The sequence below is a fragment of the Schistocerca gregaria genome, chromosome 3 (assembly GCF_023897955.1).
Source record: "Schistocerca gregaria isolate iqSchGreg1 chromosome 3, iqSchGreg1.2, whole genome shotgun sequence".
NCBI lineage: Eukaryota > Metazoa > Arthropoda > Insecta > Orthoptera > Acrididae > Schistocerca > Schistocerca gregaria.
This window is the reverse complement of record NC_064922.1, coordinates 409,624,097-409,696,185: the sequence shown is the minus strand read 5'-3', so window position 1 is coordinate 409,696,185 and position 72,089 is coordinate 409,624,097. Positions and strand designations below refer to the sequence as shown.

General features: G+C 40.4%; 1 protein-coding gene across 3 annotated transcripts; it reads right to left on the bottom strand.

Moving 5' to 3' along the window:
• Nucleotides 1-17,338: 17,338 nt before the first annotated feature.
• On the bottom strand, nucleotides 17,339-61,203 carry LOC126354408 (probable serine hydrolase). Of its 3 annotated transcripts, none has more exons than XM_050004021.1 (3): nucleotides 60,720-61,043; nucleotides 33,243-33,905; nucleotides 17,339-17,394 (listed from the first exon to the last, which is right to left on the bottom strand). In XM_050004021.1, the coding sequence occupies exons 1-3, from the start codon at nucleotides 60,772-60,774 to the stop codon at nucleotides 17,354-17,356; spliced, it is 759 nt and encodes a 252-aa protein (XP_049859978.1). In that variant the 5' UTR covers nucleotides 60,775-61,043; the 3' UTR covers nucleotides 17,339-17,353. The 3 variants fall into 3 exon arrangements, with proteins under 3 accessions (XP_049859978.1, XP_049859979.1, XP_049859977.1); XM_050004022.1 differs by lacking the exon at nucleotides 17,339-17,394 and adding an exon at nucleotides 30,515-30,781 and having other exon boundaries at nucleotides 60,720-61,117; XM_050004020.1 differs by lacking the exon at nucleotides 17,339-17,394 and having other exon boundaries at nucleotides 30,515-33,905; nucleotides 60,720-61,203.
• Between the last annotated feature and the right edge of the window lie 10,886 nt (nucleotides 61,204-72,089).

The window sequence follows — 72,089 nt, the reverse complement described above, 5'->3', positions numbered from 1 at the left end:
CGGAGAGCGCGGTGTCTGTCACCTTCTGCATCCTGTGAAGAAACAAGTTTAGATGAGTTAATGTGACAGGACCGTCTTTTTTGACCATTCATTACAAATGAGAGCATTTTGACGTAGCTCTGCCAATGGTGTACGTTTTGTAAGGTCATCGCCAAAGCGAAGCTTTCTCCTGCAGCATAAGATAGTATAAAAGACAGCAAAGGAACTGGAGGAAGGGCTGTAAGAAGGACGAGGCTTTTGCTACTACATTGCTGTGCATCTCCTGACCACATACACGAACTGCATCCCTCAACATTCTACCATCGTTATTTTGTACAATCCAACAGATAAAACTACAAACTATAAAAGATTTAACGTCGTCCGACAGAGAACTTGATAAGATTTTTCCACATACCTGGCTTCAGAGATACATATCGAAAATAAATACCGTCTATGTGCTGCTGTGAAGCATATGCACAGACCCCTATTAAATATACAGTATTGAACCATTGCAGCAGGTGGTCAGTGATCTAAGTCGCTTTCACAGACTAGTGTACAGTTTCATCGCCTGTACTGTAGGAGGACCATATCCCACAGACTATCATGCGCAAGGAGGGTCCCTGTTTTGTTGTTTGATACATTGTTTTTTTTCTGCTCTAACACGTCCAAGCACTGACTACTACAGCTTTGTACACAGCCATACATTTTGTTTTTTTCCGCCATGACGTCGAGGTTTGTGTCAGGTTCTACAGTGGCATTAACTTCTTTCAATCCACTGGTCCTAACTGAAAGCTAGGCATCAGACAGTGTATATCATGTTGCTGCTGCTCAGACAATGCACACATCGGATGATTGAAATAAAAGAGAGTCACAACGTAAGAAAACTGGAAGAGCTTTATAGTACTGTGGAGTGTTTCCAAACAGCTGTCAGAAGATGACTGATTGCTTCTACACTTAAACTCATCTTTCACAGTGACAGGTAGCAAATGACTCAGTTTTCCGTTTCGACTGATTCCTCATATTGCGGTCACGTATGCAATCACTGTTTCGGTGCTAGCCATCCCCGGAAGGTGTTGCCCCTCCACCAAGACTCTTTCTCCATCTCAAAAAAGTGATGTCAGTCAATTATTATATGGTAATCAAGCAACAATACCATACCAGTTGGCAGATGGGATGGAAAAGACGCCTTCGATGTACTATAACAAGCGTCACAGTTGATAGTGCGATCTATTAAAGCAATTTTATCAGTTTTTCAAAGCCGACCAGTGACACAGGAGCATGCTTCCCAATTTCTGTATCATATACTAGATTGCGAATGTAGACAGATGACTGCGCAGTACGTCCATCACTGTTAATTGTCGAGCGCATGTATATATAACCAAAGTATACACCAAAGTATACCATACAGCGATCTACGTGTTTCTAGCACCTCGATCATAGAGCGTAATTTACAATTACGATTGCCCATCATTGCCTATGTGGATGGGAGTTACAGAGCATTCTCGCAATCTTAGGGTAATCGCCGACTTAATTTCCAGCTGACCAGAAGTAGACAGCTACTTTCCCCGTCTCGTGAAGGAGCAGAGTCCGTAACTGCTGTTCTGCACCAATCCTACTCACAGCACCTATCCAAAGGCAAAATACAGTATATCTCCAGATGCGCACATGATGTTAGACACGTGTGGTTTATGCATGATGGAGGTCCAGACAGATGTAGTTTGAAGGATTTTAAGTAAATCTATTGCGCTATCAATTCAGAAGTATTGTTCTAGTGTCTGAGGTCAGTACCAAGAAGGTATTGGTACGAGAGAACATAAACACATGCATTCCTAAGGCTACACGGTTCTGCACTTAAAAGACGCTATACTGCTAGAGCGGTGCGGCTTCCGGCCTGTTAGTCATGCGGAATGTAACGCTGTTAATAATCCAATGTAAGAAATATATCCACAGCACATAACATACATTCTCCATGCAAGTTTCCATATGATAAACTATGGCGACAAACTGTAAAGAGATAAAAGAACTACTTTGCACGCCAAAGAAAACATGTATTCTCTGTAATACAAACACTACGTACATAGGTTTCCAGGGATGCATGACAGCCCCTCTGCCCGATGATCCACCTACATGCACTTAGAACATGACTGACATGCAAAGTATAGTAACAGTCGTTTCGTGCCTATATGAAACTGAAGATTTACAGGCAAGATGTGGCAGAGAAATGGGCTGTTTTGCATACATCTTCGTCCTTCTAGCGGAAGGTACCAGAATAGGTTTTTCATCAATAGACATGTTTCATCACCCATGAGTTGGAAGTCCTTTGATGACTGCGGGTTGGGGAGGTTTATTGTTAACGATTCCAGGTAGATAGTGTTAGAAGTCGCATACAGAAGACACAGTTGTATACAAGTCGATGCAGGCTAGATCACACAACTGATGCACCCTGAGAGAACAATGTACAAAATGGTTAAATGCATCATAAATGACCAGCAGCAACATCTCCCTCTCAACGGATCAATCCATCTACTTCCTGTCGTCCTTTAATGCATGTCTATGTAAGTTTAGAGACAGATGGCTCTCTTTTGCAGGAAAACATCAAGGACAGCAGTCAACTTGTATGTATCACTCTTACCTCAATATACATACTGTAGAACGTTTCCATACAGCGAATGTTTGTTAGCTGACACCGAACGGTTGTGATTGGCGGCGAGTTCAGAGAAGCACATTGTAAATACGGTTTGTTAGGGTTTAAGCCACGTATATAGTCCTACATAGGGTCAAACTCGTGATCCATTCTGTAGCTGTATTCTGCGGTCACGCCAGCCGGTAATACAACGCTCTTTAGCTAAAGACCAATTATAAAAAATTTATAAGGCAATTATCGATACGTTTGCAGTCACACCTGGTCTTGTGATCCGACATATATAAATTTATTACTCTACATTTGGCAGTGGAGTGTGCGCTGATATGAAACATCCTGGCAGATTGAAACTGCAGGGTGAAAATTTCATTCTGGAAACATCCCCCAGTCTGTGGTTAAACCAGTATCCTTTCTTCCAGGAGTGCTAGTTCTGCAAGGTTTCGCAGGAGAGCTTCTGTGAAGTTTGGAAGGTAGGGCACGAGGTACTGGCGCAAGTAAAGCTGTGAGGATGGGCAGTGAGTCGTGCTTGGGTCGGTAGAGCACTTGCCTGCAAAAGGCAAAGGTCCCGAATTCGAGTCTCGGTCCAGTACACAGTTTGAATCTGCCAGGAAATTTCTGATCACTGTTGTTGGATAGTACTGTTGAGTTTTTGCATTTGATGGATATAAACCTCTGCATTCTCTGTTTGTGTCCAATCATCAATTTGTGATGGATCATGCATGGCTATGAGATCAAAACTGCTCTCTTTTATTCGTGTGTCTCTGTTTTTTCATCAGTCTTCTGACTGGTTTGATGTAGGCTACCACGAATTCATCTCCTGTGCCAACTTCAACTTTTTCATTCTCAGAGTAGCACTTAGAGCCTACATTCTCAATTAGCTGCTGAATGTATTTTAATCTTCGTTTTCCTCTAAAATTTTTACCTCGCACAGTTCTCTCTAGTACCACGAAAGTTATTCCCTGATGTTTAAGACGTCCTATCATCCTGTCCCTTTCTGTCAGTGTTTCCTTTTACATCGATTCTGCAGAGAAACTTCTCATCCCTTACTTTATCAGTACCCATAATTTTCAACATTCTTCTATAGGATCAGTTATCAAATGCTTCTAGTCGTACTCTCTTCAGTTGCAGTTTTCCCAGAGTACTGCCATATAATGCTGTGCTCCAAACGTACATTCTCAGAAATTTCTTCCTTAAATTAAGACCTATCTTTGATATTAGTAGGCTTCTCTTGGTCAGAAACGTCCAATTGCCAGTGCTAGTCTGCTTTCGATGTCCTCCTTGCTCCATCTGACAGCGTTACTCTGCTGCCTAGATGCCAAAAATTCTTAACTTCATCTTCGTGATCACAAATTGTGATGTAAAGTCTCTCTCTTATATCATGAGTGCTGCTTCTCATGTTTTGTCTTTCTTCTATTTACCTTCAATTCATATTCTGTATTCAACACATTCTTCATTCCATTTAACAGATCCTATAACTCTTCTTCACTTTCTTTCATCAGTGAATCTCGACACTTAAATACTTTCACCTTGAATTTCAATCCCACTCTCGGATCTTTCTTTTACTTCCGTCATTGCTTCTTCGACGTATACACTTAACAGTAGGGGGCGTGAATTACATCCCTGTACTATAACCTTTTTAATCCATGCACTTCATTCTTCGTCAGTCACTCAATTGCTTCCTCTTGGTTCAAGAGGGAACAGTGACTCGCAGAGCAACTACTTTGTATTTATAAAACTCTTATATATTTGTATGACTTTGTGGAGAAAATGAAAGGGGGAAAATTGATTTTCCTACAATGAAGCAGCATTTTCTACATACTAGAACGAGGAAAACCTCATTTAAGTGGTTATTGTTTTATGGGCATTAAGGCGTGGTCCAAGGCACGATTCGTCTCCTAATGCTGGAGACATCATCAGAGGTTGTAAAGACATTGGCTCTGAGCACTATGCGACTTGACTTCTGAGATCATCAGTCGCCTAGAACTTAGAACTAATTAAACCTAACTAACCTAAAGACATCACACACATCCATGCCCGAGGCATGATTCGAACCTGCGACCCTAGCGGTCGCTCGGTTCCAGGCTGTAGCGCCTAGAATCGCACGGCCACTCCAGCCGGCTGTAAAGACATTGAGGGCAGCTACAAACGTAAAGCTCAGCAAGCCGAACCAGGTTGGAGCTTCAAGTGGAGAATATCTGGCGCTGTTTGCTGTATTTAGCGCTAAGACCCAAAACTCGTCTAATTTCAGTCCCTCAAAAGCAAAAAAAAAAAAATGAACAGAAAAGGAGGACGACTCAAATGAGACTTGCGGGCCTTAGTTCTAAATAAAGCAAAAAATGTATTCGCAATTGCAAATATGATCAGACTCCAGCTGCACAATTTATTGGTGATAGTGAAAATTTGTGCTGTACCAGGACTCGAACCCGGCTTTCCGCGCCTTACACAAGTGGTCGTCTTAACCGTCATTTTTTCCAATTTTGTTCGTAATTGTTCGTTGTATTTCGTCGTAGTGAAAGTCAAATGACATCCGTTGAAGTTAGTTGTTGATCCCTTCACTAACCTTTTGTCATTATTATTATATCTTTGTTTCCTTTCTCAGAGGTTATGTCCAGTTAAAAATGGAAAGTGACGCGGACCTTGATCAAGCGTGACTTCCTTTTAATTGTGTGGTATATGTTACATTGCATTTAGGAACTTTCGGGTAATTGAACATGTATCAATAATTACAGATTTCTGTAGTTGTATGTATACGTTTTGATGTAACTGTATTGCGTTGATGTACTGGTGGATACTGTCTGGTATGACTCCTGTAGTTGATAGTATAATTGGTACAATGTCAACTTTATCCTGATGCCACATGTTCTTGACTTCCTCAGCCAGTTGGATGTATTTTTCAGTTTTTTCTCCTGTTTTCTTCTGTATATTTGTTGTATTGGGTATGGATATTTCGATTAGTTGTGGTAATTTCTTCTTTTTATTGGTGAGTATGATGTCAGGTTTGTTATGTGGTGTTGTTTTATCTGTTATAATGGTTCTATTCGAGTATAATTTGTATTCATCACTCTCCAGTACATTTTCTGTTGCATACTTGTATGTGGGAACGTGTTGTTTTATTAGTTTATGTTGTATGGCACATTGTTGATGAATTATTTTTGCTACATTGTCATGTTTTCTGGGGAATTCTGTATTTGCTAGTATTGTACGTCCGCTTGTGATGTGATCTACTGTTTCTATTTGTTGTCTGCAAAGTCTGCATTTATCTGTTGTGGTATTGCGATCTTTAAAAACATGCTTGCTGTAATATCTGGTGTTTATTGTTTGATCCTGTATTGTAATCACGAATCCTTCCATCTCACTGTATATATTGCCTTTTCTTAGCCATGTGTTGGATGCGTCTTGATCGATGGTGTGGTTGCGTTAGATGGTACGGGTGCTTGCCATGTAGTGTTTTCTTTCTCCAATTTACTTTCTTCGTATCTGTTGATGTTATGTGATCCAAAGGATTATAGAAGAGGTTATGAAATTGCAATGGTGTAGCCGATGCATTTATATGAGTGACTGCTTTGTGTATTTTGCTAGTTTCTGCTCGTTCTATAAAGAATTTTCTTAAATTGTCTACCTGTCCATAATGTAGGTTTTTATGACGATAAATCCCCTTCCTCCTTCCTTTCTGCTTAATGTGAATCTTTCTGTTGCTGAATGTGTGTGATGTATTCTATATTTGTGCCATTGTGATCGTGTAAGTGTATTGAGTGCTTCTAGGTCTGTGTTACTTCATTTCACTACTCCAAATGAGTAGGTCAATATTGGTATAGTTTAAGTATTTATAGCTTTTGTCTTGTTTCTTGCTGTCAATTCTGTTTTCAGTATTTTTGTTAGTCTTTGTCTGTATTTCTCTTTTAGTTCCTCTTTAATATTTGTATTATCTATTCCTATTTTTTGTTGGTGTCGTAGATATTTATGGGTATCCGTTTTTTCCATCGCTTCTATGCAGTTGCTGTGGTTATCCAATATGTAGTCTTCTTGTTTAGTACGTTTTCCCTTGACGGTGCTATTTTTCTTACATTTGTCTGTTGCAAAAGCCATATTTACATCATTTCTGAATACTTCTGTATCTTTAGTAATTGGTTGAGTTGTTGATTTGTTGCTGCCAGTAGTTTTGGATCGTCCATGTATAGCAGATGTGTGATTTTGTTTTGGTATGATCCAGTAACATTATATCCATAATTTGTATTATTTTGCATGTTGGATAGTGGGTTCAGAGCAAGACAGAACCAGGAAGGACTTAATGAGTCTACATGATATATTCCACGCTTAATCTGTATTGACTGTGATGTGATATTATTTGAATTTGTTTGGATATTAAGTGTGGTTCTCCAATTTTTCATTACTATGCTTAGGAACTGTATCAATTCAGGATGTACTTTGTATATTTCCAATATTTGTAGTAACAATGAGTGGGGTACACTATCAAAAGCTTTTTGGTAATCAATGTATACGTACAGTAGCGAGATTTGTTTAGTTTTAGCTTGATATGTCACCTCTGCATCTATTATCAGTTGCTCTTTACATCCTTGTACTCCTTTGCAGCAGCCTTTTTGTTCTTCATTTATAATTTTGTTCTGTGTTGTATGTGTCATTAAGTTCTGTGCAATAACTGAAGTTAATATTTTGTATATTGTTTGTAGGCATGTTATGGGGCGATATTTTGCTGCGTTTGCTGTGTCTGCTTGATCTTTAGGTTTCAGATAAGTTATTCCTTGTGTAATAGTAGCACAGAATGGGTATGGGTCTTCAATGTAACTGTTAAGTAATTTAGTTAGATATGAATGTGTTGAGGTGAACTTCTTTAGCCAGAAATTTGCTATTATATCATTTCCAGGGGCTTTCCAATTATGCATAGAATTAATTGCTCGGGTGACTTCAAGTTGCAAAATTATCACTTCAGGCATTTGTGGTATCATCTTGTATGTGTCTGTTTCTGCTTGTATCCACCGTGCATGTCTGTTACGTTGTACCGGGTTTGACCATATGTTGCACCAGAAGTGTTCCATGTCTGTTATGTTTGCTGGATTGTCTATTTTAATGTGTGTGTTATCTATTGTCTGGTAAAATTTCTTTTGGTTTGTGTTGAATGTTTGTTTTTGTTTCCTTCTATTTTCCCTTTTTTTTGTATCTTCTAAGTCGCTTGGCCAATGCTTGTAATTTCTGCTTCTTTTCATCTAATTTCTCTCTCGCTTCTTGTTGTGAGATTTTACCTAACCTTTTTCGTTTTTTGTCTGATATTTCATTTCTTATAAATTCTGTTAGCTGTCCGATGTCTTTTCTCAGTTTTTCTATTCTGGTCTGTAGCCTGTGTTGCCATGCTGGTTTTGTGGGTTTCTTCTGTGTGTGTGTTGGTTGGTTCTGATCTCTGCCTAGTGTGTATATTTAGTGTAGTGAGTGCTGCTATATAAACCAGTAGTTGAACTCTTCCATAGTTGTATTTTCATTTATTTTGTTGTGCATGATGGTGTTGATAGTTGTTATTGTTGTTTCGACTTGTGGGTTATTTGGTGGTCTATGCAAGAATAGTCTAATGTCTGTATTTGTGTCTTTGCATTCTATACTACTCATTTGTATCGATGAAATGAATTCATCTAACGAAATTGACATAAACTGCCGCTCTGAACATCAAGTGACCACTGGTATAGATATGTTAGACATTTCAGGATTTAAGCTAGCTTCCTACTTCTGCAGAGTAGATATGGAGGGAGGAGGAGTTGCCACATTTATTAAAAACTGCCATAAATCCAAGAACATTAACATTAATAAATTCTGTTTAGAGCAGCATCTAGAAGCATGTGCAACAGAAGTAGAGTTCCATAACAGATCCTATATAATATACTGAGCACCTGCAGGAAATTATAATCTATTCATAAATCATCTAGAAGCTCTTTTGGGTTATTTAACAGTAAGAAACAAAGAAATTTTGATTGCTGGTGACTTTAATACAGATTTTCTAATTCAATCTTCCAGTAAACATTTACTGCAGTTAGTAATGTTGTCTTTCAATCTAACTCACACTGTAAACTTTCCAACTAGGATCACTAAATCCTCAAGGACAGCCATTGATAACATTTTTATAGACAAATCAAAGGAACAAAATCATATCATAAAACCTGTAAAAAATGGACTATCAGATCATGACATGCAGCTCCTTGTTTTAGATGTAAATTCTAAGCAAATTATCAAGACTGCTAAATCTGAATACAGGAGAGTATTCAATCAACCAAAAATTGAGTGTTTTAGAAAACTGCTCAAAGATATGAACTGGAAAGATGTTTATAGTGCTCATGACATGAATGAAAAATATAACACATTCATGAACAATGTCATTACCATGTTTGAAAACTGTTTTCCTCGAAAAAGTTATTCAAATTAAACAGAAGTCTATAATAAAACCATGGATCACCCAAGGAATAAAAATTTCCTGTAAGACAATAAGGAAAATGTATCTGTCAACCAAGAATAGCTCAAATGCTGATGATTTAGCTAAATACAAGGAATACTGTAAAATATTAAAAAAGTAATTCAGGCAACTAAACAAATACACAACGAGAAGAAGATAACAATGTCAGGGAACAAAATAAAAACAATATGAGATATAGTGAAAGAGCAGACTGGTAGAACCAGAAAGGAACAGGAGAGTGTGGCAAATCTATTTAACAAGTACTTTATATCCATTACTGGTAGAATGGGGTGAATATCTGAAACTAGCCTTTACAAATACCTTTAGGAACATGAATATGCCACTCACATCACCAAAACAAATAACTTCCATAATAAAATCTTTAAAAACAAAGCATTCTAGTGGTTACGATGAAATATCAACAAAGTTAATTAAGACATGTTCTTGTGAGTTTAGTACAATTCTATGTTACTTGTGTAATCAGTCAATTATAACTGGGACATTTCCTGACTGGCTGAAATATGCAGATGTTAAGCCTCTATTCAAGAAAGGGGATAAAGAGATGCCATCAAACTACAGACCGATTTCACTTTTGCCAGCATTCTCAAAAATTTTAGAAAAAGTAATCTACAGGCAGCTTCTCAACCATCTGACCACAAATAACATATTATCAAGAACACAGTTTGGATTTCTGAAGTGTTCTGATATCGAAAAGGCTATTTACACCTACAGTGAAAATGTACTTAATTCATTAAATAACAAGTTACAAGCAGCAGGTATTTTCTGTGATTTGTCAAAGGCATTCGATTGTGTAAACCACAACATCCTTTTAAATAAATTAGAATTCTATGGTGTCACAGGCAGTGCTGCAAAATGGTTCAAGTCATACCTCGCTAACAGGAAACAAAGGGTGTCAGTGCAAGGGACTAGTGAATTAAGTCATCAGTCATCATCAGAATGGGAAGAAATTACATGTGGTGTCCCACAAGGATCCATCTTAGGGCCATTGCTTTTTCTTGTGTACATTAATGATCTCTCATCAGTTACACTGCCAGAAGCAGAGTTTGTTTTGTTTGCAGATGCCACAAGTATTGCAATAAATAGTATGTCAAGAGTAGTTCTAGAAAGATCTGCTAATGATATTTTCATGGATATTAATAAATGGTTTAAAGCCAACTCACTGACATTAAACTTCGAAAAGACTCACTATATGCAATTCAAAGCCTGTAATAGGTTTCCACCCAACATATGCATAAAGTACGAAGAAGAGCAGATAGAAGAGGTTGACAGTCTTAAAATCCTGGGATTACAACTTGATAATAAATTCAGTTGGGAGGAGCACACCACATGACTGCAGAAACGCCTTAACAAATCTATATTTGCAATTCGAGTGTTAGCAGACACAGGCGACATAAAAGTGAAAAAGCTTGCATACTTTGCCTGCTTTCATTCCATAATGTCATATGGTATAATATTTTGGGGTAACTCTTCAAGTCAAACAAAAGTTTTCAGAGTCCAAAAGCATGTAATAAATATTATTTGTGGAGTAAACTCACGGACATTTTGAAGAAACCTCTTCAAAGAACTGGGTATACTAACTACTGCCTCTCAGTATATTTACTCCTTAATGAAATTTGTCCTAAATAATATATCTCTTTTTCCAACAAACAGCTCAGTTCATACATACAGTACCAGGAACAAAAATGATCTGCACAAGGACTTAAAAGCACTTACTTTAGTTCAAAAAAGGGTCCACTACTCAGGAACACTCATCTTCAATAATTTGCCAGCAAACATAAAAATGTAGTTACAAATAGAGATCAGTTTAAAGGGAGCCTGAAAGACTTACTAGTGGCCAACTCCTTCTACTCCATTGACGAATTTTTTAATAGAAACAAATGATGTGTTGTATATATTTATACTATTAGTATTGTTATTTCAGCTTAAAAAAATAAAAAATAAAAAAGGTGACATGTTCCACATCCATGAGGATCTCCTCAGCACGGATCTATGGAACGAAAACTAATCTAATCTAATCTATATATTTTTCTTCAATGTCTAACATGCGTGTCACTTCGTGTTCTATTTGTGCTTGTTCTGGTGTCTGTCTTAAGATTTCGTTTTCCTCTGATTGTTTAATTGATGCGTGTTGTTCTTTGTTTGTTTGGTCTGCGATGTTTGAGTCCATTACTGTATTTTCTTCTTCTTCCAATTTCAAATTATTTTGTTCCAGTATTTGTTGTACTTGTTGCTTGATGTTTTCTAATTCTGACTGGGGTATCCTGTTATTTTTGATTATTACACGGATCTGATCAGCTAGTCGTTGTTCTGTTAAAAATTTTAATTCTGAGTATCTGGTAATAAATGTTGTGTATACTTGTGATCTGTATTCAGTTGTGTTGGTTCCTAAGTTTGTTGCTTGGTAATAACAGAACATGAGGTGTCGGTTAACTTCATCTGACCATCTCATCCTCTGTCTTTGTTATCCTTCTAGGGTGGTTGCAGGAAGCATATGCTGCAAAACACCTCTATTTGGGTTTAAATCATGTTTCGTGTGTCTAGCAGCGTCGTTACCTTTGTGGACGGGCATAGGGTTCAAGCGTCGTCTCCGACCATGACAGCGCTTGTTCGAGGCTTCATTAGTCTGTCCTGAACCAACTAATCACACTAAAAGGGAGGTTAGCTCTAATAGTGGTTTGTTCTTTTCGTCTCCTTTTACGACTGGCAGAACACACCAGAGTCCTATTCTTTTCCCGGGCCACCACGGGTTTTATTATTATTATTACTGTTGTTATTATTTCAGAGACCAGCCAGCTCTGAACGAACACGCTGAGCTACCGTGCTGGCAACCGCCTTGGTAGTCCGAGAATGCCTCCATGACATGTGATATTCACAAAATTGCTGTGATTCCTGCAAAGGGGAGGAGGGGTGGGGGGTGGGCGATTACTGTCGCGGCTTTGCATTGGCATGATATACTACATTCCAGTGCCTGTATTTTCACAATGTACCCTGCAATATCCTTCAGAACAAATGAGAAAAATGTCTGAAGGACATTGCACAGTATATCGTGAAAACATAGGCGCTGTAATGTAGCACTAAATGAAACATACAGTGCCAACGGGAACACTTCAAAATCCTTAATATACGTCGGGGCCACAACGCGATCTGAGATGTATTCCACACAGAAGTGTGGTAGCGTGGACATGTGGTTGGAGCGTGGCGCTCTTTCGAGTCCCCAACGTCTTAAGTTATGAAACAAGGGAAACCGACGTGACGTAGTAGCGACACGTCCGTTAAAGCCACGAATGGTGTTCCTAAGTGACGCGTGGTGGAGCATCCACTTGGTGAGTTCAATTTTCATACTCGGTTCAAATGCGGTGTTCCATGGGTTGACGGATAGCGAGACTGAAAATAATAGCTAACACTTGAGAGAGTTTCTGAGTTCAAGACCTAGCCGGTGAAAACGATTCCCATCAGAAATATTTTACTTCAGTGCTTATACGTAACGCATCCAAAACCGTGATTGGAAGACGGTTGCATTAAAAATTTTATACATATGGGTGATTACAACATAATAACAATGTTGTGCGACATTTAAATACATTAAATGATAACAGCAGCTTTCGAAGAGATGCAATACAATCGTGCATTAATAATTCGTCATTTTTATGTCAACATGCCAAATGTGCGTTGTTCTGATTTTCGATTTGCCACTGAGTAGTCTTCACTCGTTTGTAAACATTTTAAACAGCTACAGTGACAGATTTAATAACATTTGTGTCAAAGAGGAACGCCTCATCTGTCACGGAACGGAAAGGAAGCTGTAACGTCGGCTATATGCGACCTAAGTGAAGAAGGAATTACGAAAAATCTTTTAGCTTAAACAATGACCAGTGTCGGACTGATTCAATACCTAATTGTGGTTTCATATCATCTCTCTCTCTCTCTCTCTCTCTCTCTCTCTCTCTCTCTCTCTCGCTCGATCGCTCGCTCTCAACCGCATAAAAATGTGAATACGAAAGATTGATTTCAAAATTAACTGGCTTCGTTGAAAATTTTACGACCGCGAATTTCCAAAATTGAAACCATGTCAATCGCTATTCTCGCAGATAGATCGGACTTCATTAATATCAAACAGACAGGTTCTATCTAATAAATGTACATCATAATTACCTCAATGAAATATTCATAATGGCTGCTGTTAAATTGCGACCAAGACGGCTGCCTAATTCATCTTACAAAAACTCAGCCTCTGATTCACTAGAGCTACTACAAAAAAAAAAGAAAAAAAAAGAAATAACATTTAAGTAGCATGTTACGGTATTGAAATAGAGATACAATACATCTGTCTCCTTAAACATGCCGTACTATTTAAGAACACTTACACGGTCATTTCACCCCAAAATTACAAGCAAGAAGACACAAGGTAAGCAACATAATTAACAGGTCTTTTTTGTCATGGAAATAAAAATTTAATCGGCTTTATAAAGCGACTACATGAATCTGAATATATGTGAGAGTTCCTCGCATGGTGGAAACGTATTATTCTCCGTTTGACCAAATACCACTATTCAACCAAGACGAATTCCACAACTCAAGTCTGAAAAAACCACAGTGACGTTTCAAACCTTACACATCACACTCGATAATCGACTTGTTATGGCAGATTAAGGTGTTCTCATTGCGAAGATCGTCCAAAATTATTACACTTGAAATGCTTATCTATCGAAGTTGAATGCATCTTGATCTATCTCCATTATTACAAATATACTATCTTAATCTGCGAATACTAAAAACACATCTCTAAAAACGATGTATTTCGCTAAGGCACCCTGAACATATAGGTGCCATTATTTATTGTGTTTGTCGTCGAAGTCCAGCCCTGGACGCAGTTGGGTAGGTTCCACACTGCATAAAAAAAGGTTACATATTTTATCTCAGTGGGCTACAGTTCGTCGTTTCTCTCTTAATGATGGCCTTCACTTTGTCTAACAAAATATAGAACCACTTTTGAGACATACCATAAATATTCTGGAAATGGTTGGAATACCGTTTTTATACTATATTTCTTCTCCTTCTTTAGCTATAATGGAAGAAACAGCATCTTCTTCAGTGATGACTTAACTTTTAATACTTTTTATTATTCGGAACGTAAAAGAATTCTTACTAATAAATACAGACTGACATACCAAAGTTTACTTTTTTATTTAATTAAAATGTACATTGGGTAGTGTGCAGTTTTTTTATGTGGAATGATACAGGAAGGAATAGCCCTTTCATGTGCAGATAGAACATGCAAAAACTTAAGATTATATTTCACTCCACAAATGTATTTAAAATAAAACAGTCATTTTACATTCCTTGTATCACTTGACTCAAGAGGGAGGAGAGCAGTCATGTAATTGTCAACATTGTGTGCATGTGAGGAAACAAAACGAGGGGGCAGTGGTGAATGGCAGTCAGACAATGTGTGCGCGACGTTTCGTTAAATTAGGAAAGCGGATGAGTGCAGGTACGCGTATATACAGGAGCTGGGCGTAAGATTACAAATTGCTCATTTGGTATCGAACCTTGATTTCAACACAAGTTGCATGTCATTTTGCTTTTAGTTGTTTCGAGTTGATGTTATGGCTGTGCTGCAGATTAACTTTTCCAAGTGCGTGAACAAACAGTATATTGACGCTGTATTTTTCCCCCTTTCATGTATGTGAGCATTGGCGTGCAGACAACGACACATTCTAGTGCTGCTGCTATGAACCAACCAGTATGTTTTATGTTTTGCTGATGGCAGATGTCAGGCAGGTAGGTGACAGCTGTGAAATCAAGACGAGCGATTAATTAGTGATCACTATCTGTAACGATATATCTTTGCAGAGTTTTATTTATGATCAGACTTCTCGTAACTAGCTCTTTCTTCTGTGTAAGATGTGCCTGTTAAGATAACAATGGTACATAGTTAATGACTGAGCTTAAACACTATAATGTAGCAAATTACAGCACCAGAAGACAAAAAAATTTAAAGGATTATGTGTAACCTAGTTTCCACTGTACTGAATGAGGTCGAAGTAAATATCATCTGTGTGCTTCAATAGTTTAGTTTCTTGAGTTTCTGTGTGTAAATTTAAAACCTAACAGCCACAGTTCTCGCGTTTTCGTTTCTGTCAGAAAGTAAATCGATTTTGTGTCATATTACAAGTTCCTTATCAGGGGCAAATTATTTTGTTTCATCTGAGTGCTTCAGTAGTTAGGTTCTTGAATATCTGTGCATTAATAGACACAGTTCGTGCGTTTTCGTCAGGGTCTACATCACAAATGAGCAGCACGTGCCGATAGTCTGCTTATCTCCATAGTTTAGTTCTCCACGGTCTTTGGTATGGACAGGGACTGCAATTGTTGTGTGCGGATGCGAGCTGAGTTGGTGACACTTCGTTCTCGGCTTCAGGCTGTGATGGCTTCGGTTACACAGTTTGAGGCTGCAGTGGATGGGCACCAGTGTTGTGAGCCGGCCGATGGAATCCAACAGACGTCCAGCGCATCGGATCCTCCGATCGGTCCTCACTGGTGGCCCACCCAGTTACTGCTCGCACTGAGGCTGACCCCTCACCTGTGGTAGAGTGGGAGGTCGCCCCGGGGCGATGCAGGCGGCGAAAGACTTCCCAGGCGGCCGCATGTAAGGCCTCCTCGGTTTGTCTGACAAAGAGGTTCCAGGTGCTGTCTGTGACTGACACTGTCGCTGAGCCTGTAACGTTCCCTCTTTCTTTTTTATTTAGGTTTGATTTGTTTGATTGTTATTCTTTATTTCTATTATTCGGAATCTTTTTTTTTTTATTAAATTGAGCCTGAAACTTACGTAATAAATACTTCGCGTGAAGTACGATTTGCAGCATAAACAAAAATTAATTTCGGAAATGTAATCCACTGAATATTAAAAGTAAAGCTTTTGAACAACGCGCGTGACTGACTAGATACATTCAGAGGGTACGTACATTCGCGTGCGAGTGGTTGCGGTCTGATGAGAAATTTTCATTGTGAAATAATTTCGTCGTAACACACTCGGAGATTGCGAACGTACATTCAGAGTAGAGGCACGTACGTTCTATCATTCCCCGTGGCCTGGGTAAAAGAATGGCAATTATTTAAATCTAAGAGTATTTCTTTTGCATCGGACTAGTATTTTTATAAGAAAAAGAAGACTGCAGGTTCTGAATGTCTCGGCAAAACGAATCGGAAGTAATTTTAGCGGCCACGAAAGGAAAGTAGAGAGCACAATCACGCACCTCTATTGTTGAGCAGCGCCGTTTTGAAGATCTCCGGTTTCATCTAAAACTCGCCTTCTCTGCTTAACATAAATACTCCATAGGCATGGGAATAAGGCTTGTTGTGCGATGAAAATAATATAAAACACATCTTGCGCCTTTTAACTCTTTCATTTACCACACACACACACACTAGTAATTAGACAGTACGACATCCCACCAGCCCATCAGAACAAAAAGTAGTCGTTCATACAAGAAATAAAAAACGAAGGGCGAAATTGTTCCTATGTCTCTCAAAGATAAAAAGTTTACCAGATATTTCTCTGGTGTGTCACTGGAACAAATTTTCAGCACCTCTGCGATTAAATCACAATATTTTCAGTTCCTTTACATCGCCCCCTTGGGCGAATTGTCTGAAGAAATGTCAATTTTGCGGGCAATGAGCCCAAACACTTTGCACACTGGTAGTCCTTGACTGTTATTCACACGTAATAGCATTGCACTGTCAGTCTCTCTCTCCCGATCACTTCATTCTACAAACATGGTTTTGATGCCAGTTTTGACACATGACAATGAGGACAAAACATTTATATAAGGATACACAGAACACATGTAAAACACACATAAACTTACATACTATACGCACAAAATTATTACATCGTCCTTGACACAAAATCATCACATTTGGATAATTGTTACATCCTCCTATTACCTTCTTTCTTCTCTCTTTTTTTTGTATTGTATACACAAAATTATTTTATTATTTCTTGGTACATCGGATTATACAAAGGTATTACATTGTTTTATACATAGTCTATCGCTATATAAACAGTCTTCTTTTACACTTGTTGCTAATAAAATTCATAATTCCTAAGTCTTTTTTTTTTTTATTAAAAAATTTTTCAGGAAAGTCACATATTTATTAGAGTGTTCGGATCTAAATTGTGGGTTAATAGTCGTGTCTGGGGCAGCAAGAGGCGTTAGCTCTTGCTTAGAGTTGGTTCTGCTTTCCACTGCTTCTCTCTTCTACGCCCAGATCTGCTTAGTGACATCCTTTCCGTATTTTACTATTGTCTCGTCATGGGTAATATAAACATGTAACAAACAAAAATTCACATGGATTAATACTTAGTCTAACTTAATACTAATACATATATATACATATAAACATAGGCGTTGTTCAAAGGTAACGTGGGGCGTGAATCATGAGCTGGGGTAGTCAGACTTTATTTCGGGTTTCAGGAATCTGTGTTTCTACATGTCTTGGCACTTCGTTGGGTGTCCATTTAAACGTAGATTTTGCTTTGCATTTAAATTGTCCTTCTATGTTATGCCGTTAGCCAATAATGTGTCATATGCACATAACTGCACTCGCAACAATCAGTTTGGTGGCGCGCTGCGCGCCGTGTGGAACTCGGCAGTTGCGCGGGCCCACCGCCGTAAAGCGATGCCGCGCGTCTCGGTCCAAACTTTTCAGTGTCTCGTGCAGTGTTCGCAGAGTTTGCAAAAAAACCAACCGCACTTGTTTCCACTTGCTGTACACCTTGGCTGTGGGAAGGGACCACTCGGTGCCTCCGAAGTCCACCGCACAAAGGTAAGTACTGCACTTCACTATTTGGCTAGCAACGGCACACTGTCCTATGTAGTGCACAAACACTTGTACCGCCGCAGTCTTCGTCGATTCACTATGTCTCTTTTACCTCGAAGGAAAAGGTTCGTGATATGAAACGTATTTTCACTTGTCTATTTGCATATAGCTCACAGGTCACTGACACTGAATAACATTGTCACACTGTCCTGTCCATTCAGAAACAAAACTGTAGCTCATGATATCACTAGCTTGTCTTTTGTGATAAATGCCCACGTTCGTTATTTGTTCCAGCGATTGTTTACTGAACCTTGTCGGCGTACCTTTTTGCTCATAACATTTTTATTACATAAATTGGTAGGTGATTGTGTTCTCAGAAAGTACGTGCCTCTAATACTATATTTCGCGATCGTGACACTGTCTGACATCTCATAGAGCATAGGAGAACACGTTTGAGAACAACAGCACTTTTTTACTCTATGTCGTGCTACTGATGCACTTATGTATTGAAATAACAATACTAGGACATGAACGCACTATAAGTGCTTTTAGAAGTTGTCTCCAAATGAGGCAAAGTTTGTTCATTCTCTACCCGCGAGTTACCATGTGGGAGGGGGGGATTCTTTCATCCTTTCGTCACCCAAGTTTGTAACAATGCATGGTACACACACATCATAAACATAAAGGAATAAAATAATAATAGGAAATGAGTAAACAGACATAAATAAATCACTATACATAAATTGCTAGGTAGTACAAACAACAGATTAATAATGAAGCTTGGCTGCTGTGCGCTACTGCCTCTAAAGTCGGTGCTCGCGTATATGGTGTTTTTTTTTTTGTGTTCATATTTGTGTTACTTCTTCTCCTTCCATCAAATATCTTCCTCTCAGATTGGTCAAAATATTATAAACACATAAAAAAAATATAATCAATGTACTGCATCCCTCTAAAGTCAGCGTACATCCTTCGTATTTTCACACTAAAAAAAAATAGATTATTAAAATTCTTTGGCGTTACTGGGTATCACGTAGTGTTTCTCAGTGATCTTGATAATGTTTTATTACGTCAATCGTCAGTCATAGTGACATTAATGTAACTTCATGACTTTTCCCCGCCGATTGAAATCTCGCAGTATCTCGCCGAGCGCCACATGTAAATAATTGTGTTTGTTTCGGCGTTACCTCATTTTTTCGGCTAGTTGTCTACCTGTAACTTACCTTATACATACTCCTTTATTTTTTTTGTAAGGGACGGTGTTATGTTTGCTTCAGTTAACATTCACAGATTGTATCTCAACATCGTACTTGCATTCAAACATGTATATAAAGTTAAAAGAAAATTATCTGTATGACAGTAAGATCACACAAGTTGTTATTCATGTATCCTATCTTTAGGTGCACTTTTCTTAGATCAAGTTACTGTGCGTATGGTGTATATATCCCTACACTTTCATTAGCAGTTAGGAATCCTTTTTTATAATTGCAGCATACAAAAAAAATTTAAGGTCGTGTTTTGTGCGATATATTTATAGATAAAAACTCGTGGTGTGGATACGTCAAAGACACAAAATACTTTCTCAGCAACCTATCGTGTACTTGCGTCACAAATTTAACCTTTGTACCTTAGGGAGTCCAATATTTTTCTTTGTAACTTACCCTATACCTTACTGCCTTGATACACAAGTGGCAAAAAAAAAGAATAAATAACTTACATCTATTTTGCTGTGAGGTCTGTGCCAATTGTTCGCTCCAGATACCTCCGTACATAAACTTAAAACTAAAATACCACTGTGACCAAACAAAAAACATTCCGTCAAAACTTACAAGTACACTTCGTGTTAAACATCGCTAGTCACCAACTGACGTGTATGTCCTAGCTTACCTGTGTCTTGCGTCCACGTTCACTGACAAATGTAAACAGAAATAGTGAAATGCTCTGATTCACTTAGCTGCATAAGATGTATTTTCTTTATCCTAATCGTGCTCGTTCCTTTTTTTACAGTAACTTATTTTATACTTGTGCATTATTAGATATGACGTAGATACTTAATCATAGTAGAATCTTCGTAAGTCTCTGTGTGCATACAGCCCTTTGATCTTACCACTGTGAGGGTATGCAAGTAAATAACAACCGTCGTGCGGAATATGTGCGATTACGTACGGACCAGTATATTTCATTTGCCACTTAGCGTTTTTCTTAGCTAGCAAGGAAGATTTCACGTGAGTTTTGAGTAACACCTTTTCTCTGATTGTAAATCTGGTGACACCATGTAGCCGTTTATCATAATGCTTCTTTCGGCATTGGGCCTGTTGTGTGATAGAGATTAATACTTGCCTTATTTTTTCATTTAGGTCGACGGGTTGTCTAGGAAAAGACGGGATAGGGTTTACCCATTCATTATTTTCTTTCTTATTGCATATTAGTTCTGACGGCGTAACTGCAGTGTCGTATATTGGGAGATTGTTTACCACCTGTTCAAAAACGTTTAAGTATTCAATCCATTTAGACTGCTTGTTGGCTACGTATGTCCTCATAAACCTATTCAATTCACGGAATATTCTTTCAATAGGGTTTGATTGCGGGCTATACCGGGATATCAGTATTTGTTTAACCTGTTGTTCTTTCAGAAATTTTTTCCAAGCATGGCACGTAAAATTGGTTGCGTTATCTGTTAAGATCGCCTGTGGTTTCCCAACAGACGGGAAGTAGTCGTTTAGCATACGTCTGATAATAGGCTTAGCTGCAGTTGTTTTCGTGGCATATAATTTCACATACTTGGAAAATACATCATATACTCCAACAATATATTTTACACCTCCCCTGGCAGAGGGTAAAGGACCCATAGCATCTATGCATACTAGCTCTAGTGGGTTTTTTGGTAAAATAGGATGCAACTCTGTCTCGCAGTTCAGATTGACAGGCTTAACCTTCTGACAAATAATACAAGTTTTCAAAATTTGTTGTGTGCGTCGAAGCATATTGGGAAAGTAACAGTACATATTTAATTTCTTATAGCACTTGCGGGCACCGTAGTGTCCCCAAGCGTAGTGAGTATGCCAAATTAAACTTTTCTTATATGCTTCGGGCACACAAACGCACCATGTATCGCTGTACATGTTCCTCCTGTAAAATAATACATCCTTGTGTAATTTGTAATGTTGTCTTATGGGTAAAGGGGGGTTATTGTTTAACTGGAATCTAACTTTTCTCCACCGGTCATCTTCTTCCTGTAATTTGGCCATATTATTGCACATATCCAAAAAATATTTCCTGAATTTTGTGTCCTTGATGAGCATAACTTTAAATTCTGTGTTCTCTCCTACCAATTCTTCGAACTCAGGTAGTCCTTGTGGTAATCTTGACAGTGCGTCGGCGATTACGTTATCCTTGCCATTCACATATATAATTTCAAAATCATAAGACTGCAAAAATAACGTCCACCGCGCAAGGCGATTGTGTAGCAACCTACAAGTGAGTAAAAAGCTTAATGCCTGATGGTCGCTGTAGATTCGTATATGTTTGCCAAATAGATAATAGTGGAATTTTTTAATAGCCCACAAAATAGAAAGGGCTTCCAATTCTGTTGTGGAATACCTGCGCTCGCATTCTGACAGAGTACGGCTAGCAAAACTAATTATCTTAACATTGTCGGAGCTAGCGCCTATGTCCAGCTGAAATAGACAGGCTCCTAGTCCCGAAAATGAAGCATCCGCCGCTATACAGAAATCTTTGCTCATGTCAGGATGTTCTAGTATTTTAGAATTAACCAAAGCATGTTTTATTTTTTCAAACTCGGTCTGGCATTGAGGCGTCCAGATCCACTGTTTGTCCTTCTTTAAGAGGCCCAATAATGCAGGGCTATTGAGCAATTGGTTCGGCACGAACCTGCGAAAGAAAGAACACAATCCCATAAATGCCTTTAGCTGTCGTTTTGTGCACGGCGCGGGAAAGTTTTTTATGGCTAACAGTTTTTCTGGGTCGGGTCTTATCCCTGCCGGCGAAATTGTGTGACCGAGAAATTTTATGTCTTTTCTCACAAATTTTGATTTGCTAAGGTTTGCAGTGACACCTGCCGCTGAAAACCTCTGTAACATTCTTTCCAAAAGCTCTATATGTTCATCCCATGTAGGTGTTGCTATTAATATGTCATCTATATAAACTGTGAGTTTGTCAAGAAGGTCAGGTCCTAAAACAGTGTCGAGCGCAGTTATGAAAACGCCGGCACTAACGTTCAATCCGAACGGTAGAACACAATACTGGTAGGACCTACCTGCAAATATGAATGCTGTATACTCCCTACTATCAGGTGATAGTGGGATTTGCCAATATGAACTACGTAGGTCTACACTAGTTAAATATTGCACCCCATGAAAACGCTGCAGCTGTTCTTCCAGGTTTTCAGCTCGGGTGGTTACTGGAACTATAATCTTATTAATTTCCCTTGCGTCGAGAACGAGTCTCACCGAATTGTCGGCTTTCTTGACCGCTAATAGTGGACTGCAATAAGGCGATAATGAAGTCTCTATGATATTCCACGAGAGCATTTTCTTTATTTCTTGAGCCACTGCCTCTCTTTGTGACCAAGGTATAGAATAGGTATTCTTACAGAAAGTGTCGTGGGGCCGGACATCCATGCTATACTGATACGTCCTAATGACCCCGGGTCTTTTATCAAACACACGAGCATAGCGTAACAATACACTTCTAAGATCACCCTTCTGTTGTTGTGAGATTTCCGAGCATTTAGATATTTTCTGTTCAATTTCATGCTGCTCTACCTGCTGATACCACAGTTCACTCGAGTCGCTATTTCGTGAAGTATTGACCTTTAGGATTTGGATGTGTATATTTCGACAAGCTTTGTCGTTCCTACTCTTGACTTTTATTAAATCCACACTACAGTTCTTTCCGTTAATATATAAATGACACTTTCCAGATTCCAAGTCAATTTTAGCACACTTTTCCCTTAAGAAGTCCATGCCGAAAATGCACCGTTCTGTCAACCCTTCTACAACTAGAAAAATTGACTGAAAAACAATGTCTTCAATCTGCACTTCGACCATGGTTTGCATTTTAATTAACTTGGATTTACCGCCTATGGCTCCTAATATCCTACAATTTTGTACTGGATAGGTCGGTAAAGTCGTGTGGATATTAATCTCTTTAAATAGTGCCTTGGACATCACACTAATTTTCGCACCAGTATCTACAAGGATATGCGTAGGTACTTTTCCTACTACGGCCTGTAAATTAGCTTGTACTATACCATCACCTTCACATGACTGTGGTTCTTCCTCCTTGGTCAATAAATCACGCATATCCGTTTCATCTTGGTACCGGAGCAATTTACTTTCATGACAGCATGGATCGCCCCCACGACAATCTATGGCCAACATTGGGGAGCATAATGAGGCCATGTTTAGTTTAACTCTCCACGGTTCATATCTGTTTGTGTTTCGTTTGCGACTTCAATTATGTTTACCCCTGACGTGTTGCTCCTTAGTTGAGTATTTCTGTCGTGGTTTTGCCCTGAGTTTAGCGGAATAGTGTCACCTAGCGTTTCTGATTGATAGGCTTGGCTGTTAGCAGGATATTGCCACTGCCTACTTTGATGATCTCCCGTGTGGTTGCGGCTAAATTCAGGCTGGAAATTATTATAACTATTTCCCCACTGGTTCCTATTGCCATTTCTGTACCAGTTACGTTTTCGGTCACCGGAATAACCAGAAAAATTCCTATCCCCGTTTTTTCTTTTTCTATTGTATTGCGGATGGCAGGTCTGATTGTAGCAGTTGTAATTTCCTCCCGAACTCGGGCCTGGCATCTGTGCTGTAGGGGCGCGATCGACAAAAGCCGGTCGCGATTCAGCCGCGCACGCTACATTGTTGACGCCGTAATGCGGCTGGCGCTGTATAAGCTGGTTGCTACCGCTGCCACGAAAATTGTTTTGGTAGGCTTGATTTTGCCTAGCATCCTCATTAATTAAATCGATAGAATCTAATACAGATAGGAAATATTCGAGATTGCTCTCTGGTACTTGTATTAATTTTTCTCTGATACTGATCGGTAATTTTGCCTTCAGGATGCGCAGTACGTCTGTGTGTGTGACGGGCTCGTCCCAGAATCGCGTTTTGTTTAAGTATTTTTCAAAATACCTCCGGAGTGATCCAAATTTTGGATTGTATGGCTCCGGGTTAAACAGAGCTTTTCTCAATCTCTCTTGTACACCATGGGACCAATACTTAGATAAAAATGCAGCTTCAAATTGTTCTAATGTCTGACAATTTTCCGACATTTCCATTGCCCATAGGGCACCATCCTCTTGAATATATCCAGTTACATACTGTATTTTTTGCTTTTCAGACCAGGTTTTAGGCAACACATTCTTAAATGACTTTATAAAAATTACCGGGTGGACGGATTTTTTTTTTCTGGGATAAACACTTGAAACTGCCTGTGTTTTATAAGGCTTTCCTCTAACAGAACAGCCGACAAAGTTGGTTCGGTTGTCTGGTGTCTCTCTCGTTCGTCGCGGTAATGTTGATTACCGTAACGACCTTGGTTTGGTGAAAACATGGGTACATCGGGATAAAGATAACTGTTTGCTGCGTCGTCACTCTTACCTGTGCGTCTGTCATCAAATTCCTCTTCTGAATGTTGTTCTCTTTCGTTCTGTGTATGGTGTTTACTCTTTAGTTGCTCGTCTACATGTTTTTTCCAGTCAGGTAAGTCCTGTGTCAGAGTCTTTTGTAACTGAGCTAGGTCAGTTTGAAGTGTAGTTACAGACGTGTTTTGGGTAGTGTACACCTGTTCTACAGTGTTAGTTATTGCTTTTTTCAGTTCTGTTTCTAATGTATGGTTGATATGTTTGTCTTTTTCCTCTAAAAATTCGTCAAACTGCTGTTTTTGTTGTTTCGTCATGTCATCAACTTGGTCTACAGCCTCCTGCATTTTGACACTAAGCTCGGTCTGTTGAAAACTCATAGCTTCAAATTTTTCGGTTAAGGTACGGATCTGTTCTGGCATATCCTTAACTGTGGACTTGAAGTTATCAATGTCTTGGCTCATGTAATTTAAATCTTCGCGTACTACCTCTATCACTTGATCTGCTACCTCTCTTTTTAACTGGGTCAGTTGAGTCGTCATATTATTTTGCATGTCGGTCAGGTTCTTCACGTCATTGTCTATTTTGTCCATTTGTGTCGTTACACTGGCTATCTGGGTGGTGACAGCGTTTATCTGCGCTGTGACATTGTCTGTGTGAGCTTGCATTTGTGCTGCAACATTTTCTACTCGTGTGTTAACAGTACCTATCTGAGCTGCAACATTTTCTGTGTGAGCTTGCATTTGTGCTGCAACATTTTCTACTCGTGTGTTAACAGTACCTATCTGAGCTGCAACATTTTCTGTGTGAGCTTGCATTTGTGACGCAACATTTTCTACAACTTGAGCTGCAAACTGCGACATTAAATTTGTCTGCATCTCTCTAAACATGCGTATAAGGTCAGTTTCTACTGGGTCTTGTGTATTGTCAGTATTCGTATTTGTTTCTGTATAGACATATTGTCGCCCGTCGCCTGCGACTGAGCACTGCCGGTCGCTGCGACTGAGTTTTCGGTATTCGCAGTACTTTCGGCCTCAAAGTTTTGTAAGGGTTGGACTATTGATTCCTCATCTGACGAACTATCCATGGTTTTTGTCTGAGATCTGAGTTTCACCATGCCGATTCAAAACACAAAACATCGTGCAGCCGAACTTCACTATCACTACAGCTCGTACTACACGTAAATAAATCACAGATGGCTTTGCACTCGTCCGTGAAAATTCACGTAGTAAAATATGTCTCTGGCAAAACAGAAGACTAATAAATGACTCTTACTTTTTTCGCGCTCAATCAATAAAAATTGTCCGCCATCTTGTGACGCATTTACATATAATAGAAAATGAACTAATGCAATTTTTACGTAAACTAAAAAGAAATGGAAAAGAATTTGGAAAAAGGAATTGATGCGTTCTACGCAGTGGGTGTCGAAAAAATGAAAAAAAACTGTCCCACATTTACTTTCAACTAAAGCGGATTAGTGCTGTTGTTCTTACCTTACGTGACGGTTTTGTAGTGAGAAGAATTAACATTAAATGGTCCAAAACTTTTTTTCGAAAATTAGTAATTTCCATGTGGTTTTTCGTTTCTGGTACGTAGCTCGCATGACATGCAACAGAAACAATATGTTGTAGTGGCAATAATGGATGGCAAGAAAAAAAGCTTAAATATTTCAACTAACAATTCTACTGATTTTTACTGAAATTATTGTCATGGCACTCGGTCGCCATTGTAACGCTTCCTCTTTCTGTTTATTTAGGTTTGATTTGTTTGATTGTTATTCTTTATTTCTATTATTCGGAATCTTTTTTTTTATTAAATTGAGCCTGAAACTTACGTAATAAATACTTCGCGTGAAGTACGATTTGCAGCATAAACAAAAATTAATTTCGGAAATGTAATCCACTGAATATTAAAAGTAAAGCTTTTGAACAACGCGCGTGACTGACTAGATACATTCAGAGGGTACGTACATTCGCGTGCGAGAGGTTGCGGTCTGATGAGAAATTTTCATTGTGAAATAATTTCGTCGTAACTCACTCGGAGATTGCGAACGTACATTCGGAGTAGAGGCACGTACGTTCTAGCATTCCCCGTGGCCTGGGTAAAAGAATGGCAATTATTTAAATCTAAGAGTATTTCTTTTGCATCGGACTAGTATTTTTATAAGAAAAAGAAGATTGCAGGTTCTGAATGTCTCGGCAGAACGAATCGGAAGTAATTTTAGCGGCCACGAAAGGAAAGTAGAGAGCACAATCACGTACCTCTATTGTTGAGCAGCGCCGTTTTGAAGATCTTCGGTTCCATCTAAAACTCGCCTTCTCTGCTTAACATAAATACTCCATAGGCATGGGAATAAGGCTTGTTGTGCGATGAAAATAATATAAAACACATCTTGCGTCTTTTAACTCATTCATTTAACACACACACACACACACACACACACACACACACACACACACACACACACTAGTAATTAGACAGTACGACATCCCACCAGCCCATCAGAACAAAAAGTAGTCGTTCATACAAGAAATAAAAAACGAAGGGCGAAATTGTTCCTACGTCTCTCAAAGATAAAAAGTTTACCAGATATTTCTCTGGTGTGTCACTGGAACAATTTTTCAGCACCTCTGCGATTAAATCACAATATTTTCAGTTCCTTTACAAGTTGTTGATTTGTTGCTGCCAGTAGTTTTAGATCGTCCTTGTATAGCAAATGTGTTATTTTGTGTGGGTATGTTCCAGTAATATTATATCCATAATTTGTATTATTTAGCATGTTGGATAGTGGGTTCAGAGCAAGGCAGAACCAGAAAGGACTTAATGAGTCTCCTTGGTATATTCCACACTTTATCTGTATTGGTTGTGATGTGATATTATTATTTGAATTTGTTTGGATATTAAGTGCGGTTTTCCAATTTTTCATTACTATGTTTAGAAACTATTAATTTAGGATCTACTTTGTATATTTCTAATATTTGTAGTAACCATCAGTGGGGTACACTATCAAAAACTTTTTGGTAATCAATGTATACGTACTGTAGCGAGATTTGTTTAGTTTTAGCTTGATATGTCACCTCTGTATCTATTATCAGTTGCTCTTTACATCCTCGTGCTCCTTTGCAGCAGCCTTTTTGTTCTTCATTTGTAATTTTGTCCTGTGTTGTATGTGTCAATTTCTATGTAATGACTGAAATTAATATGTTGTATATTGTTGGTAGGCATGTTATGGGGCGATATTTTGCTGGGTTCACTGTGTCTGCTTGATCTTTAGGTTTCAGATAAGTTATTCCTTGTGTAAGTGTATCAGGTAATGGGTATGGGTCTTCAATGTAACTTAATTTATTAAAAACAAAGATTCCAAGACTTACCAAGCGGAAAGCGCCGGTAAACAGGCACAATAAAATAACGCACAAACACACACACAAAATCAGCCGCCGGTTGCGAAAACCTGAAATTTTGTGTGTGTGTGTGTGTGTGTGTGTGTGTGTGTGTGTGTGTGTGTGTGTTATTTTATTGTGTCTGTCTACCGGCGCTTTCCTGCTTGGTAAGTCTTGGAATCTTTGTTTTTAATATATTTTTCCCATGTGGAAGTTTGTTTCTATTTTATTTACATTGTTATATAATTTAGTTAGATATGAATGTGTTGAGGTGAACTTCTTTAGCCAGAAATTTGCTATTATATCATTTCCAGGGGCTTTCCAATTATGCATAGAATTAATTGCTCGGGTGACTTCAAGTTGCAAAATTATCACTTCAGGCATTTGTGGTATCATCTTGTATGTGTCTGTTTCTGCTTGTATCCACCGTGCATGTCTGTTACGTTGTACCGGGTTTGACCATATGTTGCACCAGAAGTGTTCCATGTCTGTTATGTTTGCTGGATTGTCTATTTTAATGTGTGTGTTATCTATTGTCTGGTAAAATTTCTTTTGGTTTGTGTTGAATGTTTGTTTTTGTTTCCTTCTATTTTCCCTTTTTTCTGTATCTTCTAAGTCGCTTGGCCAATGCTTGTAATTTCTGCTTCTGTTCATCTAATTGCTCTATCGCTTCTTGTTGTGAGATTTTACCTAACCTTTTTCGTTTTTTGTCTGATATTTCATTTCTTATAAATTCTGTTAGCTGTCCGATGTCTTTTCTCAGTTTTTCCATTCTGATCTGTAGCCTGTGTTGCCATGCTGGTTTTGTGGGTTTCCTCTGTGTGTTGGTTGGTTCTGATCTCTGCCTAGTGTGTATATTTAGTGTAGTGAGTGCTCCTACATAAACCAGTAGTTGTAATTCTTCCATAGTTGTATTTTCATTTATTTTGTTGTGTATGATTGTGTTGATAATTGTTATTGTTGTTTCGACTTGTGTGTTATTTGGTGGTCTATGCAAGAATGGTCTAGTGTCTGCATTTGTGTCTTTGTATTCTATATGTCAGCTGAAATTTTTCTTCTATATCTAACATGTGTGTCACTTCGTGTTCTATTTGTGCTTGTTCTGGTGGCTGTCTTATAATTTCATTTTTCCTCTGATTGTTTAATTGATGCGTGTTATTTGTTTGTTTGCTCCGACATGTTTGAATCCATTACTGTATTTTTTTCTTCTTCTGATTGGACATTATTTTGTTCCACTATTTGTTGTACTTTTTGTTTGATGTTTCCTAATTCTGACTGGGATATCCTGTTATTTTTTATTATTACACGGATCTGATCAGCTAGTCGGTCTGTTAAAAATTTTAATCCTGAGTATCTGGTAATAAATGTTGTGTATACTCGTGATCTGTATCCAGTTGTGTTGGTTCCTAAGTTTGTTGCTTGGTAATAACAGAACATGAGGTGTCGGTTAACTTCATCTGACCATCTCATCCTCTGTCTTTTCCTTCTAGAGTGGTTGCTGGAAGCATGTCCTGCAAAACACCTCTATTTGGATTTAAATCATTTTCCGTGTGGCTAACAGTGTCGTTACCATTGTGGAAGAGCATACGCTTCAAGTGTCGTCTCTGACCATGACAGAACTTGTCCGGGCTTCATTAGTTCTGTCCTGAATCAACTAATGACACTAAAGGGGGGGGGGGGGGGGTTAGCCCTATTAGTGGTTTGTTCTTTTCGTCGCCTTTTACGACTGGCAGAACATACCGAAAGCCTATTCTTTTCCCAAGCCTCCACGGGGTTTATTATTATTATTATTATTATTATTATTATTATTATTATTATTATTATTACCATCATACTTATAATGATTCTAATGCTGTTGTGTCTTGAGTTTTCCTTAACTGTTCTGAATTTGGTTGAAAATATCGTGATCAAGAAGTTTTAGCTCTACAATAACAGCACCACTAACGATTACTGTATGATGGCAGAATTACATTTTGTATGACCGTTTTTCTATTTTAATCTGTTTCTTTTTAAAATATTTGAAGTAATTATCCAAGGAAATGTATATAAAATATATTTGTAAGGGGATTTTTTGATCAAGTTTCATTACACTCGGGAGTTCTGTTCTGACTGGTCAGATTACTCATCTTTTCTTGGCAGTTCTTAACTAAATTTTCCTACCTTGTTGTTTCTGTCAGCTACTTCACCAACTCCTCAAGAATAAATGTCTTTCATTTCACAGATATAGAGTGACTGTGTCCTTGTAAATTTTTTAGTAAAAATTTAAGTCTGAGTTTGCTTAAAATACGTAATCCATCTACAAACTAAAATTCGAAAACCACAATCAGCAACACATAGCAAAGCAAGCATAGCAACAGACTCAACATATCAAGATGCCACATACAGAACTGACTGAAATATGGAAGTGTTAACTAGGTTTTAAAAATGTGCATTTTCAGCCAGAAGATTGTGTGCAGCAACAGGGGTGTGGTAAAAAAATTCTGAATTTTACCATCAACAAATGAACAGTATTTTTATCAGCACCACACAAAAATAGGATAAACAATTGCTCTGGCACTTTCTTCTGTGACAGGGTAAAAAAGGAATGTTTTATAAATTTGGTAACGTCTGTCTGCCACTGTCAATAAACAATTTATTACAACATTTAAAGACAGTTCATTTGTTATAAAATATGTCTTACAAAACATTCATCTGTGTATACAAATAAAAAAATGATTGTGTGTCATTTACATTTCACTCCCATATCCCCACTACAGATAAAAACAAACTATGAATTAAACAACTCGTGCTGTGATGCAAATATTATTTAGTTACATTTCCATTTCAATATTCTTCCAGAAACTCCCTTCTCAGAACAGTTTTCTATCTGAAATATGATACTGAAAAAATAGAGAGAGGCATTGTGACTGTCTCTAAAACACCCATAAAAAATAGGAAACATTAAAATCACATCAAGTAAAAATTCAGTAACAGCAGATATCTGTCAGTTCATCATAGAGATAAAAATTACCAAAAACATAATAAAATTCAAGCAATGTAGTGCACATCAATTACAACTGTAAATATATTTGTGGCTACAGCTCAGTTGCTTCTCTCTTTTGTGCAGAAACCTGAGGAATGCTAACAGTGACTAGATGGAATTATTGAAGTATTCATTACATTTCAAATACTTAGAATCAATCTCACTGCACACATATAATGCAAAACACACAAGACGATCCTGCCAGCAGAATCTCTACTTTATTAAAGTGCTGCACATTCAATGCATACTCTGAATACTAGCAAAAATACCCAAAACAACAAAACAAAAAATTCCAGTGTGTTGTTGGAGTTAACATCGTAAACTCTCAGTCAGGAACATACACTAACATTTTATTCTAGATTAAGTAGTAACTGCTAAGGGTGATAAGGATGGGCTAAGATTAACTTTTCCTCCACAGATTACTTGATGTTAACAGATTTGGGAAAAGCAAAGGTTTTTCCCAATATATGTAAGATCCACAGGTCTGAAAGCAGTATAGGTGCTGCTTATCTTTCCCATTGCAACAAATTAAAATAAACTGTACCGCTTCTCCACACACCAACAATGCAAGTGTGCATCTAGTGGTGCAGTGTTTCAGTGGTTCAAGAGCTTTCCAGAAGAGTTTTCATTTATTAAATATGTTGGGGGATTATATTTGAATATCTATTAGCAGAGAAACTGGTATCAGTAGGCTTGCTGCGGCACTCAGATGATAATGAGTAACATTACATAAAATAAAATGTTAAGTTCATAGGATAGTGTCTTTACAAAAGTAAAATAATAGTAGTACAGAAAAATATGGAGTAAATTAAAACTTATATAAAAAACTGGTTATGTCAAAATTGATCAGGTGAAATAATTTCGTTATCTCTGGAGTATAATCACAAGGATGATAGAGACTTAATGGAAGTGAAAGATTGCAGTAGCAAAACAGAAATTTATGAAAAATACATTTTCACTAACAAACATATGAGTAAAGATGTCAGAAAATCCTTTGCAACATTATTTAAGTATTCAGAAGGGTAGACTCTGGGTTGGGTGGAAAGGGAATGAATTGCAAGCTATTGAAACTTAATTATAGGAGAAAATGAAAAAAAATGAGCTAGATGGAAAGGAAAACAACCTGGAACCTTAAGGAAAATCAACAAAGACAAAAATTACTAAAGGAAATGGAAAAAAGAAGAACACTTACTGGACACGTGATCACACAACACTTTTGTCATTAACATTCTTGAAGGGGAATTACTGGAAAAGAAAGGAAGAGGATGCCTAGGAAAAAGTACTTGGAAGACATTGAGATAAGGATAGGCTGTCACAATAAAATGGAACTGAAACAAACAGCCAATGACAGAAATGAGTGGTTGCTCTGACAAGGCCTTAGCCCTTAGATTATCTATGTGTGAATGTATGTATATACCAATTCAATGGAGTGTCTACTGACTGTAACAAAAGATTGTGCATACAGAGATAAGCCAAGAGTTTCTCCACCTCTCTACAATTGGAGAAATGATTCTAAATTATGTTCAAAAGAACTTGCCACAAAATTAACAAATTTCCCAACATTTAGAAAGGAAAATTATTCTGTTTGGGGAGAAGGTGATAAGGATGTAAGTTTTAGTCTGTAAGGGAATGATTTACCAGTATGCAGCACCCACCTCCCTTCCCCCTCTCCCTCGCATTACCCTCACAAGAGTATTTCACATGTGTTGCTGACAACAAGAAAGAATACTCCAAAGAAATGGGCACATAATCTTCAGTTGTGGAATGTTTTGCAAAATTCAACATAATGTGTGTGTCATATCCATCTTTATCCTTGATTTCACTTGTCACTGGTAAGGCCCCAGGACATTTGTTCTAGGGCTAAGAAGCAGTGCCCAAGAAATGTTATGTGGTTCAAAATTATTCAACATACAATTACTTGTATTTGGAGTTTGAGAAATTATAGAAATGCTGTATTGTGCAAACAAGCAGAGAGTTACTACTATGAAAAATGTTATGTAAACACACATGTAGATTTATAAACCAATGTGGAACAAATTAATCTCACTACTCCTTTATCAGCACTTCAACAGTCAAGATGCATTTTGCAAATTCTTCATTTAACTATTAGCTAGAACAATATTCTAGTTATGATGTTAAAAAGTTAACAATATGTGTACTGACACTTTCAGGTGCATTCAAGTGCAAATGATGGGTTCCTTCAATTTCGTAAAATTCAAATCTTTTTGCAGTCTTTTTAATTTTCTCAAGGACATCATGATAATGTTCAGGTTTATCAAACTTAAGCCCTGGTTTTGCTCTTATATTTAAGTACTCACATTTTATCCTTTCTGCTAACTCAAAAACTAAGTCTGCTGATATGAGACCCAAACCAGCAACTTTTAGCCGGACATCTCTGCTAAAGAGGTACCCTTCTTTGGTTGAATCACAATTTGATTTTGTCACAGGATTCATACCTCTTTTCATTAGCACTTCACAAGACTCTCGTGTCAGTGAGTCTTTATAAGCACTCTGCACTATATCAATCATTTCATCATATGTATAACAAGGTGCATCCTCTGGCGTCAGGGTTTCATACTTAAGAAATCTGTCAATTCCTTGCCCCAGTTCGTGCACTATTCTGGAGGGCTCTCTCACAGCTGGACTCACAATGTCTATTGACACAAGTTTTTTTATGTCATCTGGGAATACTGAAGCATACAGAAAACCTATAGCACCACCCAGAGAATGGCCAATGATGGAAATACGTTCCCATTTAAAATGCTTCACCACACGCCGCACAATGACAAGACCATCCCAGAATATGTAATATTGTTGACCTTTAGGATAATGAGATGACAAGCCATGACCAGGGAGGTCTATACACAGAACAGCAATGTCAGCAGGGAACAGAGGAATTAGCTTGTCAAAGGTACCAGCATTGTCCTGCCACCCATGCAATGCAAGTATAGGTTGCTTCTCCCTTGGACCCCACCATTTTCCTAGAACAAATTCATAGAAGAACAGTTACATAAATGACTAAATTATCATTAAATAAAAATACTTTTACCTTTCTCTTATCTATAACATTGTTATAATATACTGTGCCATATTTTACGGACCATAAGATGCACTTTTTCCTCTGAAAAATTGTCTCCAAAATTTAGGTGTGTCATACTCAAAATTAATGCATAAATATCTGGAGTTTGATTTAAAATTCCCACCAGACTTAAAAATGGCCATTTATTCAATGAAACCTATCTCTATCTATCTGGCTAAATTGGATTCAACTGAAAGCAGCAGTGCACTGATGTGATGAACATGAGTTGCAGGGATTTACAAGGTTGCTAACACAGTCTCCCCTGCCACGCTATCACAAACCCCGAACACCATCTAGACTATGATGCATCACTGCAGTCTACAATGACAGTTTCCAGAGATTGTAAGTGTCACTTCAGTTTCATAAATAAAGATCCTATTTTTGTCTGGCTCTAATAATAAAAATGTTAAAAATATTATTTTTAATAAAGCTGCATAAAAATTAAGGTGCATCTTATACCCCATAACATCTTATAGTTCATAAAATACGGTAATTCCCTCTTGGGAGAAAGACTGTTTTTATATTGTAGATTATCTTGCCACAAGCAACTGAGTTACTGAAATAGTTAAAGAATTATTTTCTACAACAAAGAGGAAATTAACAATAAATTATGGCCACACCAGTCTCTTCCATCAAAGTTAAATAATTCAGTACCAATTGAGATCACTGAATTTCCATTAGGCGATCAAAATTGAGAATTTTAAGATAATTGCCACATTGATACTGTACAAATGAAACAAAAGGAGAAAGAGAAAAAGGCTTAATACTGTAATTCTAATAGTCCAAGTGTACATGCCAACAACAGATCACGACGACGAAGAAGAGGAGAAAATGTATGATGAAATAGAAGACATCATTCAGTCTGAAGGAACAGGAAAAGTAAATACCATAATCATGGGTGACTGGAAGTGTGAAGTGTGGCTGGACATGGCAATGAAGCAAACGTTGTTGGATAATATGGATTAGGAAAAAGAAACAATAGAGAAGGAATGCTAGTGGAATTCTGTCACTGAAATAATTTGGTGGTGATGAACACTTGGTTCAAGAAAAGAAAGAGTAAACTGTACACATGGAAGAGCCCAGGAGATATGAACAGATATCAGATAGACTACATACTCGTCAAACAGTGGTTTAGGGGCAGTGTGAAGGACGCCAAGACTATGCCGGCTGCCGACATCAACTCGGTTCACAACCTTTTGGTTGCAGATATCAGCACAAGGCTGAAGAAGATCCGACAGCATGGGAGAAGAAAACAGAGATGGGACTTGGAAAAGCTAAGAGAAAATAACCTGGCAATAAGAGAATCGTTAGAGAAAAAATTAAAGTGAGACACAAAAATACAAGTGCAAGTGTGGAAGATTAGTGGTATAATGTTAAAATGGTTTTGTTAAATACTCTGAAGAGTGAAGTTGGGAGGGAGACACAGAGCGAGAAAACCCTGGATCACCAATGAGATGCTGGAGAAGATGGAAGAAAGGAGGAAGTGTAAAAATGTTAATGAAGAAGAATACAGAAAACTTAACAACCCTCAGGAGGGAAACAAACAAAGCAAAGGAAAAGTACTTAGAAGAAATGTGTGATGAAATAGAAGAACTACAGAGAAGAGGAAGGTATGACCTCATGTACCAGAAAACGAAGAAACTGGGACAAGGAGAGAACAAAAGTGTAAGAACATTCGGAATAGAAGATTCTAGAGGACAAGTGGTTACTGAACAAGTGGAAGTGCTGAAAACATGGGAAGAATATATAAGGAAACTATATGATACAGAACATCGCCCAGACATCAACATAGAGCCAGAGGAATCTACTGACAAAGATGAAAAAGGGCCCAGTATACTGACAAGGTAAGTAGAGAAGGCGATAAAGGACATGAAGAGTAGGAAAGTTACAACGAGTGACGACATACCAGTGGATTTGCTGTATACAGCATTCATCCTTGTAGTAGGACAGTCGCGAGAGGACACTGCATGGTCACCCTGACAGTTCACACAATGAAGAGACAGAGGTGGACAGTCACCCTCATGGGCGTCCCTGCCACAAGTGACACATTTAGCCGCATTAGAACAAGACTGGAGGGAGTGGTTAAAATGCTGACACTGGTAGCAGCGCGTAGGTGTCAGGACATAGGGGCGAACAGAAATAACCTCACAGCCCGCTTTGATGCACGATGGCAGCTGAACACTATCAAAGGTCATGAAAAGTGCTCGGGTTGTATAAGGTCATTTCGACCTTTTTCATGAACCTATGAACAGCCGTAACACCCTGCTCAGCGAGGAAAAAATGAATCTCCTGGTCAGTCAATCCGTCGAGTGATCTAGTAGATACCACACCACGTGAGTAATTCAAAGTGCGGTGAGCCTCCACTCGAACAGGGAACGTGTACAGGAGTGTGGCCCGAAGGAGTTTTTGTGCCTGAAAGGTGCTCCCAGTTTCCGACAACGAGATACCGTTACGCATCCTGGTACAAGACTTGACAGGTCCGGCTATGGCATCTACACCCTTCTGAATAACGAAAGGGTTTACAGATTTAAAATCCTTTCCGTCCTCAGATCTAGAAACTACAAGGAACTTTGGGGCAGGCGGTACTACTTTTGTCACTGGTGTCTGATCAAGTTTCCATTTTTGGGCAGAAGTCGAGAGAGAAGAAGAAAAATCCACTGTGGATGAATCCTCCACGATTGCCACGGCCTCCGATGGTGCACTCCTTCCTTGTGAGGACCCTCTCAGAGGGTCTTAGGTGAATGTTTACACCTCAGGTCACACCACCTGAGAAACGGACGGAGGGACCAATCGGCACGGTCAGAAAGTGTCAGCTTGGGCAATCACCCCTTCCCGGGCCTGGACTTTACCAGGGGGTACGCACCGGCCCTACTTGTCTACCCAGGGCAGAGAATTACTCTTTACCCCATCACCGGCTACGCATGCGAGCGCATGGGTCGGCCTTCAGGCACGTACAGGGAGGAAAGAAGAATAGGAAAAAAAAGGGAGAGAGGGAGGGAAAGGACAGACTGTCTCAAACGCCGAAACAGAGACCATAGAAGAAAAGTGTCCGAAAATACACGACAACAACCATAGGCTGGAAAAGGTTTCCTACCATTTATTCATAACATCACGGACCGTATTGGGAAAGTTTTGGCCAAGTTTCAAGTGGAGACAGTCTTTCAACCTACCAAGAAAATTAGTGAAATTTTAAGATCGGTGAAAGACACACGATACCCCTTAGCCACCCCAGGTGTGTATAAAATTCCGTGTAGCTGTGGCATGGTTTATATTGGAACAACTAAAAGGAGTGTTAATACCCACCTAACAGAACACAAAAGGAACTGTAGATTGGGACAAATTAACAAATCAGTTGTAGCGGAACACGTTTTCAAAGACAGTGATCATGAAATAAAATTTAGTGACACAAAAGTGATAGCTAGGACCTCACATTATTATACCCGCATGTATAGAGAAGCTATAGAGATCTACAAGCACGAAAATTATTTCAACAAAAAAAGGAGGAGGATTAAAACTAGACAAGATATGGCGGTCGACTCTGTACCAATGAAGTGACTATCGATTACCTATAATCTAGAGAGATGGCACTAGCCAGAGATAGTTTCAAAGTCGAAAGCATGTGGTGATTGGTGGCACCATCTAAGCGCTCTATATAAGCGGGACATCCAGCGCCTAGCAGCCAGTTGTCGACTCATCTCAGAAGATGTTGCCCGCAGTAGGCAACGAAACGTCAGGAAGGAGAAGCAGTTTTATATATGGACCACAGCAATTCAGACAAAGTTTTGATTAATGAAGACGCCGGCCGTGAAAGCTTACATGTTATGATTAGACAGTTATTTCCTGCATTGTCCTTATTCTGACAGCCACAGCTACAAGAGGTGTTTGAAGGGGCACAGGTTTATTACAGACTGAGTTTAGGATATAAACACAAATGCCACCTGACACTGGACTATAGTCGCTATGGTTCCTGTAGTATCCCTTAAAGCCACAGACAGCAAGAGTCCGCATTGCCGAGAACCAGGTTTCCTGGAGGGCAATGCAGAAAGTAGATGTAAAGCTTAACAGTTGACATATCTCAGCAATGTTGTGGAAAAACCCACCACAATTCCACTGGAGGATGACATCAGTGTGAGACTGGGAAGGCAGGGAACATTCAATTAGGTAGTTTACACCTCAGGTTCACCTGCTTCTACCGACTTTTTGCCGGAGCAGTCTATATCCATTGTGTCTGAGGGTCTAGTGAGATCTAGGTCCTCAGTGGATGCCAGAATTTCCATGTCATTCACAGATACAGAGTTTGTAGGTAGTGGTGGTGTAGGTGCCACCGCAATTCCCTTACTCTTGGGAACCTCCTTTTTGGATTTCTCTTGCTGCTCCTTGGGTTTCCCTGGCTGGGAGGACTTCACTGATTCAGTCTCCGGGACTGAGGATGAGTGTGAAGTCTTACGACCAGCAATAGGAAGGGAAGTGCCCCCCTCTGTCAGGGGGGCAGGTGTAGTCTTCTGGTTCTGAGAAGGATAGGAATGCGAGGAACTGATAGGGTGACAACTGTTCTCGTAGCAGCGGCGTAAGAGGAGGCCATAGCCACAAGATGTAGGCGCTCAAATTTCCTCTTAGTCAGTATAGGTCAGTCGGTCCAGGGTCTTATATTCCATGATTTTCCTCTCTTTCTGTAAAATCCTACAGTCTGGCAAACAAGGTGAATGATGCTCTCCATGGTTGACACAGCTGGGAGGCAGGGCACATGGAGCATAGGGATGTGATGGGCATCCACAACCTCAGCATGTGACACTGGAAGTACTGCGAGAAGACATATGGCCAAAATTCCAGCACTTAAAGCACCACAACAGGGGAGGGATATAAGATTTGAAGTCACAGTGGTAGATCTTCACCTTGACCTTCTCAGGCAATGTGTCCCCCCACCCCCCCACCCAAAGGCCAAGATGAAGGCACTGGTGGCAACCTGATTATCCCTCAGATCCCGATGGACGCGCCAAACAAAATGAATGCCTCGCCGCTCCAAATTGGCAGGCAGCTTGTCATCAGATTGCAAAAGAAGGTCCCTGTGGAATATAATACCCTGGACCACATTTAAGCTTTTATGGGGTATGACTGTAACAGAAACATTCCTCAAACTTGTCGCAAACGAGTCATGACTGTGACTGGGCAGAGGATGCTGTTTTGGACAAGCCCTCCACATCCCCAAACTTGTCCTGTAACTGTTCCACAAGAAACTGAGGCTTCATGGACATGAAAGATTCCCCATCAACTCTCGTACATACGAGGTACCAGGGTGAATAAGTTTCATTGCCATCCACAGCATGGCGTTCCTCCCACTGTGTAGAAAGGGAGGTGAATGGTTTGGGGTCATATTTGTTAGCACTGAAGTTAGACTTTGCTGGCTTAGAGACTGCTGGCGTGGACCACCAGCAAGAGATGTCATACAACGCTTAATGATGTGTCATCCACCCTGAAGTCACCCACTCTAACCAGGGGCCTCCCCACGGGCACCACCCAGCCTCAGCAAGGGTCACCTGTCAGGATGACCATTGCTGGGAGTCTCGATGCCCCAGGGAGATGGGCAACTACTCCATGGAATATGTGGGGAGTTAACGGCACAGGTATCTGTGTTGTCAAGGGACCACAACAAACAGGGTAAATGGTGGCCTCACCACAACAGACTGGCTACCGTGCTGGACATGAGGTGCTAAGAAGCCCATTGTCATTGTCAACACAGAAAGCGACACTGCATAGTGCATGGTGGAAAACGCACCTAGGAAGGTGTCCTCAGCCAAGAGTTGGAGAATGAAAGAGACTGCAATGCGATGACAAGAAAGTAGACACAATGCACCATGTAAGACGCCCTTTCCCAATTGGCTTGCTCTTCAGGAAAATTTAGAAAGATGGATGTCAAACCTGAAAAGAGACCATCACATAAAGGTCAAAACACAGGAATACCTCGCGCCTATTCTAACACCCAAACCTGCAGTGGGGAAAATAGCAGGAACGTTGAGGGGGGGAGGTGCTGACATGAGTGATAAAATATCCAGTGGTTATAGTGTTCAGAAAATACCCTTTTTTAGGGTAGGGAGGACAGAAAGAAAACAAGTTTTAAGAGAGGTTAATATTGAGAGAAACTTTCAGTTTGAGAAAGAAACCAAACAAACATCATTGTCGTTTATTACATCAGCTTTAATAGCTGTTGGTTAAGAATTTTCAACTATAAGCAGAAATTTCAACTCTACCCATTTTTAACTCAGTCAATGTAAAATGTCAGCTATCTTTACTGCATCAAAATATTTGAGGACTGACAAATAAAATTAACAAATTAATTATCTACATAGATGAATTAGAGTCCTCAAACCCAGCTGACATAATCTGTCTCTCTCAACTTCATGTTACCACTGGTATAGAAATTTTAAGTGTTACAGGATTTAGCTTAGCCTCTCACTCTTGTAGAGAAGAAATGGAGAAAGGAGGAGTTGCCACATTCATCAGGAACTGTCAAATTTAAGAACAAAGACATTTATAAATTTTGCGTAGAACAGTATATGGAAGCACGTGCAACGAAACTAGAATTTCATAAAAAATCCTTCACAATATTAAGTGTATATGGAGCACCTGCCTGTTCAAAAACCACCTTGATGCTGTACTGGCCCATTCAACAACCAAACACAAAAAAGTATTGGCTGCTGGTGACTTCAATGTATGTCCTTAAAGACTCTCCCAATAAGAACTAATTTGAGTTAGTAACACTATCATTCAACTTAATTCCCACTTTTCTATAAAGTCCAACTAACAAAATTATATTACAAAACCAATAGTCAATGGCCTCTCAGACCATGACATGCAGTTCCTTCTGTTAAATGTTAATACTGAACAGAATATAAAATCCGAACTCAAGAGGGTAATCAACAAGCCAAAAATGTTTTAGGTCACTCCTCTGAGACATTTAGTGGAGTGAGGTTTATAGTGATCATGGCATGAATGAAAAGTATAACAGTTTTGCTAATGAAGTGTTTACCTTATTTGAACACTGTTTTCCCCCAAAAGGAACCAAGGTTAGAACAAAGTCTACAAAGAAGCCATGGATTACACAAGGAACAGAGGTATCTTGTAAAACAAAAAGAAAACTGTATCTCTCAATCCGAAACAGTTCTGAAGTTGATGCTATAGCACATTTAAAGAAATGCTGCAAAATAGTAAAGACTGTGATATGGACATCAACACAAATTTATTACAAGGAAACAATAGTCATACCAGATAACAAAATAAAGACAATTTGGGATATAGTGAAGGAGGAGACCGGTAGAACCAGACATGAAGAGGGGCAAATAGCATTAAGAGTAAAGGATACAGTGGTGACAGATGCAGAACTTTGTTACAAACATTTTATAGCTGTTACTGAAAAGATAAGGATGTCAGGTTCTGTGAATGCTGCCATGGGTGTACCTCAGACCAGACATTTCAAGTAACTTCCACAATATGAAATTGACCCTCACTACCTCAGCATGCCCCCCCATGAACCATGGACCTTGCCGTTGGTGGGGAGGCTTGCATGCCTCAGCGATACAGATAGCCATACCGTAGGTGGAACCACAACGGAGGGGTATCTGTTGAGAGGCCTGACAAACGTGTGGTTCCTTAAGAGGGGCAGCAGCCTTTTCAGTAGTTTCAGGAGCAACAGTCTGGATGATTGACTGATCTGGCCTTGTAACAATAACCAAAACAGCCTTGCTGTGCTGGTACTGCGAACGGCTGAAAGCAAGGGGAAACTACAGCCGTAATTTTTCCCGAGGGCATGCAGCTTTACTGTATGATTAAATGATGATGGCATCCTCTTGGGTAAAATATTCCGGAGGTAAAATAATCCCCCATTCAGATCTCCGGGCGCGGACTACTCAAGAGGATGTCGTTATCAGGAGAAAGAAAACTGGTGTTCTACAGGTCGGAGTGTGGAATGTCAGATCCCTTAATCAGGCAGATAGGTTAGAAAATTTAAAAAGGGAAATGGATAGGTTAAAGTTAGATATAGTGGGAATTAGTGAAGTTCGGTGGCAGGAGGAATAAGACTTCTGGTCAGGTGACTACAGGGTTATTAACACAAAATCAAATAGGGGTAATGCAGGAGTAGGTTTAATAATGAATAGGAAAATAGGAATGCGGGTAAGCTACTACAAACAACATAGTGAACGCATTATTGTGGCCAAGACAGAAACGAAGCCCACACCTACTACAGTAGTACAAGTTTATATGCCAACTAGCTCTGCAGATGACGAAAAAATTGAAGAAATGTATGATCAAATAAAAGAAATTATTCAAATAGTGAAGGGTGACGAAAATTTAATAGTCATGGGTGACTGGAATTCGGTAGTAGGAAAAGGGAGAGAAGGAAACATAGTAGGTGAATATGGACTGGGGTAAAGAAATGAAAGAGGAAGCCGCCTGGTAGAATTTTGCACAGAGCACAACTTAATCATAGGTAACACTTGGTTCAAGAATCGTAAAAGATGGCTGTATACATGGAAGAAGCCTGAAGATACTGACATGTTTCAGATAGATTTTATAATGGTTCGACAGAGATTTAGGAACCAGATTTTAAATTGTAAGACATTTCCAGGGGCAGATGTGGACTCTGACCACAATCTGTTGGTTATGAACTGTAGATTAAAACTGGAGAAACTACAAAAAGGTGGGAATTTAAGGAGATGGACCTGGATAAACTAGAAGAACCAGAGGTTGTACGGAGTTTCAAGGAGTGCATAAGGGAGCACTTGACAGGAATGGGGGAAAGAAATACAATAGAGGAAGAATGGGTAGCTTTGAGGGCTGAAGTAGTGAAGGCAACAGAGGATCAAGTAGGTAAAAAGACGAGGCTAGTAGAAATCCTTGGGTAACAGAAGAAATATTGAATTTAATTGATGAAAGGAGAAAATATAAAAATGCAATAAATGAAGCAGGCAATAAGGAATACAAACGTCACAAAAATGACATCGACAGGAAGTGCAAAATGGCTAAGCAGGGATGGCTAGAGGACAAATGTAAGGATGTAGAGGCTTATCTCACTAGGGGTAAGATAGATACTGCCTACAGGAAAATTAAAGAGACCTTTGGAGAAAAGAGAGCCACTTCTATGAATATCAAGAGCTCAGATGGAAACCCAGTTCTAACCAAAGAAGGGAAAGCAGAAAGGTGGAAGGAGTATACAGAGGGTCTATACAAAGGCGATGTACTTGAGGACAATATTATGGAAATGGAAGAGGATGTAGATTAAGATGAAATGGGAGATACAATACTGCGTGAAGAGTTTGACAGAACACTGAAAGACCTGAGTCAAAACAAGGCCCCTGGAGTAGACAACATTCCATTGGAACTTCTGACGGCCTTGGGAGAGCCAGTCCTGACAAAACTCTACCATCTGGTGAGCAAGATGTACGAGACAGGCGAAATTCCCTCAGACTTCAAGAAGAATATAATAATTCCAATCCCAAAGAAAGCAGGTGTTGACAGATGTGAAAATTACCCAACTATCAGTTTAATAAGTCACGGATGCAAAATACTAACGCGAGTTCTTTACAGACGAATGGAAAAACTAGTAGAAGCCGACCTCGGGGAAGATCAGTTTGGATTCCGTAAAAATGTTGGAACACGTGAGGCAATACTGACCCTACGACTTATCTTAAAAGCTAGAATAAGGAAGGGCAAACCTACGTTTCTAGCATTTGTAGACTTAGAGAAAGCTTTTGACAATGTTGACTGGAATACTCTCTTTCAAATTCTGAAGGTCGCAGGGGTACAATACAGGGAGCGAAAGGCTATTTACAATTTTTACAGAAACCAGATGGCAGTTATAACAGTCGAGGGACATGAAAGGGAAGCAGCGGTTGGGAAGGGAGTGAGACAGGGCTGTAGTCTATCCCCGATGTTATTCAATCTGTATATTGAGCAAGCAGTGAAGGAAACAAAAGAAAAATTCGGAGTAGGTATTAAAGCCCATGGAGAAGAAATAAAAACTTTGAGGTTCGCCGATGACATCGTAATTATGTCAGAGACAGCAAAGGACTTGGAAGAGCAGTTGAACGGAATGGATAGTGTCTTGAAAGGAGGATATAAGATGACCGTCAACAAAAGCAAAACGAGGATAATGGAATGTATTCGAATTAAGTCGCGTGATGCTGAGGGAATTAGATTAGGAAATGAGACACCTAAAGTAGTAAAGGAGTTTTGGTATTTGGGGAGCAAAATAACACGATGGTCGAAGTAGAGAGGATATAAAATGTAGACTGGCAATGGCAAGGAAAGCGTTTCTGAAGAAGAGAAGTTTGTTAACATCGAGTATAGATTTAAGTGTCAGGAAGTATTTCTGAAAGTATTTGTATGGAGTGTAGCCATGTATGGAAGTGAATCATGGACGATAAATAGTTTGGACAAGAAGAGAATAGAAGCTTTCGAAATGTGGTGCTACAGAAGAATGCTGAAGATTAGATGGGTAGATCACGTTAGTAATGTCCACCATAAAATCTTTAAAAACACCTAGTGGGTATGATGAAATATCAATAAAGTTAATTAAAGAATGTGATTCCAAGTTAAATAACATATTAAGCTATATATGTAACCAGTTGTTTATCAGTGGAATATTTCCTGAATGGTTGAAATATGCTGAATTAAGCTACTGTTTGAGAAGGGAGATAAAGAAATAGTGTCAAATTTCCGTCCAGTTTCACTTTTGCCAGCATTCTCAAAAATTTTAGAGAAGATAATGTACAATCGGCTATATAACCATCTTATCACAAATAACATCCCGTCAAAGTCACAGTTCACATACAGAGAAAATGTACCTAATTCATTTGACAAAAAATTGCAGGTAACTGGTATGTTTTGTGATGTGTCAAAGGCATTTGACTGTGTAAATCATAGCCAACCACAGTGGCCATGCGATTCTAGGCGCTACCGTCTGGAACCGCGCAACCGCTACGGTCGCAGATTCGAATCCTGCCTCAGGCATTGATGTGTGTGATGTCCTTAGGTTAGTTAGGTTTAAGTAGTTTAAGTTCTAGGGGACTGATGACCAAAGAAGTTAAGTCCCATAGTGCTCAGAGCCATTTGAACCATTTTTTGTGTAAATCACAATATAATTTTAAGTAAATTAGAATATTATGGTGTAACAGGAAATGGTGCAAAATGGTTCAAATCTTACATCCCTGACAGGAAACAAGGTGTTATTAGGATAGAGAGATGTATTAAGCTATCAGGCGTCATCCAACTAAGAACTAATTACATGTGGGGTCCCACAAGGTTCCATCTTAGGGCCCTTACTTATTCTTGTGTATTTCAATTACCTTTCATCAGTAACATTACCAGATGCCAAGTTAGTTTTGTTTGCTGACGATACAAACATCGCAATAAATAGCAAATCAAGTGTAGTCTTAAAAGAATTGGCTAATAAAATATTTGTGGACATTATTCACTGGTTCCCAGCCAATTCTTTGTCACTAAACACACTACATGCAGTTCAGAACTTGTAAGGGATGGTCCACGAGTATATGCCTAACATATGATGACAAGCAGACAGAAGAAGTGGACAGTTTTAAATTCTTGGAATTACAACTTGATAATAAATTCAACTGGGAGGAGCACACCACAGAACTGCTGAAGCGTCTAAGTAAACAAATCTCTATTTGCAATGTGAGTTCTGTCAGACATAGGGGATGCTGGCATACTATGCTTACTTTCACTCCGTAATGTCATATGGGATTATTTTTTGGGGCAATTCATAAAGCCAAGCTAAGGTTTTCCGGGCGCAAAAGCGTGCAATAAGAGTTACATGTATTTTTATTCCTTAACGGAATTTGTCCTTAAAAATTTATCGCTTTTTCAAACCAACAGCTCAGTTTGGATCAAAGCTAGAAGTAAAGAATAATCTTCACAAGGATTTAAAGTCACTTACTGTTGTACAAAAAGGTGTGCATTATTCACGAACACACATTTTCAATAACTTGCCAGCAGCCACAAAAAGCATAACAACGTATAAAATTCAGTTTAAGAGAAGCATAAAGGTTTTAATGGTGGCCAACTGCTTCTACTGCATTGATGAGCTTCTCAGTAGAACCAACTGATTTTTGTGTGTGTGTGTGTGTGTGTGTGTGTGTGTGTGTGTGTGTGTGTGTGTGTTTTGTGTGCAGCTTCTGCACCATTTCAGTGCAGTAATGTGTTCACTGTAAATAAGTATTGCGGTAGTGCTATTAGATGTTTATTACCTTATAAATAATTTTTTTTTTAATTTTAAATTCAGTGCATAAATGCAATCTTAGTAAATCACTGTTATAAAATTATCCTTTCATATAGTGTTCAAAATATAATAAACAAGTTTTCACAGCTCTGGAAAGCAAAAAGCTTGCAGTAGAAGAGATTTGTTTTGCACTTAGTGAAGTTGAAGTAGTGCTCATAGCTCTTAAGACATGCACTTTTGAGCACCTTTTGTAGACCTTTTGTGCTTCAAATGGTTGTCCCTACATATTCCTAAATACTGACCATTCCTCCTGGGACAAACAGTAATGCCTCAGCAGCTTTCCAGATTACATTAGGTGACACAGAATTTTACAGAGTGGCTGTCAATTTCACTCAGTAGGCCTTACAGCACACTCTCCTGTTAAAATACAACCAGTTGGCAACAGTGAAATTATATTGCCATACGAAGGCTTCATTTTGGTGGTTACTTTTCAGCACTACTCTTTCAGGGGGTTGTAGCTGGACTGGGATGTTATCACTGGAATGAAGAACCTCCATTAGACTGTACCAAACAGTATGTGTGATGGTTGTTGTTGTTGTTGTTGTTGTTGGGATGTTTAAGGGGGACTAAACAGCTAAGGTCATCAGTCCCCCATTCCAAAAAACCAGCGAAACAAAATTTACGGAACAGGTAAAACCCCAAGGGGGGAGGAGACGCCCCTCCCCCCAGTCACTGAAAAAACACCAATGCGGCAGCGAACACTAGAGACAAGAAGAGTACAGACGAACACTTGACAGAAAGAAACGGAAGAAAATAAGAGGGTCGGAGACTGGTTGACTGACCATGGGAACAAAAATTGGGAAAGAGTCAACCACCCGAATACACACATTAAAATCTGCGACCAATGGGACACTCGAGGACAAGATACACAAAAAGGGAAAGGGACAGGTCCCCCCTAAATGGAACCATAAAAAGGACTACCACGGATAAAATTTAAAACGTCGTCAGCCATGGAGGCATCGTCGCATAAAACCAAAGGCAACGTGCCCGGGAGATTAAAAGTCTGCCGAAGGGTGCGCAGGCGGGGACACTCCAACAAAATATGGGCGACCGTCATCCGGGACCCACACTGACACAGGGGGGGATCCTCCTGACGCAAAAGATGTCCGTGCGTCAGGTAGGTATGGCCGATGCGGAGCCGACACAGGATGACAAAGTCCCTGCGAGAAGCCCGCAGGGAGGACTGCCACACATCGGTCGTCTCCTTAACAGCCCGCAGTTTATTCGGAGAAGTCAGGCTACGCCACTCGTCACGCCACATCTGAAGCACCTTACAGCGCAACGCCAGCTGCAAATCACGAGCCGGGAGGCCGATCGCCAAAGTGGGGGCGTCGACCGCTCCTTTGGCCAGCCTGTCGACACGTTCATTCCCCGGGATGCCAACGTGACCTGGCGTCCAAACAAAGACCACCGAACGACCAGAGCGGGTAATGGCAAAAACAGACTCCTGAATAAAGGATACCAGAGGAGAAGAGGTATAGCAGCGGTCGATAGCCTGGAGGCTGCTCAGGGAGTCTCTGCAGATGACGATGGACGTACCTGAGCAGGAACGCATATGCTCAAGAGCGCGCAATATGGCCACCAGCTCTGCAGTAAAAATACTGCAGCCAGCCGGCAAGGAGCGCTGTTCAACATGGGCAGCGTGAGCAAAAGCGTAGGCAGGATGACCATCCACCAGGGAACCATCAGTGTAGACAGGCTCACAGCCTGAAAATGAGGCGACGAGCGCAAGAAAATGGTGACGGAGGGCCACATGCGGAACCGAATCCTTGGGTTCCCGTGCCAAGTCCAGGCGGACGGACGGACGGGTCATACACCAGGGAGGCGTGGGTGCACAGGTGATGATTGGGATGGCCCAGTGAGCAATGCACGTGGACAGCATAGTCGGCGAGCAGTCGGTGGCGGCGAATCCGCAGCGGGGTAACCCCGGCCTCCACCAGCAGACTATCCACGGGGCTCGTACGGAAAGCGCCAGTTGCAAGCCGAACCCCACAGTGGTGTATGGGGTCCAACAACGTCAACACTGAGGGCGATGCAGACCCATAGGCCAGGCTCCCATAATCAAGCCTGGACTGCACAAGGGCTCTGTACAATCGCAACAGCGTGCTGCGATCTGCACCCCAAGACGCATGGCTCAGGCAGCGGAGGGCGTTGAGGTGCTGCCAGCACTTTTGCTTCAGCTGAGTAATATGAGGAACCCACGTGAGCCGGGCATCAAAGACGAGTCCTAAGAAGCGGCTAGTGTCCACCACTTCAAGTAGGTGACCGTCGAGGTAAAGTTCCGGATGAGGGTGGACTGTCCGACGCCTGCAGAAGTGCATAACTCGAGTCTTGGCCGCAGAGAACTGAAATCCATGAGTCAGAGCCCATGATGCCGCCTTGCGAACGGCTGCTTGCAGCCTGCGTTCGGCGACTCCCGTAGTCGTTGAGCTAAATGAGATGCAGAAGTCGTCGGCATACAAAGAAGGAGACACCGACGACCCCACGGCTGCGGCCAGACCATTAATGGCCACTAGAAATAAGGAAACGCTCAACACCGAGCCCTGCGGGACCCCATTTTCCTGTATATAAGATGAACTAGAGGCGGCACCGACTTGCACCCGGAAAGAGCGGCGCAATAAAAAGTTTTGAAGAAAAGCTGGGAGCTGACCACGAAGACCCCACTCGCGCAACGTAGCAAGGATGTGATGCCTCCATGTTGTGTCATATGCCTTCCGCAGATCAAAAAATACAGCAACAGGATGCAGACGGCGGGAAAAGGCCGTACGGATAGCAGATTCCAGCCGCACCAAATTGTCCGCAGCAGACCGGCCCTGACGGAAGCCACCCTGGGATGGAGCGAGGAGACCGCGCGACTCAAGGACCCAACACAAACGCCGCCCCACCATACGTTCGAGCAATTTGCACAAAACGTTGGTTAGTGTAATGGGACGATAGCCGTCCACCGCCAGAGGGTCCGCACCGGGCTTCAAGATGGGAACGATAACACCCTCTCGCCATTGCGACGGGAACACGCCCTCGCTCCAAATGCGGTTAAAGATGGTGAGGATGTGTCTCTGGCAGTCCCTGGAGAGATGCTTCAGCATCTGCGCGTGGATGCAGTCCGGTCCTGGCGCTGTATCAGGGCAATTGGCGAGGGCAGCGAGGAATTCCCTCTCGCTGAAAGGAGCATTGTATGTTTCAGAATGACGTGTGTGGAACGATAACGGCGTCCGCTCGGCGCGCTCCTTTAGAGAGCGAAAGGCAGGAGGGTAAGTTGCAGTCGCAGAGCTCATAGCAAAGTGCGTGGCAAGGTGGTCAGCAAAGGTGGCAGCGTCCGTGCAGACAGCGCCGTCCAGGGAGATTCCAGGGACACCCATAGGGGCCTGGTATCCATAAATCCGCCAGATGCGGGACCACACGAGCGACTGGAAGACACGGGAGCCCAAGGATGAAATGTACCTCTCCCAGCATTCCTGCTTACGCCGTGCAATAAGACGACGGGCCAAGGCATGGAGCTTCTTAAAGGCGATGAGGGTCTCCAGAGACGGGTGCCGCTTATGACGCTGGAGAGCCCGCCTATGGTCGCGAATAGCCTCAGCAATCTCCGGCGACCACCAGGGGACAGACTTCCTCCGAGGGAGTCCAGAAGAGCGAGGGATGGCAGTCTCGGCCGCAGAAATAATTGACGAGGTCAAGACACGGACCACCTCGTCTATGTCACCCTGTGGGAGAGAAGCAATGGTGGCAGCGGAAGTAAAAGCTGGCCAGTCAGCCCTGTTGAGAGCCCAGCGGGGCAGGCGCCCAGAAGAATGACACTGGGGCAGTGACAAATAGATGGGAAAATGGTCACTACCACACAGATCAGGATGCACTCTCCAGTGAAGGGATGGGACAAGTCCGGGGCTGCAAAGAGAGAGATCGATGGCCGAGAACGAGCCATGGGCCACACTGAAATGCGTGGGAGCACCGGTGTTCAAGAGGCTAAGGTCGAGCTGAGCCAACACATGCTCCACAGCGCGACCGCGGTCATCGGAGACAGTCCCACCCCATAGAGGGTTGTGGGCATTGAAATCGCCCAGAAGCAGCAATGGCGGCGGGAGTTGAGCCAGCAGCGCAGCCAAGACATGTCGGGGGAGTTGCCCATACGGAGGAACGTAAACAGAGCAAACAGTAATAGCCGGCGAGAGCTCAATCCTGACAGCGACTGCCTCTAAAGGCGTCACAAGGGGTACTGGTGAGCTACAGACAGAGTGGTGAACAAAGAGGCAAACTCCACCTGAAGCTCGTTGACAGTCAGCGCGGTTTTTATAGTATCCCCGATAACCGCGAAGGGCAGGGGTCCGCATTGCTGGAAACCAAGTTTCCTGAAGAGCAATGCACAGAACAGGGGAAACACTCAGAAGCATCCAGAGCTCAGGCAGGTGGCGGAAATAACCGCCGCAATTCCACTGGAGAATGGAAGCAGGAAGGGACTGGGAGGGCGTGAAGGCGACTAAGAGGCAGACGGCGCCGCAGAGTCAACGGCCGCCACTGAGCGAGAGTCAGCTGTGTCCATAGGAGAGGTCCCCGAGGGTTCCGTGAGGGCGAGATCCGCGGCAGAGGCGAGGGTCTCCACCGCATCCCCAGAGCCAGAGCTATTGACAGCAGGCGGTACTGAAACTGCCGGAGCGTCCTTCTTCTTGGACACGTTCCGGTCCTTCTTCTCGCGTCTGTCCTTTGGCTTAGAGGGCTGGGAGAGTTTCTCTGAAGGAGCGTCGGAGGCTGACGACGACGCAGAAGCCCTACGACCAGCAGGTGGATGAACCTTCAGCCACTGGCTGACATCCGGCGGGGTAGCAGAAGAAACGGAAGAAGGGAGGGCCCCGAGGGACCCCTTCCGCGAGAGAGGAGCCGGCAGAGACGACGCCGGCAGAGACGACGCCGGCAGAGACGACGCCGGCAGAGACGACGCCGGCAGAGACGACGCCGGCAGAGAAGGGGGAGGGATCGAGCCCCCTGGTTTTGGAGTGCGGGGGGAGTGACAGAAGGGGGTTTGCCCCCAACTGCTAAGGGGGCAACAGAGGAAGGCTTGCCCCCAGACACGAGGGAGGCAGACAGAGATGGACGGCCCCGAGGGCCAACTGAAGGCGGCACAGAGGAGGCGACAACTGCCGCCCGCGAGGGCGACGATAACGTAGCTGCAGCATAAGAAGTTTGAAGAGGGACAGGATGCAACCTTTCAAATTTCAGTTTTGCCTCTCGCGATAAGTAAGCCGGTCCAGGGTCTTAAATTCCATAATCTTCCGCTCCTTATGAAGAACAGGGCTGTCCGGCGAGCATGGAGACTGGTGTTCCCCACAGTTGACACAGACAGGCGGAGGCGCACATGGAGAATCGGGATGAGGGGGGCGTCCGCAATCTCGACATGTGGCGCTGGATGGGCAACGGGAGGACATATGCCCAAACTTCCAGCACTGGAAGCACCGCATCGGGGGAGGGACGTATGGCTTGACGTCACAACGGTAAACCATTACCTTGACCTTCTCAGGCAATACAGCACCCTCGAAGGCCAAGATAAAGGCACCGGTGGCCACCCTGTTGGTCTTGGGTCCTCTGTGCGCACGACGGACAAAATGCACACCACGTCGTTCCAAGTCAGCTCTCAGCTACTGTGGGGAGTGACGGTAACAGGGACGTCTCCCAGCTTATCACACAAGAGCAACGCCCGTGACTGGGCTGGGGAGGACGTCTTGAGGAGGATGGACCCATTCCTCATTTTAGACAAACCCGCCACTTCCCCAAACTTATCCTCCAGGTGTACCACAAAAAACATAGGCTTTGTCGAAAGAAAGGAGTCACCATCAGTCCTGCTGCAGACAAGGTATTGTGGTACATAAGGCTCCTGCTTGGCACTAGATCTGCGTCCCTCCCATGGCGCAGCCAACGAGGGGAACGACTGAGGATCATATTGTGCAGCATCGAATTCAATTTTGCCTCGCTTAGAGACGCTGGTGGCAGTGCGACCACCAGCTTGGTGAGATTTATTGCGCTTCATTGCGCCACATCCGCCCAGATGCCACCTACTCCGAACGAGGGCTCTCCCCAAGGGCGCCACCCAGCCAAAGCAACGGGTACCTGGCCGATATCCCGTTGCCCGGAGTCCCCGTGCCCCTGACATGATGGGCACATACTCCTTGGCATGCATGGGGAGGAAACAGCTCTGGCATCTGTAGTGCGATCCCTGCGTGGTCAGGGGGCTACCACCAAGAGGGTACATGACGACCCCACCACAACGGACTGGCTACCGTGCTGGATTTTAGGTGTTGAAAGGGTCCACAGTTGCCGTGGGCGCTAAGAAGGGGATTGCGCACAAGACGAGGAGGCAACCCAGAAGACATGGGGTGTAAATCCCTCCACACGACAATAGATAGCATGCAAGATGGAGGTGCACGATGGACCAATAGAAAAACACCACGTAAGGCGTCCTTCCCCAAATGACACGCACTAACAACGGAAATTTTGAAAATGGCAGGTCAAACCCAAGTGGGGACCATCACATAAGGCCGAAACTTTGAAGACTCCTTTTAGTCGCCTCTTACGACAGGCAGGAATGCCGCGGGCCTATGCGTACCCCCGAACCCGCAGGGGGGGATGTGTGATGGATTGAGAGCCGATGAGGAAAATGGATAACTCATATGTTGTGCCATTCACCCTTGATGAGAAGACATATGTATTTAAGTAACATCATGCTCTAAAACAAATCTGACCCTCGGGCCCCTGTGGATAGTTAGTTGTTCTGTGGAAACAGCCTTGTTGAGGGTGTCATGAATTGCTAAGTACAGTGATCAAACTACAAGCACTCATCACTTGTACGAATGAAGAGTTACTCCAGTCATTCACAGACAAACTCTGTGCTCCACTAGGATAATATTTTCCTACAAGATTACAATATTTTTGCACAGTTTCATTAAATAGTTTAAAATAGTCTTGTGCAGAGAAAAAAGAGAGGATGTTTCTTGCACTAGACACTCCCATTCTTCCACACAGACCAATATCATTTACAATTGGAAGGGGGGGGGGGGTTGGGGAAGGCCACCAAGGGCACTGTTTTTTGCACAGACTGTGTTCTGGAAAACTTTCATCTATGCTAAACAATCAAGCTTTGTGCTCTGTGGTTAGACTCTCCTTACAGATAAAGTTGCAAATACAAGTGGAGTCTATTCTCTCTAACAGTTGGGTCTGCACTGAGGTAGTTAGCATGATCACTAAGAGTTTTCATTGTTGTAACATAAGATGTTTTGAAGAAGAGATGTTATGTTGCCTTACATTTCTTCAGAATAGGGTAGCCTTTTTGCCCACTGTAGTTTATTCATCTTTGCTCATGAAACACAGTGCAATGCTCACTACAAGCCAGCTGGTTATTTGAGGAATTAAAATTTCTGGGGATGTACATGCAGCACCTACAGGTTTATCTCACTAAGGGTAAGATAGCTACTGCCTACAGGAAAATTTAAAGAGACCTTTGGAGAAAGAGAACCACTTGTATGAATATCAAGAGCTCAGATGGAAACCCAGTTCTAAGCAAAGAAGGGAAAGAGAAAGGTGGAAGGAGTATATAGAGGATCTATACAAGGGCGATGTACTTGACGACAATATTATAGAAATGGAAGAGAATGTAGATGAAGATGAAATGGGAGATATGATACTGCGTGAAGAGTTTGACAGAGCACTGAAAGACCTGAGTCGAAACAAGGCCCCGGTAGTAGACAACATTCCATTGGAATTACTGACGGCGTTGGCACAGCCAGTCCTGACAAAACTCTACCATCTGGTGAGCAAGATGTACGAAACAGGCGAAATTCCCTCAGACGTCAAGAAGAATATAATAATTCCAATCCCAAAGGAAACAGGTGTTGACAGATGTGAAAATTACCCAACTATCAGTTTAATAAGTCACGGATGCAAAATACTAACGCGAGTTCTTTACAGACGAATGGAAAAACTAGTAGAAGCCGACCTGGGGGAAGATCAGTTTGGATTCCGTAGAATGTTGGAACACGTGACGCAATACTGACCCTATGACTTATCTTAGAAGCTAGAATAAGGAAGGGCAAACCTACGTTTCTAGCATTTGTAGACTTAGAGAAAGCTTTTGACAATGTTGACTGGAATACTCTTTCAAATTCTGAAGGTGGCAGTGGTAAAATACAGGGAGCGAAAGGCTATTTACAATTTATACAGAAAGCAGATGGCAGTTATAAGAGTCGAGGGACATGAAAGGGAAGCAGTGGTTGGGAAGGGCATGAGACAGTGTTGTAGCCTCTCTCCGATGCTACTCAATCCGTATATTGAGCAAGCAGTAAAGGAAACAAAAGAAAAGTTTGAAGTAGGTATTAAAATCCATGGAGAAGAGAGAAAAATTTTGAGGTTCGCCGATGACATCGTAATTCTGTGAGAGACAGCAAAGGACTTGGAAGAGCACTTGAACGGAATATACAGTGTCTTGAAAGGAGGATATAAGATGAACATCAACAAAAGCAAAACGAGGATCATGGAATGCAGTCGAATTAAGTTGGGTGATGCTGAGTGAATTAGATTAGGAAATGAGACACTTAAAGTAGTAAAGGAGTTTTGCTATATGGGCAGCAAAATAACTGAGGATGGTCGAAGTAGAGAAGATATAAAATGTAGACTTGAAATGGCAAGGAAAGCTTTTCTGAAGAAAAGAAATTTGTTAACATCAAATATTGATTTAAGTGTCAGAAAGTCGTTTCTGAAAGTATTTTCAAGGAGTGTAGCTATGTATGGAAGTTGAAAAAATGGTTCAATTGGCTCTGAGCAGTATGGGACTTAACGTCTGAGGTCATCAGTCCCCTAGAACTTAGAACTACTTAAACCTAACCAACCTAAGGGCATCACACACATCCATGCCCCAGGCAGGATTTGAACCTGTGACCGTAGCGGCCAGGCGGTTCCAGACTTAAGCGCCCAGAACCGCATGGCCACACCGGCCAGCTGTATGGAAGTGAAACATGGACGATAAATAGTTTAGACAAGAAGAGAATAGAAGCTTTCAAAATGTGGTGCTACAGAAGAATGCTGAAGATTAGATGGGTAGATCATATAAGTAATGAGGAGGTATTGAACAGAATTAGAGAGAAAAGGGGTTTGCGGCACAACTTGACTAGAAGAAGGGATCGGTTGGTAGGACGTGTTCTGAGGTATCAAGGGCAGCGTGGAGGGTAAAAATTGTAGAGGGAGACCAAGAGATGAATACACTAAGCAGATTCAGAAGGATGTAGGCTGCAGTACATACTGGCAGATGAAGGAGCTTTCACAGGATAGAGTAACATGGAGAGCTGCATCAAACCAGTCTCAGGACTGAAGACCACCACAACAACAACAACAACAACAACAACAACAACAACAGTTTCACATGCTTAACATCATGCATCTAACACATTAACTCATTTATAAAGAAATCTCACATCTGGAGCTATTTCACACATTTGGGGATTGGGTTGTTTTGGGGAAGGAGACCAGACAGCAAGGTCATCGGTCTCATTGGAGTAGGGAAGGACGGGAATGGAAATTGGGCGTGCCCTTTCAAAGGAACCATCCCGGCATTTGCCTGGTGTGATTTAGGGAAATCACGGAAAACCTAAATCAGGATGGCCGGATGCGGGATTGAACCGCCGTCCTCACGCATTTGGAGTTCAATTCTTTAACACTTTGACCACTGTGAGGCCACCAGCAGGGATAGCACCAATTCATGCTTGCCAGTTGCCAGCCACACAATCCACTCTACTTGATACAGTGTATTTTTTGATGATGTGTGTAAAAAACAAAAACAAAAAAAATGTCAAAGTGCTGAACAAGATATTGTATTCAATTTGCAGGACTTTGGTGTCCACTCAAGAAATACAAATTAATGCACAATACTGCATTATACAATGTGATTATAACGAATGTTTACAACTGCCTATTGGCTTCTGTCCCGGGTTCTTTGGCCGACATTCAGCTAATGATTTTTCTGGCATTTCGCCAGCATGAGTGGCTGGCATTGTCAAAGTTTCACACTCCATTGCGGGTGGTGAACTAGAGCCTAGCTTGCGGGCGCAGACTATATGTACCTAGCGCGCCAACATGCAAGGGCTTCTCCGCTATCACTTCCGGTGCGGTTCTCCTCTTGCTACCTGCGACAGTTGTTCGCTGCAGTATGGGAAGCCAGGATCCGTTTACCTGAAGCCTTTCCTCTTTCTTGTTCAAACGGTTCGCGTGTTTTTGTATTTCTACAGCTTCTTATCACATGTGCTTGTTCAGAGAATCTGTTGAAATACAAACACATGCGAACAGTTTGAACAAGAAAGAGGAAAGCCTTAAGGTAAACGGAACCTGACTTCCCGTACTGCAGCGAACGACCGTCACAAGTAGCAAGAGGAGAACCGCACCAGAAATGACCATGGAGAATCCCTCGGACGTTGGCGTGCCAGGTACATATAGTCTGCGCCCACAAGCTCGGCTCCAGTTAACCACCAGCAATGGAGGGAGAAGCTCTGACAATGCCAGCCACTCGTGCTGGCGAAACTTCAGATAAGTAATTAGATGAACGTCGGCGGGAGAACCCGAGACAGAAGCCAATAGGCAGTTTGTCAACAAGTGGCCACGAAAGCCATAACAATTTTGTAAATGTTTACAAACTGGCATGGCACATCAGGCGTACAACGAGGATCAGTTATCATGCAGGAACCAGGAACCGCAAACGTCACAAGAGGACGTGGAAGCATTGAGAGTAACATGGCTAGCTACACATACCATGAAATGGCTGAGATACATCAACTGCAGTGGACAAAAAGGTGTGCGATTGTATTGTGCGAAATATCCAGATAGAAGGGTACCTTGCCACACATTACTCACTGGCCTGCATCACTGAGTGTGCGAAACCTGCTTATTCAACTTGCAAAAGCCGGCTGCTGGTTGCCAGGTTGCCAATCAACAACATGGACAGTTGTGACAAAAGAAAGTATTCTTGAAAGGGTGCAGCCTATGTCAAAAAGTACAAGAGGTATATCTTGTGCCACTAATATCGCCCAACCCTTCGCCTGGCGCATTGTACATGACATAGGACTAAGCTTATTTATCATTTTCAATGGATCCATACATTGCAACCGAAGGACTACAACAAATGCCTTAGATTTGTATGGTAGTTTCTGCAGGAATCCGCGGCAGACTGAAGTTTTCCAGAGAGGGTCCTCTTCAGCAATGAGGCTGCATTCCCACTCAATTGTTTGATGAACGTTCGCAATCTGTGTATGTGGGTGGATGTCAATCCACATGCTACACATAAGCATGCCTCACAATGCAAATTTACGTAACATTTGGGCTGGCATTGGAGACTGTTTAATTGGCCCATATTTCTCCCAGACTAACTTGATAGTAACACATATCTCTTATTCCTGCCAGACATTCTTATTCGTCACCGCATTCGATTTCAGCATGACGGTGCCCTCATGCATTTCAGATGACAAGTGAGTGCACATCTGCAGGCAACCTTGGCTACTGGACTGGTCACAGTGAACCAGTCACCTGACCACAACGAATACCCAATCTGTCTCCGGTCAACTTTTTCCTGTGGGGTGTATCTGAAGGGTCTTGTGTATAAATCGCCAGAGGACCTAAGGGGCAAGATTTTTGCGCAGCAGGATGTCTTCAAGATGCAACAGTTATCTTCGAGAAGGTGCACCATCCAATGCAGCTTGGATATCAGGCGTGTCTCAATGCATCAAGAGATAAAAATCTGATACACATCTTTTAGAGGACGTCCATTTGTACCATGCAACTAAATAACTGCAAAGCCATTTACTAGCCCCATAAGGCCTTTACAATCTCCAGTTCCTATGTGATTAATGACCCTTTTTGTATGCTTTATCTGCCATGTCAGCTTGTAAACATTTTTTAGATAATCCTGTATACTGCACTAAAAATACTGGAGCATGTGGCCACCAGCATACACACAGTATCAGAGGTGCACCTCTTGTGTGTCCACCAATGGTCTTGTTGCAGCCAATGTTTCAAGAATCAGGAGTGGCAATGTACTGGTTACATGTCTAACACATCAGCATCAAACTCTCTCTCTGATGATGTCACTGATACATTATACACAGCCAACCCAACACAGCACAACTCAAGAAGCAAACAGTGAATGACACTAGTAACATGAAAATATTACCAAAATAAAAACTGATAAACTAATGTAACTTCCATGGGTACAGTGTTTTCTTTTCTTAACATTTTCACACAAATTAAAGACCATGACAATATCAGACTATAGTTTGACAACAGGGGAGGGGTTTTCTATGAGGGTATAAATGTAACTACAGAATGCATAAAGTGCATTAAAAATTTGTAATTACACACTACTGGCAGCAGTGATGCCACTGACCAAGGCAGTGAGACCAAGCAAGATTATACCTAACTACCCTTCCTCTTCAAACACCCTTCAACAGATCTAGCACAAGGTCCTACTGTTCTCAAGTACACATTTTAATCTTATTTTGTCTTCAGTTTGATTGGGAGAATTCTATACACTATCATGAGTGTACACATGCTGATTTTCTATACAAATTACTACAAGCCTTTAGACCACTATGTAAACAGTTGCAGTTTGACCTCAAACAATGAAAATGTGGATGGTAGGACAGCAGTCCGAGCTCAACTAATTCCTGATGCAAGAGTATAATGATGGTTAATCTACCTTCACGTTCGATACTGCTTCATCAACAAACAACCAAACTATCACTTTCCAACTAAATCTAGACCTCTGGCTACTCTATAGATCAGTATGTCAGCACAAACACAATTTTGTATTACCATTCATTGACTTTGCCAACTCCCAAACAAACTATCACCATCTAACCAAGCCTCACTTACAATGCCACATCATTATGTTACAGGATAAAGCAGACATCCAATGTTTGCAGGTACAGATGACCAATAAAGAATAAGTTCATATGCCCCTCAAGAGACCATAGTTTGATTATACTGCAGGTGTACAGGATTCCCAGCAAAAATACTGTCAAAGGAGACTGTACAAGTGTAATGGTAGGTTGGACACGCATATAATGGGAGACTACAGATGGGCAATTACTGTCGCAGAAATATTTAAGAAATTGAAATGGGAAAAACCTTGCAGAGAGAGGGGTTCAAGCCAGACTTTGGAGAATTTACCAAGTATGTGAGTGAGGATGCATGGGAGACATACAACATGGTCCTGTTGCCTTCAGTTGATATGCAAGGAACAGACCATAAATACAAAACAATGCTGGAATCATACAACACTGGACGTAAATACTCTTATTTGTAGCGGAGTAAAGGAATGGAGAAATTTACAACAGTATACTCTCAGACCATTTTCATAAAGCATCGCTAATTTTAAACACCAAACCAAACGTCAGCAGGCCACCAAAGATTATGGAAAATAACTATAAATCTTAGTTTCACCTAGCCTATAATATAGGAATGGACTGTGATTAAGTGCTCTACAAATTTCATGTTCACCACATTGTCAACACCCATAATTGTGAGCAAAAGCAAATTATCCACCAAGTACGTCCAGTTATCTGTCATTCCACTCAGTGGTTAAGGGCATATCTTGCTGATTTGCACCTACACTAATTGCCCTGTTCATGAAATAATTGTTGTAATGCTACTTCATGAGGATATGAACGAAGATAAAAGGGAAAACATCTGGGCATGACGGAAATCAGTCAATTTTATCGTAACTAATGCCTTATCAGTAGTTCTGAAACATAACTGTCAGAAAATATCAACTATTTGTGAGGTCTTAGCCAGTCAGCTTGATATATAACGAAAACATGTTTTATTCAGTATTAATTTACAGTACTAATATGAAACCATTAAGTTTCATGTAGTTCTGTGATCAAATTATACTGTGTTTGGCAGACTTCATTCTGCTTGTTTATTCATTTACGCATTTGTGGTTCACTTCAAAGAAGGAACGCGACGGCTCTAAGGATCCAAGTTTACAGTCTTGCCTGCCGAAAAATAACATTTCACTGAAACATCTATACAAATCTTAGCTATAACGCCTGGTAAAGTGTTTGTTGCACGAATGGACAACTTGCTTCCCAACAGAACAAGGGAAATATTAATTTTTGTTCAAACAATTCCCCAAGTAGCAGGGCAGTCAGTAGTTTTTCATGCGTTCACACTGTTGTCATCTAGTAAATGTAGTTCCCACTATCACACGATGACTTGCAATTACACGCATGTGCACTAAACGGCTATACTGTGAACTGTCACTGTACCCCAATTCTCGTGTATTACAGAATCCATCCAAATACGTTTCCTTTCACAGCCAAAATTACATTTAATCCGACAACGAAATACATCCTATCCTCTTAAACGGGAATTTAACAGAACAACTCAACTTACTGTTAAACTTACCACTTACATACCCCCAGGGCATAGGGATTTTAATTTCTGTGACTTCGGAATTCATTGTGAGTAATTTAGCAACAACACGAAACTCAAACTTCCAACTCCTACTTCGTCAGCTCCGCAGAACCTTTGCAATGTGCTGTCAAAACTTATCACGGCAGCTCCATGCATAGTAATCTTTATTACACCATACTGGTGTACAGAAAACTGACCTTCAATTCCATATAGGACATTAAGATATGATAAGAAACATTTTATTAGACCCTTGGATAAATTAAAATTCTTCCATACACACAGTGGGACATCAATGACATCTTACGAAAAAAAAAAAAAAAAAATATAATTTATGGCATATAATAACTCTCACGCTCGGTGCAATCAACAACGCTGCCGCCTCTTCATTCAAAGATGTTACTACTCTCGCGGCCCCCATACGATAATTTTAAGTATAATACGGTACAGCATTATTGACGTTCGCTTCTGGACTGCTCAATAATATTGCGGTTCGGAAAATTGGACGACAAAGATGCAGCTGCTATAATATTTTCTCTACGCTGTTGCAAGCAGAAAAAAAAGTTGAATGAAAAATTGGTTCAAGAACCGTCAAAGATCATTTATAAATACTTGTACACACAATTGAGGCGGAAAGGGTAAGAAAAAGTTTATCATAGCTTTTGCGTGGTGACAGTCCAGCGTTTGATACATTACCAGAAATGGTTCTTGTCATAAACTGGCCACTTGCCGCCCGGCCTTCATCCCGCGCAAAACGCCGGCGGACGCCCACATCCCTATCACCAAAAAACAAAATGACGCAATAAGAGAAGCAGTTTCACTGCGTCAGCACTTAAATATTACGCTAGCATACCTTTCTACTGGCAATTCTTTCGAAGACCTGAAATTTAATTTTACAGTTCCACCTTATAGTGTGTGAGACATAGTTATGGCAACATGTCATGCAATAATATGTGCACAAAAGGATTGTACTCAGGTAATGAATGTATAAACAGAGACAAATATCTGTATATACTCTTATTCATAGCGTTTCATTAGCTAAATATTTTGGAAACATCTTACTTTGTGGCCATTCCCTATACTTTCTGAGCAACAAATCATATGCTTCGTTATCCTTAAGACTTCTGTTTATGTACTCATTTGCTCTAACATTCCACAATGCCAACAATCACACATACATTTCGATGGACTTAATAATAATCCTGTTTCATCTTGTTTTGAACTCATTTTCTACGCAACAGAAAAGTGAAAAAACTGTGGATGTAGGAATAAAGCTGTTGGGATTTGGTGAACAAAATATTTGTTATGTCGGTAGTGAGTTTATGTACACAGAACTCTTTGCCTGTTTTATGTAACCTATTCTGCGGTGTCTATGCTACGTGCTCACGCTAGTACGCCTTTGTATAGTGCTAGGAATACATTATTGTTCTTAAATAGTGTTACTCTGTCAACATTATTTTAATGGGCAAATATATAATACAACAGGTTATGAGCCCAAGAAGGTTGAATTGGAGAAGTTTGGCTAGTGAATGGCGAAAAATTTAATATTGTTTGTGAACAGTCTAGAATTTACAGTAATTACAATGTAACTGTGCAAATGGCTTCTGCCGAGATACCACAGATTGAGAAGCTCATGAGTCAACAGAATCATGCAGTTTGGAAATTTGTAGTAGAAGCCTGTCTACAGTTGGACGATCTTTGGGCTGTCATTTATGGAACCTTAAAGTTCATGGATCCAGATTTCCAGAACAGAGATCATAAGGCAAAATCCAAATTAATTCTTCTATGTGATCTTGTAAATTACGTTCATGTAGAAAAGCACAGTAAATCTAAGAAGAGCTTTTGAAACTGGAGCTTTAACAAGGAAAGTGGCTTTGCTAAGAGAGACTATCACTAAACATTTAGATAAGTATAAAAATGTTGATGAAAATGTAAACAAAATCATCTCCACATCGAATCGTCAAAGAGATATCAGAGTCGACATTACTGAACCGTATATTGATACCTTGTTGTTATCTGGACTACCTGACGAGCACATCACCACAAAAATGGGGTTAGAAAGATCAGCGATACCAATTACAGGAGATAGCGTCAAGACATTATAAGATGTAAGAAATTACAAGAATATCCCATCCAGGACAAGGAAACAGTTTTATATTCAAAATATAAAAAGAAGAAATTTGTTCGATGTTATAAATGCCGAGGAATGGGACATTTTGCATCGCAGTGCAAAGGAGAAAACAAGTACACAAGAAAAAAGTCAAGTTTCAAAAGATCCAGAAAGGAAGGCACTTACTGAATATTATTCTTATGGTAAAGTATAAAATGAATGTTTGACCATCAGCTCCTTTTATTTTAAACCCAAATATAGACTAGGTTCAGTCATGGACTTTCTTAATGGGTTAGGGTAAAATGGTTTAAGCCCCAGTATTACATTTGTCATTATTAAAATAATGTGTAGAGATTGTCATGAGTATCAATATACTTCTGGTCAGGTGATTACAGGGTTATAAACACAAAATCAAATAGGGGTAATGCAGGAGTAGGTTTAATAATGAATAGGAAAATAGGAATGCGGGTAAGCTACTACAAACAGCATAGTGAACGCATTATTGTGGCCAAGATAGATACGAAGCCCACACCTACTACAGTAGTACAAGTTTATATGCCAACTAGCTCTGCAGATGACGAAAAAATTGAAGAAATGTACGATGAAATAAAAGAAATTATTCAGATAGTGAAGGGAGACGAAAATTTAATAGTAATGGGTGACTGGAATTCGAGTGTAGGAAAAGGGAGAGAAGGAAAGATAGTAGGTGAATATGGATTGGGGCTAAGAAATGAAAGAGGAAGCCGCCTAGTAGAATTTTGTACAGAGCACAACTTAGTCATAGGTAACACTTGGTTTAAGAATCATGAAAGAAGGTTGTATACATGGAAGAACCCTGGTGATACTAAAAGGTATCAGATAGATTATATAATGGTAAGACAGAGATTTAGGAACCAGGTTTTAAGTTGTAAGACATTTCCAGGGGCAGATGTGGACTCTGACCACAATCTATTGGTTATGACCTGTAGATTAAAACTAAAGAAAATGCAAAAATGTGGGAAATTAAGGAGATGGGACCTGGATAAACTGAAAGAACCAGAGGTTGTACAGAGTTTCAGGGAGAGCATAAGGGAACAATTGACAGGAATAGGGGAAAGAAATACAGTAGAAGAAGAATGGGTAGCTCTGAGGGATGAAGTAGTGAAGGCAGCAGAGGATAAAGTAGGTAAAAAGACGAGGGCTGCTAGAAATCCTTGGGTAACAGAAGAAATATTGAATTTAATTGATGAAAGGAGAAAATATAAAAATGCAGTAAATGAAGCAGGCAAAAAGGAATACAAACGTCTCAAAAATGAGATCGACAGGAAGTGCAAAATGGCTAAACAGGGATGGCTAGAGGACAAATGTAAGGATGTAGAGGCTTATCTCACTAGGGGTAAGATAGATACTGCCTACAGGAAAATTAAAGAGACCTTTAGAGAGAAGAGAACCAAGTGTATGAATATCAAGAGCTCAGATGGCAACCCAGTTCTAAGCAAAGAAGGGAAGGCAGAAAGGTGGCAGGAGTATATAGAAGCTTTATACAAGGGTGATGTACTTGAGGACAATATTATGGAAATGGAAGAGGATGTAGATGAAGACGAAATGGGTGATACGATACTGCGTGAAGAGTTTGACAGAGCACTGAAAGACCTGAGTCGAAACAAGGCCCCCGGAGTAGACAACATTCCATTAGAACTACTGACGGCCTTGGGAGAGCCAGTCCTGACAAAACTCTACCAGCTGGTGAGCAAGATGTATGAGACAGGCGAAATACCCTCAGACTTCAAGAAGAATATAATAATTCCAATCCCAAAGAAAGCAGGTGCTGACAGATGTGAAAATTACCGAACTATCAGTTTAATAAGTCACAGCTGCAAAATACTAACGCGAATTCTTTACAGACGAATGGAAAAACTGGTAGATGCAGACCTCGGGGAGGATCAGTTTGGATTCCGTCGAAATGTTGGTACACGTGAGGCAATACTGACCTTACGAGTTATCTTAGAAGCTAGATTAAGAAAAGGCAAACCTACGTTCCTAGCATTTGTAGACTTAGAGAAAGCTTTTGACAATGTTGACTGGAATACTCTTTTTCAAATTCTAAAGGTGGCAGGGGTAAAATACAGGGAGCGAAAGGCTATTTACAATTTGTACAGAAACCAGATGGCAGTCATAAGAGTCGAGGGGCATGAAAGGGAAGCAGTGGTTGGGAAAGGAGTGAGACAGGGTTGTAGCCTCTCCCCGATGTTATTCAATCTGTATATTGAGCAAGCAGTAAAGGAAACTAAAGAAAAATTTGGAGTAGGTATTAAAATTCATGGAGACGAAGTAAAAACTTTGAGGTTCGCCGATGACATTGTAATTCTGTCAGAGACGGCAAAGGACTTGGAAGAGCAGTTGAACGGAATGGACAGTGTCTTGAAAGGATATAAGATGAACATCAACAAAAGCAAAACGAGGATAATGGAATGTAGTCAAATTAAATCGGGTGATGCTGAGGGAATTAGATTAGGAAATGAGACACTTAAAGTAGTAAAGGAGTTTTGCTATTTAGGAAGTAAAATAACTGATGATGGTCGAAGTAGAGAGGATATAAAATGTCGACTGGCAATGGCAAGGAAAGCGTTTCTGAAGAAGAGAAATTTGTTAACATCGAATATAGATTTATGTATCAGGAAGTCGTTTCTGAAAGTATTTGTTTGGAGTGTAGCCATGTATGGAAGTGAAACATGGACAATAACTAGTTTGGACAAGAAGAGAAGAGAAGCTTTCGAAATGTGGTGCTACAGAAGAATACTGAAGATAAGGTGGATAGATCACGTAACTAATGAGGAGGTATTGAATAGGATTGGGGAGAAGAGAAGTTTGTGGCACAACTTGACTAGAAGAAGGGATCGGTTGGTGGGACATGTTTTGAGGCATCGAAGGATCACAAATTTAGCATTGGAGGGCAGTGTGGAGGGTAAAAATCGTAGAGGGAGACCGAGAGATGAGTACACTAAGCAGATTCGGAAGGATGTAGGTTGCAGTAGGTACTGGGAGATGAAGAAGCTTGCACAGGATAGAGTAGCATGGAGAGCTGCATCAAACCAGTCTCAGGACGGAAGACCACAACAACAACATCAATATACGACACAGTATAAGCAAACTTACCAAGTGTACACAGAGCAGTCTTGTGTCGTACATTGATACTCACAACATGCTCCACACATTATTTAATTACTGACAAATGTAATGTTGTGGCTTAAAACATTTTAACCCTTATCCATGAAGTGTGTCCATGACTGAAACTGGTCGATGTTTGGGTTTACGATAAAAGCACCTGATGGTCATACATGCATTTTATACATTTCTTGATGGCTGTTGATAGCCACCTTCCAAAATTGTCTTCTGGTAAAACTGAAAGCAAGAGTGCAGATTGGTTGCTGGTTTCTGGAGCTTCAATTCATATTACCAAAGGCTAATCAGTTTTATATGATAATTCTCCAAAAACAAATATTGCTGCAAGTACTTTGTGAACTGGTTTCAAAGGTAAACTTTGAATTTAATGTCAAAGAAGAATCACAAGACATTATAGCACATAATTTACATTTTGTGAAGAATGTTGCTACAACTTTGCTTTCTGTGAGTGAAATAGAGAATAAGGGCAACAAGGTAATTTTTGCTTTAAATGGCATAGAAATAACTGATCAGAGTGTCAGAGCTATAGCCACAGCAAGTAAAAGTATCAATCAAATGTTCTTCAAATTGAAAATAGTTATCCAATATATTCTGCAAATAGTTTTTTTGTGGCATCAAAGATTCAGACATATTATTAGGAAAGGTATGGCTTTTTTTAAATGGTATTGCAACAGGGACTAAGAAATGCAATAACTGTAACTTACCATGTGAAACTATATATAAGGAAAGCAAACCAGATCACTTTCAACTCCAAGTCAAAATAGATATCTTGATCTCTTGCAGCTGATGCACACAGACCTCTGTGGTCATATGAAAGAAGAATCTACAGGAGGCAGTTGTAATTTCAAACTCGGAAGAATTTTTCTGGAGCCACTCTGTAGCAATTCTGGGCGTGTGGGGTGTTACAGTGGCCTGCTGGATTTCTCCACGTCTGTCGGAATGCACAATGGCATGAATGGATGTAGATGCTCAAACTGGATACTTAACGTAGATGTCACCTGCAAGAGTCGTATCTAGACGTATCAGAGGTACCATATCACTCCAATTGCATGTGCCTCACACCATTCATAGCCTCTACCAGCCTGAACAGTCCCCTGCTGACGTCTAGGGTCCATGGACTTATATTGTTGTCTCCATACCCATATCCGCTCGATACAATTTGAAACGAAACTCATCCGACGAGGTGTCATTTTTCGAGCTATAAACAGTCCACTGTCGGTGTTGACGGGCCCAGGTGGGGTGTGAAGTTTACACACTGACACTTGTTGATGACCCAGCATTGAAATCTACAGCAATTTGCAGAAGGGCTGCACTTCTGTCATATTGAACGGTTCTCTTCAGTTGTCATTGGTCAAGGTCTTGCAGGATCTTTTTCCGGCCACAGCAATGACAGAGATTTAGTGTTTTACTAGATTCCTGATATTCCCAGAACGCTTGTGAAAAGGCCGTAAGGGAAAATTCCCAGTTCATTGCTACCTCGTAAATGCTGTGTCCCATCGCTCGGGCGTCTACTATAATTCCACGTTGAAAATCACTTAAATCTTGAAACCTGCCTTTGTAGAACCAGTAACGGATCTAACAACTGGGCCAGATTTTTGTTGTCGTGTTATAGGCATTGCCACCCACATTGGCGTGTTCTGCCTGTTTAAAGATGTCTGTATTTGAATATACATGGCTATACCAGTTTCTTTGGCGCTTCAGTGTATATCACAGAAGAAATAATGAAGAAACTATAGTTTTGGCGATATGTATTGACGATATTTTTATTTTGACAAAAGGTGAAAGTTCGATGAATAGTTTCAAGAAACAACTTCAGTCTGAATTTGATATGTATGATTTAGGTGAAGTGAAACAGTATCTTCGTATGAGGTTCATAAGACGTGATAATGGATAAAAATTGTCAATTTACCAATCAATGTACACAAGGACAATGCTAGAAAAATTTGGTATGAATAATTTTCTGCCACTTTCAACACCTATGGAACAGGATGTGAAGTTGTTAGCAGCAGAAGAAGATGAAATGTGTAAAAAGGAAGTACCTTATTTGAAGGCAGTCGGACTGTAAAACATTTAGCGCAAACTTCCAGGTCAGGTATTGCCTTTGCTGCTAATACTGTAAGCAGATTTTGCAGAAACCCTACAATTAAATATTATGTTGCAGTTAAAAGAGCATTTAGATACTTAAAAGGAACTGGCGATTATAAAATAAGGTACTGTAAGGCAGGAAACTGGAATCGTATATCGAAGCAGCCTGGGGAAATGAACTGTGTAACACACATAATATTACATGTAGCTGTTTGAAGTTGAAGGGACCAGTATATTAATAATGGTCTTGCAAGAAACAAAGAACAGTGGCTTTGAGCACTGTTGAGGCTCAGTTTATGGCATTGTCTTTCCCCACGTAAGAAATGCTGTTGTTAAGTACTCTAATAGGTGAAACTGAGCCACATACATTTATTGAGTCAACAAACATATTTTATAACAACATAGAAGCAATCAAGTTGGTTCAGAACCAAATTACAATTGTGTGATCCAAAAACATTGCTATTAGCCACTGTTTTCTTAAGTGACACATAAAACAGACGGACGTTCCTGAACCAATTTGTGTACAGAGGAAATGCTTTCTGATTTATAGACCAAGTCTCTCAGTGAAGACTAATTCGAGAAATTCGTAAAACTGTATGGTTTAACAATGTAACATTCCTTGAATAGTGCTTTGAGATGTTGTAGTGTTCAAGATCATTGTGAGCACATTAAAATATTTGTTCAGGGGCAAGTGCTAGGATTTGGTGGGCAAAATATTTCTTACATTGGAAGTAATTTCATGTGTACAGATCTCTCTGCCTGTTAGATGTATGCTTAGGTATCTATGCTAGATGTTATGTGCCAAAATACCTTTGTAAAGTGCTGGGAAAACATTAAATATAGTTAAATATATGTTCCTAAAAAGTGTTTCTCCATCAACATTATTTTATTCTGCAAATACATAATAACCAAAAGCGAAATGGCATTACCTATACTGAAAGTAGGCACTAGCTGAAGCTAGGGGGCAGGGCAGTCTGCCATCTTGTTCATGTTAAAACAAGAGTTCAAGGGTTTCACTGTTGAAACTATATGCGACACATGCTCTATCTACTTAAAGCCTCTGAATTGACTGTCATGTCTTATTATGCGCTTAGATACAAAATACCTTTGTGGAGGTATAATCGTTATCATTTGTTAAACATTGACCACATCATAGCATAATAGCCAATGCTTGAATGATTAGCTGTAGTGCTTAACAGCACAAATGGTACAAGATCCTTACGATCATTTCACTACCAAAGTGTAAGATTTTCTTAATGTAAACTCTGAAATTATGCTTTTCAGGCAGAGGTACATGTCAATATTGTACGAAAGTTACAGATTGAACTTAGGTACAATTAAGTACTAAAATTAAATCTTACACTTTAAGTCAATTGAAGCCTATCTTTATCTCACACACATATTTTCGCTCATTCTAATAATGTTTAGGTCATTCTACTGTCCAGCAATTTCGTTTGACAATTTCGCACAATCAGCAATATATATTTGTCATGACTTTAACTTACCATTATAATTACTAATGTCCTTATATACAGTTACTATGTCTGTAAAACGGAATTTATACAAAAATTGAGTCACACATTTAAACAATCACTTTATATTCGTCAAAAATATACTGAAGTACTTTATTTCACTTCCACAAACAAAACAGACTGGCAACTTATTAATCAGTGTACTTCAAAATACAATGAGAATACTGCATTTGCATTCGTTTGTGGTTCTGTTTGAAAAAGACTTTCGGCATTCTTACTGCATGAACCATACTAGACTGTTATACCAAGCGACCACTGATTTTTCATGTGAGCTCTCAAATTCAGAAACAAAATTCTTGTTTAAATACTTACTCATGACTTCAATAACCAGTAATCTTTTATTTAGCATCCACAGAGATATCATGATGAAAAAGTATTAAGTTATTTAAATTAGATGTATATTGTCATGTGAACAATTTTACATATGTTGTTTCAAAATACAGTATGTTTCCTGTAAGTACCATTGCCAACAAAGAGCAATAAAAGTAGTACAATGTTGTTCCTGTGGCTGAAAAAAATGATTGCATTTTGCATTAATTATGTGTGAAATGTCTTAAAACAATTCCTTTTTTCTACAAACCACAAAAGAGTTCCCCATTTTCTGCATTTTACAGTTGAGTATCTTTGAGGGCAGAGTCTACAGTTTTGCTGTTCGCCCATATTTTGGCCAGTGGCCAAAATCGTCATATTGTGTATCATTTACTGGCACAGGAGCTGCTGTTTATTTCTTTTTCTGGTCTTGTTGTCTATCCAATTCGCGAAGTCAGGCTTCCTCTTCCCAAATAAGTAAGTCCATTTGCAGTGTCCCAGGTAAGAATTTGCTAATACGGTTGCATAATAACGCCCCTACAAGACTTCCTCCTGCAGTATAAACGCGGTTTTCGTTACATAATAAAATAGAATGAGACTGCTACATGGGTAACTGTTGCTCCCATAACCTTGCAAAATACCTCCTATAAATGAACACTATTCAAAAACTTGTCACCAAAGGCAACAGAATATCGCTGTGTACAAGAGCTTAAATGTTGCTTGCAAGCGCCATTACCCATTACAGACAAAACTTCAAACAAGTTGCAGAAAACAGTATCCATTTTGATTTTTCCTGAAAGCAACATTGCCAACTAAAGAGTTATATTGATGGAATTCTGTAGAAGTACATGCTTCATCACTTGTGAAACCATTTATTGTTCTACAATGTTGATGTGACATTTCTTCATTAAGGCTACACTGTTAAGCACTAAAATACTTTTCATCTCTATAGTTCTTCTTCTGCAACACATTTAACACATGATTCAAATGACTATTTCGTTTCTTGAGGTCACAGTTAGGCTGTTGAGGAAACTTTATTTTCTTCTTGTCTTGCATGTTTAATTCACAAACAGTGTTCAAATTACTCTTGACATGAAAAAGAGTGCCATGAGGTGGTGTGTCTGGATTGGGAGTAGCGTCTTTTGGCAGCACTAGGAAACAAACAGATGGTTGAAATTAGCATTACATGTCAAAGTTTTCACACACATAAATTATTACTTTCTAAAACAGTAGTTCCCAAAATGAAGAAAACTCTTCCAATATAATAATAAGCATAGATGAAAAATCATATATGCACAAGAAGCAAGTGTTAAAAATTATAAATAAATAATTTCTGGCCTAGTCAAATATTCAGTCGCTGGATTGCCGCAAACTTAAACATTTAAGTAAAAATATCAATGCATAGACAGCTGCTGTGATAGCATCTCTCAACAGCAAAGGAAAACCAGTGTGACATCAAATAAATAGGTGTCATATGTCTTGCTTGAGGTAACCATAAGCACATTTAAGTGAAGTAAGTTCACTGTGAAACACTCTTCTGCAAACACCAACACTTATGGAAACGTTCAGAATCGTAAGATTACATATATGCCGATATCTATACTTTGCGCCTATTAAATCACTGTTAGCTTTTAAAATGAGTTTATGATCTGAGAACATGAATATTGAGGAAGTAAATCATTCCAGACTTCACAATTACCTATGGCATAAACATTTAACCAGAAACATGAACTTGGAAATCTACGAATTAGTGAACATTTGTAAATCTTTTTGGTGAGCAGTAAAATTTGGTGGCACTCATTTTTCTTAAGAAGAACTGTTGAATGTGTCCTCTGATCGCAAATTGCGTGAACATATAGGGCAGAATTTAGACGCTCATCAGTTCCTTCTCTTCATGGGATTGTCCTCAGAAGTACTTGGAACAGCATGACATTTCATTTATCAATGCAGTGCAGCATTTTTCGATCGACAGAACTTTATTCAGTTCAGCAGAATCTTGCTTTCTCGCTATTCATCCTTTGCTATTTATTCATGGTGTAAAGGAAGTATATAGTCCAGCAGCTGTTTGCACAAAAATTCAGTATTTCGATCAACGTATTTGTATGAAAGGATTTCATTGATTGTGAAATTAACTGAATCACAGTTATGTGGGAACCTGACTGATAA

Excerpts from the sequence above, each read along its gene's own strand:
- LOC126354408 (XM_050004020.1), bottom strand. The coding sequence starts at position 60,774 with ATGAATTCCGAAGTCACAGAAATTAAAATCCCTATGCCCTGGGGGTAT. Across the intron at positions 33,906-60,719 it reads GCCCTGGGGGTATGTAAGTG|GAAAATGGTGGGGTCCAAGG; the intron begins GTAAGTTTAACA and ends AATTTGTTCTAG.